Raw genomic sequence first — 72,089 nt, 5'->3', positions numbered from 1 at the left:
AGAGGCGAAAACTTGTTGGAAAACTCCATTTGCAACCTAGCAACCTCCTTGACTTGGGACAGTGAGAGGTGGTCTCCGCAAGGAACTGGGTATATTGAAATGTTTCACATTCGGTCCCAGCTACTCCCTCTCCTTAACGACCGTCCACAGGGACCACATCTCTCCATAATTTTAGGAGATTGAGGTGGTATATCTGCCGTGCAGCACCTCTCCATTCACCTCACCTCATAGTCTACTTCTCCAAAACTGTTCACCCTTGACAATGCAGACATACAGCATGGAGAAAACATGCAGAAAATTAAGATGCTTATCAATGATTAACCTCACAAACTTTGGAGGAAACAAAAACTCTGAAATGCAGATATACATTTTTGTTATGTAAAGTAAGAAAATCTATTTACCTGCAATACTTTCTTCATTTTTCACCTTAGGTAACCAGCCAAGCAGTATAATTGTGGCAGCCATCATTAAGTCGGGTGACATTTAAAATGATCTAGCAGTTTGACTTAATCTTGCCATAAGTATTCAGCATGGCCTTATCATGAAGTGATTCATATCGGCAGTAATTGACTTATTAATTCGCCATTTAACATGAATGATTATGCTGTTGCTGTTCATCGTTACTTGTTGCCTGTGGGCGACTATCAAATCACGTAAAAAATATGAAATTTGGTGCATCATACTTTGGTGCAGTGAACTTCAACCATATCACAATTAATTAGAATGAATTAATTAATTTAAATAAATGTTAGTTTTTCTGCAATTCTTCCATTTAAAACTGAATCACTGTGACATACATTATATCCAAGAGAGAGTTAAAAGACGGATCATTCTGATACTCTGATACTGTCCTTGTACTATTCCTTTAAATGAGGACAGAACAGGTTTAGGTATTTGATTGGACTGGTTGGTGTTGAGAAAAAAATAGGCTTTGATAATTCAAGATCTGTTGACTTTATGTTCAGTCAGTGGCTCCGAACAGTCAACAGGTCCATGTCTTTCTCTTCTTGCGTTTTATGATGATCAAATGATGTGTTGTTTTAAAGAGAGCGAGGCGTCATCAACCGTAACCACTGATGGGCGACAGCGGGCTTTACATCTTCAGCTTTAATTTGTGCTGACCTGGCACGGCCCCTCCAACGCACTTGTTTTCCTACTTTATGGAAAAATTCAATACGATCACTGACAGATAACAGCTCCACAGAGCAAATAAATGGGAACACTGTGGCACCCTGTCAATCATTTCTCACTCGCGACTCATATGCCTGATTGTTGCATGCTGGGATTGAAGAGCTACTCAATACATTTGTGGCTTTATTATTTTAGATTCAGATTTGTTTAAATTAAGTGCTGAGGAGAGAGTGTTTAAAGGGATAGTTCACAAAAATGACAATTTTAATCTACTTTTCACAGACTGTGATGGCATGTTTCTGTGTTATTTAGAAGCATAAATATTAAAGATATTTTGTGTAAAATTATAATATGGTTTTTACCTTGGTACATTTGTCATCTTTCTTTTTTATGACTATTTATTATGCACCACTTTGTATTTTTTTTTTTCTGTTATGGAAATTTTGGAAGCGTAATCATTTTAAAAAATATTTTTGCAGTTGGACCAAAGCTTTGAATTAGACACCATTTGAGGCCAAACAGCATTGGTTCTTACATATCTTGTGGTCAAAAGTCATTGACATCAAAAGTACCATATTTGATTTGAGATCTACAGCAGAGGGGAACATTTTCAGGTATTTTCTTCAAACAAATCTCTAAACTTGTAATAAAGTGCATAAGTCATAGGGGACTACTTTTATTATTGTCATTTTGGAACTTTGTATTTTTGTCAAACCTGGTCTACAATTCCCTGAAGTTCAGTGATGTCCAGTTTGTGAACGATTTGTTATTTTGAACTGGTTCTTTTTAGTGAACGAGCTGAACCAGTTCACCAAATCAGACTGAATCATTTGAAACAGTTCATGTCTTAAGTCAACACTGATTCACAAGTTCACCTTCTGTCACTCTCTCCACGTTGTGTCAGAGAAGCGACACTAGGGGTCTCTCTTGAGCGCCGATATTCACCTCTGAACTATGAAAAAAGGCCAATGAGAGTTGGCAACCAGTATTTGCATGTCCGGCCCCCGGACATACGGGTATTTAAGCGGCGCAAATACGGGAGATCATTCAGAAAATTTCTTCGGAGCCGATGGTCGTGTCTGCAACTGCTGCGTGTACACACCGAGTTCCTGCTATCCTCTGCTGCATGCTGTTGGATTCTAGGGCGCACAACAGCGGCTTTCTCCTGTTTGCACGGCTGTGCACTTCCTGCCCCTGAGCGCATCGACAGTTGCAGATAAGAAAGATCTCTCACGAGTTCTTTCATTCATAAAAGAGTGATTTTATTTAAAAGAGTAATTTCCTCTAAAAGAGCAAAAAACACAGCGGCGTTGAACGTCCTTTTAAGGATGCGTCTTTATAAAGATGCCTTTCCGCCCCTGTGGTTTTCCTGGATGCAGTAGAGTACTCTCCGCTTCCGACGGCCACAGGCATTGTCTCGTGTGTCTGGGCAGTGATCACACTGAGGCTGCGTTTGTGGATGGTTCATGTTCTCATTGCAAGAACATGACCATGACAACGTTGCGGTCGCGGCTTGCTTACAACTGTAAGCAAGCCACTCCAGCCGCCCCCCGCATCGCTCCTTCTTCCCACGGGATTGAGGACGATGCGGCTGGCGATGGAGGCGGTTCGGGGATGGCAGCGGGTGCAGCTCCACCGGGTATGCCCCCTCGGACCACCCACGCCCCGGCACGCTCGTTGACTCCCGTCCCCGCTCGAGGTGGCGGCGACTCGCCTCACAGCCAGTCTGCCTACCCTCTTGCGATGGAAGCAGATGAGTTCGCCGCGACATCGGAAGGCGTGGGCTCTGATGCTGAGGGCTCCTCTGGGCTGCCGCCTTCGGGCTTGCACGCCCAGGAGGAGGCCGACGCACAGATGTCCGATATGCTTTCCCGGGCAGCCAACAGTGTGGGCCTGGATTGGAACCCTCCATCCTCCCCACAGCCATCACGGCTGTGGGGCTGGACGATTGGTTCTTGGGCGTGGGGCGCCGATCACAGCCTCGCCCCCCCCGGTACCTTTCTTCCCGGAGGTGCATGATGAGCTGATGTCTTCGTGGAGAGCACCCCTCTCCACTCGTTGCACCGCCACCTGCTCATCCGCCCTCGCCACCCTCGACGGCGGAGTGCGCCATAGGTACACAGAGATCCCCCAGGTGGATAGAGCTGTTGCGCTCCACTTATGTCCCGGAAGCACTACCACCTGGCGGGGCCGCCCTGTACTCCCTTCCCGGTCCTGTAGAGCAACATCCTCGCTCACCGCGAAGGCCTACAGCACTACCGGACGCGCCGCTTCCGCCCTGCATGCCATGGCTCTCCTGCAGGTCCACCAAGCCAAGGCACTTTGCAACATGCACGGGGGTGGCCCTGATACCGACACGCTGCAGGAACTGCGCTCAGCGACCGCAGTTCTCACGGCACTTTGCTTTCAGGCCTCAACAGTCTCGGCGCACAGGATGCGGTGCTTCCGCCCTCAGCCCCACGACTGTTCCCCGGCCGGCCGGTTCAGATGAGTCCAGAGGACGCCAGCATCAGACCTCCTCCTCAGTCACGAACCCGCCCCCTGCCGGGTGCGCGGAACAAGGTAAGTGCTTTGAGTTTATTCTCAGCACCAGAGCCTCCCGATGCCGTGTTACCTGTTTCGCACCGCTGCGAAGCCCCGCAGGGTACGTCCAAAATACTCGTCCCCTTGGTGCCCCTAGCACGGAGCTTAGAGGCATGGCTTTCACTGCCCAGCTCGTCACGGTGGCTGCACCGGACCATCCGACTCGGTTACGCAATTCAGTTTGCCAGGTCTCCGCCCCCCCTTCGTGGCCGTTCGTTCCTCCGCAGTGCACGGCAAACATGCCCACTCCCTGCGCGAGGAAATCGCCTCCCTTCTAATCAAGGACGCGATAGAGCCTGTCCCTCCGACCGAAACGAAGAAGGGTTTCTACAGCCCTTACTTCGTTGTACCCAAGAAAGGCGGCGGCATACGACCAATCTTGGACCTGCGAGTTTTCAATCGGACCTTGTCCAAACTCCCGTTCAAAATGCTTACCCAGAAACAAATTCTATCTGGCGTCCGGCATCTAGATTGGTTCGCAGCGGTAGACCTGAAGGACGCGTACTTCCACGTCTCAATTCGCCCTCGACATCGACCCTTTCTACGGTTCGTGTTCGACGGCCAGGCGTATCAGTACAAGGTCCTCCCCTTCGGCCTGTCTCTGTCCCCTCGCGTCTTCAACCACCGCCGTGTGCAACGGGCGCGCAGCCGCAGGCCGGTGGAACCGAGGCCCGCTGCGCTAGCACATCAACTGCCTAGAGCTGCTGGCCATTTTTCTTGCCCTGAAGAAATTTCTTCCGTTGATTCGTGGCAAGCGTGTCCTAGTCAGGACAGAAAGCACCACGGTGGTGGCCTACATAAACCGCCAAGGCGGAGTACGCTCCCTCCACATGTCACAGCTCGCCCGTTGTCTCCTCCTTTGGAGTCACTGCACGCCACTCACATCCCCGGCAACCTCAATGTGATAGCGGACACGCTGTCAAGGCAAAACTTGCCCGGCGGAGAGTGGAGGCTCCACCCCCAATCGGTCCAGCTGATTTGGGACAGGTTCGGCAAGGCCCAGGTAGACCTGTTTGCCTCCCAGGAAACCTCCCACTGTCCGCTCTGGTATGCCCTCACAGAGGCTCCCCTTGGGACAGATGCTCTGGCACACAGCTGGCCCGTGGGGCTGCGCAAGTACGCTTTTCCCCCAGTGAGCCTTCTTGCACAGGTGCTATGCAAGGTCAGGGAGGACAAGGAGCAAGTCACTCTGGTGGCCCCCTACTGGCCCAACCAGACGTGGTTTTCGGATCTCACACTCCTCATGACAGCCCCTCCCTGGCGAATTCCCCTGAGGAAGGACCTTCTTTCTCAGGGACGGGGCACGCTCTGGCATCCGCATCCAGACCTCTGGAATCTCCACGTCTGGTCCCTGGACAGGACGCGGAGGATCTAGCCGGCCTACCTTCGGCCGTCATAGACACTATTAACCAAGCCAGAGCCCCTTCGACCAGGCATCTTTACGCCCTGAAGTGGCGTCTGTTCGCGGACTGGTGTTCTTCCCGAGCCGAAGACCCGCAGAAGTGCGCAGTTAGGTCAGTGCTTGTGTTTCTTCAGGAGAGGCTGGAGAGGAGGCTGTCCCCCTCCACTCTCAAGGTGTATGTTGCCGCTATCGCGGCCCACCACGACACGGTAGACGGCAAGTCTCTTGGTAAGAACGACTTAATCGTCAGGTTCCTAAAAGGTGCCCGGAGGATGACTCCCTCCCGGCCTAACCTGTTTCCCTCCTGGGATCTCTCGGTCATCCTTATGGGACTCCGGAGACCCCCCTTCGAGCCGCTTGACTCAGTTGGACTCAGGGCCCTCTCTCTCAAGACCGCCCTGCTGATTGCGCTCGCTTCCATCAGGTTGGGGACCTGCATGCGTTCTCTGTTAGCGACACTTGCCTGGAGTTTGGTCCGGCGGACACTTTCGTGATCCTAAGACCGCGACCGGGCTATGTGCCCGAGGTTCCTACCACACCCTTCAGGGATCAGGTGGTGAACCTGCAAGCGCTGCCCCGGGAGGAGGCAGACCTAGCCCTTTCACTGCTGTGTCCAGTACGTGCCTTGCATATTTACCTGGACCGCACACAGAGCACCAGACGCTCTGAGCAGCTCTTCGTCTGCTTTGGGGGACAGCAGAAAGGGAATGCTGTCTCCAAGCAGAGACTCGCCCACAGGGTTGTCGACGCATTTCCCTGGATTATCACACCCAGGCCACTAGGAGTGTTGCGTCCTCGTGGGCACTGGCTAGGGGCATTGCCCTAGCAGACATTTGTAGAGCAGCGGGCTGGGCAACACCTAACACTTTTGCGAGATTCTACAATCTCCGAGTTGAGTCAGTATCGTCCCGTGTTCTCTCAGGTACCGAGCCCATAGAACTCGGTGGCACGTCCACGATCTGACCGGGTGAATCGCTTGCACCCAGCGCCCTTCCCCCTAACCAGGGGAAACAGTGCGCCTTCTTTCCCAGGAGATCCCAGGTTTGGGACACTGGTTGACTCCTCCCTAGCCCTCGTGGGTCGCAGTTCTCGTGGAGGAACTCGCCGACCCAAACCACTGCGGGTACCACTAGCTACCCTGTACTGGTATAGGTGCCCCACAGGTAAGGCCTCCTGTTCGGACTCCCCCTGTGTGTAAAACCACGGTACTGTCCCCTCACGAGAGTTGACTCCGTGTTTTCCTTAGGCAGTTACAGCTGCCTCGGGTGCCGTGCTGTATGCTTCCCCCCTCTGCGAGGCTGGATCTACCACCGCACTACTGTTCCGCATAAGACCTAAGTATAGGCCATGCGATGTATTTGCCACTCAAAATTTGCCTCCCCTCCCGGGTAGGTGTGGCCTCCGCAGGGTCTTCTCCGCCCTAATAAGGGCTAAGACCCCCTTCCCTCAATGCGTGTAAGGGCCCCGGCCGTAGTTGCTCTATATGAGAAACATAGAGAGAAAAGAGGCCCAGCCAGGCTGGCCCGTTCCCATGTTGGCGGCCGTCACCTTGTTCCCCCCTCCAGGGTAACGATAAGGAATCCTGATGGCTTAAATGGGGCACTGGGGAAGGGTACGTGCAGCCTGATACAGTTGGTCGTTCTGCACGTAGGAATACCTGCTCGCTCCTGTATCAGCGGATCACGTTCATGGCTCAGCGCATGGCTCTTTTTAAGTGGACCCCTAGTGTCGCTTCTCTGACACAACGTGGAGAGAGCGACAGAAGGGGAACGTCTAGGTTACGTATGTAACCTCCGTTCCCCGATGGAGGGAACGAGACGTTGTGTCTCCCCTGCCACGTCGCTGAGCCGAGCCCCTGTTGTGGCCGGACCATTTCCGGCACCTCAGAAAAATCCTGAATGCACTCCCGTATTTGCGCCGCTTAAATAGCCGTATGTCCGGGGGCGGGACATGCAAATACTGGTTGCCAACTCTCATTGGCCTTTTTTCATAGTTCAGAGGTGAATATCGGCGCTCAAGAGAGATCCCTAGTGTCGCTTCTCTGACACAATCTCTTGTTCCCTCCATCGGGGAACGGAGGTTACATACGTAACCTAGACGTTACTACATCTTGTCTCTCCGATGTGCCTAACACTCCGACTCGAAATGAGCCGATAACCGTGAGTAATATGATCCTAGAACTGGTGATATCTTCTTTTCCTAACTATTTTTTGCAATAAACTGCTCCAACTAGTTCACAAATTGGACTGAATGCTCAGTTGACACAGTTCTCGTGTCAATGGTACAAAAAGACTCTCGAACAGTTCTCGAGTCACTGAACTGAGAATCGCCGCTTTCGGAGGTGTTTGGCATACTGAGAACTGATGAGCTGCTGATACGGAGCATATGTGTGATTAATGGACATAATGTATGTTTTAGGTATATGTTGATGAACAGCAGAAAGTACGACAATTAAAGAATTGATTGTATTATCGTTTTATCAATGTATGAAGATGATCCAGTCTACAGTTCTCAATTCAACAGTACACTGATCTGGTGACAGCAACCGTTGAGTCAACAATACATCGAGTCATTCACAGCAGTTCTTGACTCAACAGTACAGTACACTGATCCTGGGACAGCAGCTCTCGAGCAGATCTCGAGTCAGTAGTACATTGTGTTGCTCACAGCAGTACACTGATCCAAGGACAGCAGCTCTCAAGCAGTTCTTGAGTCAACAGTACACTGAGGCACTCACAGCAGTACTCAAGTCAACAGTACACTGATCCTGAAACAGCAGCTCTCGGGTCAACAGTACACTGAGTCGAACACAGCAGTTCGCTGTAATGTAGTGGAGTCTCTGAGACTGAGGGTGTGGATCCAAATGCAGTTTATTAAAGAAAAGGTGAAATATAAATCAAAGAAGGCTCAGACGAGACAAAAACTAGAAAAGAAACTCACACAAAATACATCCAGCAAAGGACAAGAACTCATAAAGAACACGGGATAAACACAGGAACCAATGAACAAAGACAAGGAATTGAACTACAAACCCATAATTAAATGAAAGACACAAAGTGAACAATAAATATACATAGCGACCCTTAGTGGTCACCAGGTTAATCCTTACATTCGCGAGTCACCAGTACACTAATCTGGGGAAAGCAGCTGTCGAGTCAAAACAGTACATTGAGTTGCTCTCAGCAGTTCTTAAGTCAACAATACACTGTTCCATGGACGGCACAGCAGTTCTTGAGTCAATAGTATACTGATCCGGGGACAGCAGCTCTCGAGTCAACAGTACACCAATCCGGGGACAGCAGCTCTCGAGTCAACAGTACACCGATCCAGGGACAGCAGCCCTTGCATCAACAGTTCATCGAGTAGTTTGCAGCAGCTCTCGAGTAAAAACAGTACTTTGAGATGCTCGCAGCTGTTCTTGAGTCAACAATACACTGATCCGGGGACAGCACATCAGCTCTCGAGTCGACATTACACTGATCCTGAGTCATTTGCAGCACTCATGTCAACAGTACACTCCGGGGACAGCAGCTCGCGAGTCAAAACAGTACTTTGAGTCACTCGCAGCTGTTCTTGGATCAGTGAGGATGCTGATCCGCGTGCGTGAATTGAGGACTTGAATGAGGGGTGAAACGTTTCAATTAATTTTATTATTGAATATTGTGCATGCAGATTATATCAGATGTTATCAGATGTTACGATGAGCTGGATCATGGCTTCTGCAAAAAAGGTTGAGTTGATTAAGACTAGTTTAATAACTTTATATGCTTTAGACATGTGTAGAACCTCCACGTTTGTATATCAGTGTCAGTATAGGGTGCTTTAGGTGCAAAGATTTATTGTAGGATGTATTATAAGATCACTGAATGAAATACTGACAATAAAAACCCTTATTATTATAACTTAAATAAGTAAAATGTAATAATCAACAAATATGGCTTTATTAAATGTCTTTGAGTGTGTACAGTGACGTCACTATGCGATGACGTCAAATAACTGGTGAATTGTTTTTTTTAACCAGTTAATTGAAAGGAACCATCCAAAAGAATCGGAGTTCCCATCACTACTGCAGTTTCCTTTTGAAATGAACACTAGAGGCGCTACAACAACTGTGCGTTTTATTCACTTTCACAAGTACAGCTGCTGATTATGAATTTATAAACACTTATTGCACACTATTACTCACACACTGCTATGTTCTAATATCAAAACACTTTTACTATAACACATAATTTGAAAAACGACTAATTTTAACGCTTGTATAACCAGTCAAGCATGCAAGCTGACAAGTGAGAGGAGAGTGTCATAGAAGCAACATGAAATGATGTAGCTGCTTCAGAAAAAAGTGCTTTTCATTTCACTTTCGCATTTTAAATCCCTATCGGTTAGGTTTAGCTGTTGATTTAGGGTAAGGATATCTTTTATTACACCTCACATATATTTAAAAACACTATCAGTTAGGTTTAGGCTAAAGTTTTAGGTTAGGGAATGCACGTTTTACTCACTAAATCCATCTAAAATTCACGTCTGATTACAACACATTACAATTACATTTTACTCGCTTTTGGCGCCCACCACTGGACATTTCACTGGAAAACTGCAGCCAAACATGAACTACAGCATGTACATTTTGAATTGCAAAAATGTTGTCATGGTCAAGTAAATTTCATTTGTTTTGAACAACATGAGGGCGAGTACATTTTTTAAAAAGTGTTTTTTTTTTTTTTACTATTTCTAAATGAATAATTCCTTGATATTATAGGATTTTTTCAACAACTTTTTTATTGCAAACAAAGGCATCAGGACATTAAGATGAAAATCCTAATAAGCTGAGCACACAACAATATAATAACAAAGGAAAATGTGACAAAATACATTATTTTTGTAAACCAAAGTGAAGTCATAATAAAATAATTTCATAATATCTAATAAATTCAGAAGAGGCAATAGTGGCATTCTTATTCCTCATAAATACACTAAAAACAACTAAACTAGAAAACAAGTAGGATCTCCATATATTTTGCATTGTGTGTTGGCACTAATGATTAAGAAAAGTGTAATATAATCATTGTCTTTGTTTCCCATGATAATCCAAAACATTATGTAATTACATCCTAGAATAGTAAATAAAATCTCAATCCACTGCATAACATCCTTCATAAAAACCTGAACATTTGGACGTGAAATAAGATACGTAGAGAAAAAAAATAGTTCTGCTCAAATTATAATCTTAAAATTACATTGTGAATATGAAATGATGTGTATTTTGGCATTTTGATACGTTTGATGGGAAAAAAACTTCCAAACACATAGTGGCACACGGTTAAATTACACACAGAGTGATAATTCAAATTATAGTTAATATGTTTATAAGGAGTTAAGAGAGTTAAGAAAACATGCAAACGTATGTTCAAATGATTCTTTAAATTTTATATTGAATCATTTGCAGTTTACATTGCACAGTGATGTGGTCAAACGCTGATGTTGACCGCTCCATCTTCACCTGGCTAATGACGAGTATCAGGTCTGTATGCAATTTGACAAACCTCATGTAATCCATTATAAAGTAAAGTAAAATATAAAGTCAGATTGCAAGAACTTGATTATAATCTGATTGTAAACTGATTACATAATACAGATTACATGTAATCAGTTACTACCTAGCACTATATATATAGGGCTGCAACAGTACATGTATCCACGGCGAAACAAACAGGTACAGGGCCTTTGGTACTCAGTCACACAAATGATTACACATCTTAGCATACGTGAAACCAATAATAAAACAGCATATAACGAACAACACAAACCAAGTAGTTAAGCAATATCACACAAGCAAGAGTGTGATATGTCCCTACATCAGCACTGCTGAGATTCAGCCGCAGGCTCAGTGCCATAGGTCATCACAGCAGTGCTGATTTAGGGCCATATAGCACGATTGCGAGTGTGATATTGCTTATATACAACAGTTCAATGAACAAGTAATTGAAATTAGGAAAAACTGAGTACGGTCACAAAAAAATGCATTTGTGCATGGAACTACTTTATTACGTGATGGATCAGAATGTGCTGTTGCTGGTTCAAAACAAATGATGTGTCTAAGCCTCTCAAAAACATCACTTTAGAACTAGTATCATGGCTTGGGCTATTTCTAACATGTTATTGGAGAAACAAGGATGTGTGTGTGTGTTAATATATATATATTTCACTATAGAAAATACAATGTCCTCCGCCATTTTCTCCTCTCCGATGTGGAAATTCCGGTAAAAGCACCTTGAGTTTGTGTAATAAATCAGTCTGCTGTGTCTCTCAGCTGTGATGAGCCGTAATGCTGAAGTTGTTAATTTAAAGCCATTTAAAGCTATTTCCTAACTTCAGTAGAGTAGTAATACAAGTGATCATGAAGTGCTGTTGAATATAAACACTGAGTGACACTGACGCACTTCATGTCACTCACTGGATCATATTACACACATGGTCTTTGCCTCCAGCTGCTGGCTAAAATATGTAATGCCACAATATTAAATATAAAGCACTGCTCTTACACTTTAGTTTAGAATGGCACAAACACAAGCAGAGTGATACACACAGTGTAGCATCCAAGTGATGATGGTGTGAGACCATCAGCTATCATGGAATGTCTCTCGTCCAATCAGATTAGAGGACCGGAACTAACTGTTGTATATAACCAAAGTGAAAAAAATAACATTTAACAGAGCAACTGGGGACCACAAGCAACTAAAACATTACATAACAGAGCAGCAGACGATACACTAGAAACTGTGGATCAGATAAATGCATGTGAAGTTTATACTAGCTAGCTCACTATTTTTCCCAACTGTGATGAAACTAAACAAAAAATAAACCTGTCAGTCTTAAATAAGCCAGAGATTGAAGACCCACCACCTTCTCTAAAATCTGTTGTTTGGGAGCATTATGGTTTTGCAGTAAACTACAGTAATAGTGGGCAGCGAGTTGTGAACAGGACGAAGGCTGTGTGTCGGCTCTGTTTCACCGAAGTCAGGTATGTATCACAGAGCACATCTAACATGATGAATCATTTGCTCAACATCATCCACATATGTCTCTTGAGCTTACGGAAGCAAGCATAAACAGCCTGTGCAAGTTAGTCTCGCCATGGCTTCCAAGCAGCCTCTTGCTGCTAAAGGACAGTTATTCCATCAACGTGAATGTGCGCTACATGGTGGCTTTCGCTTTCACTGTTGCACACTATCTCTGTGTTTACAATCACGTCTCTCGTTGACCACGTTTGGATGAGCTCTACAATATTGAACAGGCTCTCTGTAAGTGCAGTCTAGTAGACTAGTCAGTGTGTGTTTTAAAAACTCTCTGCCCGGCTCCACCCTCAGGCCATATCACACACACACACACACACATGCACGCACACACGCAGTCCAGATGTTGATGTATGGCACACCCTCACAGCTGCAGCTCACAGACCCTGTCTGGATCTTCTTTAGTCATCCAAGTGTGTGTCTCAGCTGTCGCACCTCCAGCTGCGTGCCGCATCCTTCATTAGAGCTGCTTGTGCCCTGCCGGCCGTCACACCAGCTGCCTCTTGGTCTGGACGCGCTGAGATGCCTCACCTGTGGGTTCACACCGTCAGCACCCTTGCCCTTTACCTGCATGAGCTGGTTGCCTTCTGCCTCAGACAACTGATGGGGAACCTTGATTTTAGGACAGTATGCAGCCGTTTTAAAGCAGTGCTTCTCGAGTGGTTTTGCTTTAGGATTTTACATCAGAAATCAAGAAACCAAACAAAGTACCAAAATGGTTTATCATGCAAAAGTAAAGCAAACACTGAAATGTATCAATATTACCATGAACTATTACTATTTCTATCAGAATTGTTATTTGATAACTAGGTAATGTCAATGGTTTCTTGCTTTCTTCAACCAATAATCCACCATACAAAACACATTGTGGTCAACACAAGCCCTGTGTATTCTCTCAAAAAGGAAATCTGTATTTAATGTAGTCTGGGTGACAACAATTGAAAAGGACTTTGTCACTGTTTTCAGTTATATTTTGCAATATATTTTTGTTGGGTTTTCATTTTTGTCCCTTGAACCGTTCCCTGGTTCATCTGGACTAATGGTATGTAGGCTCCATTAAATTACAGAGAATGTAAATATTTAATCATGATCATCTACTGACACACAACATCATGGCTAATATTAACTGTACTCCCACTTTTTCAGCTGTCTTGGTTCTAGAAGTATTTCTCCCATTCATTTTTTTCTCCATAAAATCTTCCATAAAACGTTGTAAGCCATGAACCAGTTCAAGACTGTTTTCACACATACTTTGTCTACCAGTTGAAGGAAGAGTGGTCTGGCCCATCTATTCTCATCAATATAATGCTTGCTTTTCTTTTGTGCCTCGGACACTCTCTTTCGGACACTCTGGTAATTCTCCTTAGTGCGTACAGGTTAAATGTCCAATTTTTTGCACATTTTTCAACCCCTCCCATGAGTTCAAATGGGGATTCCAGTGTTACCCTGTATGTTTGCAACCTATTTGTAACCTCAGTTTTCCAGGTTTTCTGTTACATTTCTGCCAAATGGACGCAACTTTTCAGCACCATGTTGAACCGTTCAACACAGCCATTCAGCTGTGAGTGGTACACAGTGGAGCGGATGTGTAATTATTCATTCTTTTATGAAATCACTGAAGGCAGAGGATGTAAACTGTGGGCCATTTTCCATAACAACTGTACAAGTATTTCCCTCATGTGAAAAAATACAGGCCTGGAATGATGTGACAGTTGCAGATGTGACGTGTGCAGCAAATGCGACCTCGGGCCACTTACTGTAGTAATCAACCAAACATATGGCAAAGCGACATTCTTGTCTCCCCCTCTCAAAAGGCCCTATTATATCCACAGTGACTTTCTGAAATGGACTGTCAGGGAGACTGACAGGATGCAGTTGAGCTGGATTTGTTTTGGCTGATTTATTGCATGACTGACAGCTGACACAGAGGTGATTACTGAATTGACTAAAACGTCTATGCATGGCCACCAGCAAAGTTCCCTCAGTCTTTGTTTAGTACGAATGATTCATGGGTGCATTTCATGCGTAGTGAAATCAGAACCACCAGACATGAACCCTGGAAGACAACATGTGAGCTCAGGGCAGGACTTGCAAGCAGCTTTGAAGTCCTCAACAGACAAGGCAGTGGCGAGGGGAGAAATATGCGCTCAGTTCCGAGCGCCGATCAGTTCGGGACCTATAGTTTCTGATCCGGAGCAAGGAAGTGTATTATGCATCAGCTGCAACATTTCAGTTGCCCGGTCGGTACGTAACATCATACTGATAGGAAAGGAATCTGGTTGCCCAGTGCGTTATCCTCATGCCAGCGTGATTCTGCAGGAGTGTTTAGAGCCTGGTGATCAGTTCTAAGGGTGAAGTTTAAGGCCCCACAGGTAGGTTCTCCAGGTGTCTATGGCCCACACACAAGCAAATGCTTCCTTTTCGACTTTTGTGTATTTTCTCTCCACAGCTGAAAACGTGTCTTTCGAACCAATGTGACCCAAATAGCAGATGCTTGGCTGGTTGAAAGAACTCTTCTCAAAGTTGAGCTGCAAACCTGCATTGTTGAGTCAATGTAACAATGTTTGTAGGCATTCATCGTGTTCAGTTTTGGAGCAACCCCAGATAACTATATCATCTAAGTAATTTTGCACATGCAGCAAATCCGTGATCACTGTTTACATCATCTTTTGAAAGGTGGACGGCGAAGATGCCAGTCCGAAGGGTACTTGTTTGTGTCTAAAGAGCCCTTCATGGGTAATTAATACAGTTAAGTTTCTGATTTCTTAATGCAATGGCAGTTGGTGGTATCCACTTGCCAGATAGATTTTTGGGAGAACACAGCAGCATTGTGCATTTCCATTCATAATTCCTCCATGTGTGGTAATGGATGACAGTCCATTATTACACTGTTGTTAGGTTCTCACAGGTAAACTCGAGTGCCCCTTTGCTTTTTACATGTATCCACTATGGGCGACACCCATGGTGATGCATCAGTCTTTTAAATAACTACCGCTTCTAACAGTCACTGAAGCTTTAGATACACATACTCACGTATGCATAATGAAAGTAGTCTGAGCTTCTGTTGTACAGGTGAAACATTGGGATTCATCTGCACATTTTAACAAATTCTTTTACACATCCAATCATAGAAGATGGCTCCTTTTGGGTTTCACACATGGGGGATAGCGGTACGGAACCCACAACGTCTCTGCTAATGTGACATTTCAAGGCTTAAATCAGGTCTATGCCTAACAAAGGTGAGCTGGCATGGACGAAATAGAAGGCACTGTAGCAGGGGCCCTTATGTCTCCAAAAGTCACAGAAGCAGTATGTAATTAGACTAGCCTTAGGTTCTGTTAAGTGGCAGGTTGCAAAAAAATTTTGGTACAATTGTTCTGGCTATATAGACACGAAGGATCCAGTATCCACAATTAAATCAATACATTTCACATTCCCGAGTGGTGCTTCTATTTGGACTATGCAGTGGATTTTGTAAGAAACAGACACATCACTTGTGTAACAGATGGTAAGCTTGGGAACCACAACATTGTGTACCTCATTGATCAAAGATTTGTACACTTTTGCAAAGTGTCCTCATTTTCCACAAGAATTGGACGTCACAGATGCAGTGGGGCAGTTTTTAGCATTTACCAGATGATGTGCTGAACCACACCTGAATCAAGTCTTTTTCTGTTTTCCTCTGTCAGGATCTGATGATGGGGGTCTCTGCTGATTCACCAAGCGAGATCTCTGGAGGCGTCGCAACGTGTTTTTAAAAATTGCCTGAATTGGGGCAGTCGCAGCAGGAATATGCTGTTAGTTGGTCTCTAATAATTTCATTCTTCCTTCTACCGGAAGCACATGGAGCCGCTAGATCACGTACTGCTATGTACTGTGTCACACTTTTGTCAGGTCTTTGATGTCTATGTCGGAATGTGTGGTAGCGGGTCACAATATTAACTTTCGTGTCTGACTATCCATTACTGGAAATATTTATTACTGTGAGGTCATTTTCGAATATCTTTCTCCAGGTTGGAAAGGGATGACTGGCTCACCCGGGTAGGGTAGAAACGGGGCAGGAGGAGTGAATGCGCCATCATCGCCAATTTGTTAAATTGCAGTTTTTAAAGGAACAAAGCACACAGTGGTATTTTCTTAAAACAGTAACAGAACAAAACAAATGTGTACTTAAATTTTTTAATGACGGAATTAACTGCAATCCCATGAAGCACTGCGAATAATGTAATTGAACAAAAAACAAGCAAGAAATTAAATCAAATTAGTTTTGAAAGTATAAGACTGGAACATATGTGACAAAATTGCTTAGTAGCTTTGTCTGTGCAAAGTTATAATCTAATATTTGCACTCATGTCATTACCTTGTAAAGCCAGTAAACTTGGTAACTTCCACATGATATGCGCAATGACTCAAAATTTAAGAAAGTTTGTCTGCCAAGAAAAAGATTCAGACAATCTTACAGCTCTTACAAATTTAAAAGTTTGTCTTTTGTAATCGACATAATGCCACATATACTGACAATTGAGCTTAAATTGTTTTAAACCTGGGAAATTACTGTAAAATAGACATATAAGGGTTTAGATCCATGTGCGGTTTATTAGAAAGGGTGCAAATCATAAATGGACAGGCAGGGTCAATCTACAGCAATAGAGCAGCGTAGACAGATGAGAATCGTGACTGTAGACAGGCAATGTTCAGGGCCGTAGGCAAACAATCAAAGTATTAATCCAGGTTAACAAGAAGTGATAAAAAGGCAGGCAGCAGAGAATCTGCCAGAACCAGAAACATCTATCATGATCTATAACTCTGCAGAAACTTAAATGGCATCTATGCTAATATTATTCTATTTGTTTCACTGTCTCAACTTTGGGATTCTTATCCCGATGTTACTAGAGCCAGCCAGATCCAGTTAAATTCCTGCTTGGTGTTGGAGACCTCTGTTACGTGTTGCTGAGTGATGATGACTAACTACAGCCGGTGCCAGCCAGACATCACTTCAGTCTGTTACGATGGACTTCAGAGGATGAACTGATGCCAACTTAAATTATAAGACATGGGATACTTCATATGCCATTGCCTGAACCTTGGATTTAGGATAGACCTCACCGAAATGATCTGCCGGTTGAACCGTGATGCACCTCACTGATCTCTGCCTGCATCAGCTTTATCTAATGTTGGAATACACTCTTGAAATGGAATACACAGACTATCAATTAATTTAGCCTTCATCAGCCAATTAACAAATGACAAGGATGAACTTCAAAGACATTAGTCATTCATATTACAGTTCATACAAAATATTTGTTTAAACACTGACCCTTAACACTTACTTAGTTTAATAATTTCAAACCATGACCTGCACTATAAATAATAAATAACTAATATTGACATTATATTAATGTTGGTTAGTCAGAGGGGAACTGACCCCCACAGTGAGTCTGGTTTCTCCCAAGGTTATTTTTCTCCATTAACCAACATCTTATGGAGTTTTGTGTTCCTTGCCACAGTCGCCTTCAATTTGCTCACTGGGGTTATAAATACAATTATTATTTAAATGTTTAATTTTTATAAAATATTTACAATCATATTTCATCAAACTACACAATGATAACGCTAAAGCTTTATAGATATTACAGTTTAATTTTCTGTAAAGCTGCTTTGAAACATATGTGTTGTGAAAAGTGCTATACAAATAAACTGTCTAACTGCAATAGACCTACTACAACTTATCCTAGTAATCCTTATTTGGGGAAGTAGGCAAGAAAAATTGGGAAGCTGCTCTCCTAAATTTGTTTCGCTAAATCCCTGCAAATAATCCAATTAGCCGAGATGAGGGCAGCTGGAATAACCTTTTAATCACACCCATTGTGTAGGGAACAGGGCTCGGAACGGGGTGGTTTGTTATCTGCTTGAATTCCCCTCCTTCGTCTCATTTCCCCTCAGCCATCTTTGTTCTGAAATGGGGAATAATCCAGAGCTCATTAACACTCCGCTGGCTGGTAATATGGCCACAAACTTGCCTACCAATCTCAAGTGGGCAGGATTATATTCTAAGGGTTAGGTCATGTTATAGGAGCAGATTGTACCTCAAAGAAATTGTGTAAACAATAGAATGAGTGAGAGAGATATTAGCTGACACAAAACACATTGAATGAAAATCGTCTCTCAGGCGGTCTTGGATGTGTGCAGGAATTGAGAATTAATTGGGTAGACAAAACGCTCAAGGGGGATTTATTTTTATTTGGCCTTAACAGTGCATCATTAAACCAATTTCCCGATCGCGATATGGTCATGTGATTACTAAACCACAAAAGACTTTGATTGCGCCCCTGAGTGAACGGGTGACGCGTTGTTCTGTGTTCACGCGCAGTGCTCTTGAAACGCTGTTTTCAGCCTTCTCTGAGCAGTTCATATGTGCCCATTCACACAATTCCAAACATTCGAAGTTATTTAAAAAATCTAAAAATGTCTAATCAGTGTTTCACAGATTTTGAAACTAAGAAAATTGTCAAATGCACACTGACACCACCAATTTACATCAACCAATTTATAGTGTTCCGACAAAATAAAAGCGGATAGAAATAAAGAAAATACGACAGAAATAAATTACTATATTTATATAAAACAAACCCTCAAGATAATAATTATTCAATATCATATTAGAAAAATAAACTTGACTGAACAATAATAAACTCTCTTTTTGGTGCATATAGTATGTGTATACTTATATATTATAAATTAAAAACCATTCTTCCTTGTCTTCATTTAGTGAAATACTGTTTAAATAAGCAACTACTGAAATACATATTGAATATCATTAACAGGCTGAAAATATTGAGATAACATTTTTGTAAAATAATTTATGCTCAGTGAAATTAAATATAAAGGCAGCTATATGATATCATGTAAACAGAACAATTTACAATGCATCTGTAATCAGGGTTGGGGAATAACGGAATACATGTAATGGGATTACGTATTTAAAATACAAAATATAAGTAACTGTATTCCACTCCAGTTACAATTTAAATAAATTTAATTAGAATACAGTTACATTCAAAAAGTATTTTGATTACTGAAGAGATTACTCTGCATTTTATTGTCATTTGTTTGATTTAATATTTAGTCCTTTCAGATGGAAAACATTTATACATATAAATTATGTGCTATAAAGTGCATTTGAACAGCGGTGAAACACTTTCTTATGATGTGTGACATTCATACGAGCAGACAGAGAAGTACGTTTGAAGTAAGTTTGGAGCAGAAGAAATAGAAATAAACCTTGTGTAAATTGTCATCTTTATGCTAAACTTAAATGCTGTTTCCAGCCATTTTACATGCACATGTGACCAGACACCATCATATTTATTTATCAAGGAAATTCACATTAGATCATTATTTCTTGTAAGATCTTTGATATTAGGGCAAAAATCATATTCTTGATAATAATTATTAATTTTTTTCCTGTAAAAATCAAATAGATGGATCTTGTTTTAGAAAATGTATTTTTAACATGTGTATTTTGTATATGTGGAGGAGGTTTTATGGTCAAAACAAATGAAAAAATCTACCAGTGCTGAAGAAATAATCCAAAGTATTTAGATTACATTAACGGAATACATTACAAATAAAATTTTACAGCATGTATTCTGTAATCTGCATTTCAAAAGTAACCCTCCCAACCCTGCCTGTAATAGTCTGTTTAATATAGATGTAATGAGAGGTGTAGATTTTGTTTTGGTGTTTGATGGTGGGAACATGTCTCCCGTTACCTCCCAATGTTCACATGAAACATTCACCGCTCATTTAGTGGCAAGTTCCATTGTGACAAATTGCCCCCAGTAGTGTGACAACATGACCCCTCTATTGTGGCAAACTCGGATGTGCCCCAAAGCTCTTGCGTGAAAGCATCCTGAAATGTATTATATTATTGTCTAATTAGCTTGGCATCATGCAAATGTCATGAATCAATTGTGAGTTGTATGTAGTGTTTCAAATCAGTCACTTATGACATGTCAATTCAGCTAGCAAGGCTGTTTTGGAACAAAGCCGTGGTGTTGGTCACAAATACTTTAGTGAAGAGTTTTAGTCTAGACGTTTGCAGATGAAAGGCTCTTGAAGGTCAGAGCAAACAGAACAGTGACTCCAGCAAGTTGAGAGAAAAATGTTGCCGTCAATAATGCATGGCATTAATTAGATGGTACTTGATGGAAACAGTTTCATTTTAGCCTCAGGTCTCTTTAGGCAACATCACATTGCACCTTTAATACAGATTAATTCTTAATGTGTGCTTCTAATTCATTGTTTATACAATACGATCATCCCTTTTCAAACTAAACACGACTCCGCACCTCCCTCGACACTCAAACACAATAAAGATTCAATTTCAGCTGATTTCTCTAGATACAGATGTAACTCTAATGTAGTTTGATCTGAAACAATTGGGCATGCTTGCTTATTGCTCAATTAAGTTGGAGGAAATCCACTAAGAATAAATTGTACCAGGATTTAAACAACTTCTCAAGTAACAAACATTTTTACTGAGAAATACATGTAAATTCAAGTTCAAGTTCTTTTACAAAAATACAAGCTTCTCATTACTGCTTTTAAACTTTCCGTTTTGTGAGCCTGCTAGTTCCCTATCAAAAGCTACACTTTGATGCTGCGCTTATTTAGCACTTTGGGGATGTCTTTAGGAGTGACCAGCTGTGAATATGTGTGCAACATGTCAATGAAATTGACTAGAATTTATAGCCTCTGCTGGTGACATCATCAGGATGCACCTGTAGCAGGGCTATAAATAGATGCGTCACAAGTGCATCGTCAGGTCTTTTGTTTTCAGACCACTCTGTGTGTGTTGTGCTTCTCAAGCTGTCAGAACTTTCTTTTCCTCTGTTAGGAGTTAGAATTTGTTAGGCAGTGCGCAGAAAACCTTTTCTCCTTTCCAAGAATGAGTGTGAAGCAAAGCAAGCAGTGTGTGTTCCCGTGTTTACGCTCTATGGCTGAAACGGACACACATTTTGGTTTAGGGAGAAGAGCATGCTGCTCTTACATTGGGGCAGGGCATGTGCAAGCTTTGCGATCTGTTCTCAGTCAAAATGCTTCGCACTCGTCTCGCTTACTTCCAAGAGCCAGCGCCCACTCTTTCATCGTGGGGCGCTCGCATGGATCTGGCTGAGGAGCGAGAGACGGGTCCTCCCCAGATCCAGCTGGTGCTTCTCGTAAGCCTGAATCGCACTTCGGCGCTTCTTCAGTTCACGAGGGGGCAGCTGAATCTCTTGAGTCTGCAGATTTTGATCTACCCACCTCTGAACATTCCATGGACAATAATAAAGTGTCTGAGGAATTACTCAAGGTGGTTACTCTGGCTATGGCCAAGCTAAATTTAGACTGGCCACGTGAACAAGAGACCCCCAAACGCTCCAAACTAGAAGACCAAACAAAAAAGGAAACGTTATATCAGTCCCTTCCTTTCTTTGATGACCTTATACTTCCCGTGTCTTCGTGCCCTCGACGTCAACATATGGGTGCTGAGGCACGGGGGTATTCCATGATGCTGCCGGTAGAGGAGACACTTGCGGGTTATCTCTCGCCTGGCTCGACATCATTGTTAAAGAGACCCACTCTCCCCACACAGCCGTGCAGGACTACCTCTATGCTTGTGGGGAAGGCTTCTCAGACAGCAGGTCAGGCTGTGCTGCCCCAGCACACTATGGCAGTGTTACAGGCGTACCAGGTTGACCTGTTGAAGGACCTGAGTGCGGGCACCACTGTCGACAAAGAGGCTTTCTCAAAGCTTCATCGAGCAAGGATATGGCTCTCCAAGCGAACAAACAGACGGATCCGCCATTGGCCGGTCTATGGCTGCTTTGGCCAGCACAGAGAGACACTTATGGCTCAACTTGTCGGGCATCAGAGACAAGGACAAAGTTTTCCTCCTTGATGCCCTGGTTTCGCCCTGTGGCTTATTTAGTGACGCTATGAACACAGTTATCACCAGGTTCCAGGAGGCAAAGAGTCATGAGGAGGCCTTCGGGCAATTCCTTCCTCGCCGCACTTCCTCGCCGTTTTTTTGGAGTTAGTGGTTTCCAGCAAATTGTTGGGTGTTCTGTTGCTTCCTGCCATAGTCCAGGACACGGAATACTCGACATCCCCTTAACAGGAAGTGTCAAAATTTATTCCCATCTCAGAGAATGTGGCAGCGTGGAAGCTACTGCCAGGTGTTTCTATGTGGGTTCTAAGAACAGTAGAAAAAGGCTACAGAATTAAATTAGTTCGCCGTCCTCCTCGTTTCAACGGCGTGGTTCCCACGACCGTTAAACCGGAACAAGCATGTCTACTATGGAAAGAACTGCAAAATATCTTTGTCAAAGGGGTCATAGAACATGTTCCCCTTCCAGAGAGAGTGTCAGGTTACTACAGTAGATACTGATAGAAGAATAGGGGGTTGCATCCGTTTTTAGACCTTCGAGGCTTGAATTGCTCAGTAAGGGTGTTCAAGTTCAAGATGCTAACTGTCTAGATGGTCGTGTCTCAAATCCTGCTGTGCGCTTCGTACACTTTCTATGTGGTTCAGACCCCGATTCCTCACTTTGTGTCCCACTCTAGGTGCATCTTGCCATCGCAAGTTGCTAACGACAGATGCCTCCCTGACGGGCTGGGGAGTGGTCTTAAGTGGTCGTCCAGCTCAAGGTTAATGGGAGGGTCGTCAGTTCGATTGGCACATCAACTGCCTTGAGTTAATGGCTGTATTTCTGGCTCTGAAATACTTCCTCCAGTATTTGAGAGGTTGCCATGTCCTGGTGTGGGTGGACAACATCGCAGTAGTCTCTTACATAAACCATCAAGGAGGTCTATGTTTACGCCAGCTGAACAGACTGGCACGACAGATTCTCATTTGGGCCCAGGGCAAGCTCCTGTCAATCAGAGCAGTTTATATCCCTGGATGCCTGAATGTGGGTGCAGATTTACTGTCCAGACAGAAAATACTGACGGGGAGTGGAATCTGCACCCCGAGGTAGTGGAACAAATCTGGTTGAGATTTTACAGAGCAGAAGTGGACCGCTTTGCCTCCCAACAGACAGTGCAATGTCCCCTCTACTTCTCTCTGAGTCACCCAGCCCCCCTGGGTCTGGACGCGATGGCACATACATGGCCCAGAATGCGCCTGTATGTGTTTCCTCTGGTTTCTCTGCTCCCGGGAGTCTTGGCCAGAGTTTACCAGCAAGGGTCATTGGCCGCATTGCCCAAACAGGGTATGGTTCTCGGAGATAATATCTTTCCTCGACGGCTCACCTTGGGCGATTCCGGACAGGAGGGACCTTCTGTCTCAGGCGCAGGGGACAATATTTCATCCCCGGCCCGAGCTGTGGAACCTTCATGTTTGGCCCCTGAAGGGTACCAACTGAGGGACACTGGGCTTTCAAAAAAGATGGTGCAGTGAACATAATGCGGATCCAGTTTGCTGCCAGATTGCTTCAGTTCTGGAATTTCTGCAGGAAAAATTATCAGCAGGCACATGCCCAGCCACTCTCAGGGTTTATGTGGCTGATCTATCGGCTTGCCAAACCTTGATTGACGGGATGCCTTTGGGGAAACATCCCCTGCTCTCTCGCTTCTTTCGTGGAGACCTCCTGCTAGGACCAGGATCCCTTCATGGGACTTAGCAATAGTCTGATTGAGACCCCCTTTGAACCTCTAGAGTCAGCGTCTGATAAACTTCTGACTCTCAAGATGTTTTTTCTTATGGCAATTACTTCTCTAAAAAGAATTGGGAATCTGGTCACTCTCGAAGCCTTCTGCTCCCAGCCGTTTACAACGCTGGAGCAGGAAAGACTTCACCCGGCCTACGAGGCGCGTGGTCAAGCTTCGCCAGTAGGTATCAGGGCTCACTCTACCAGAGGGGTCATCTCCTCTAAAGCTTTGGCCAAAGGTATCCCTCTGCAAAATGTTTGTAATGCAGCGAGCTGGTCCTCTCGGCATACATTCATAAGATTCTGTAGTTTGGATGTTCATGCCACTCCGGGCTCATACGTCCTTGAGTCAACATCACAAGCTCATGTCTGAGACATCATGCGCTCTTTTGAGCACAACTACACAACTGTAAGGGGTCCGGACACCCACAGTGCGGCGGCGTGGGTATTCTTGTTCCCAAAGTGCTAAATCAGCGCAGCATCTCGTTCTTTTATCAGGGAACAGGTAACCCGAGAATTAACTTACAGATAATTAACCCGAGATGATTTCCATTGTGTCAATGTTGAGGAATAACTAAATAAAAGTAGTGATGCTGCTAACTTAACTACATTTTACCAGAAGCTCACCCTGCTCTCTGAAATTTTAGCAAAAATGCATAGGCTACATGCAATGCATTGAGTCAACTAATATTCTCATTGGTTTTGTGCCAGATAAACAGTGCTCTGATAGAAAAGAAGAATTTTTTTTTTTGAAAAAAATATAATACAAGCAGCAATTACGGAGCCAAGCACAACAACGGCAATACGATTCAATTGCCTAAACTAATCACCAGAAATGGTATACTAAATCAAGTTGGATTAAAAGACAAAACTGCTCATAATTTTACGAATAGGTGGTGCTGTAACAAAATTATTTTGATATTGTCAGGGCATTGTCCTAGTGCAAAGTTAAAGTATATTAAAAAATTGCTGAGATTCAGCCTCAGATCATTTTTGGCATCATGCCATCAAATTATGACATTTTACAAGAGAATGTTTTGAACAATCAAAAAGCATTAAATGGCTTAAGCATGGTCTGGCCCCAAACTTCTCTGATATCTTTGGGAAATGGTGCCAATGACATATACCAAATATTCTAAAAATATCACAATATTCGTAATGACTAGGTTTATTTTAAAAGGGTAGCTTGACTGCAGTTTAACTAAAGTGACTTTAGTGTGTCGAAATTATTGCCTGTGCTAATCATAGACATTAGGTTGTTCACTCTCATCAGTTATCTGTGGATATCGCTAATGTGAGTTTAAGAGTTTATTATGAATTACAAGGAGAGGAATCATGGTAGATTGTTGGCAATCATTATCAGAACGTGTGAAGATATTCATGTCGAGAGGACTCATAATCGTTCACCTTCAGCTGATTCTGAAGGATCTCTGCTAAACTCCATATGTGCAGACGCAGATGCACGCAGACAGCTGCATGTGTGTATTTGTCCAGAAGTGCTCAGCTAAGATGCTTTATTCCCTGGAGCAGTGACCCCCCCCCACACCCGCATCTGTTTAGTGGGTGTGAGCAGGCGTGGCCTTGTGCTGCCCATCTGCTGTGAGCACCGAATTTGATTTGTGCTGCTCCCGTTATGCTAAAGTCCTGCATCAGCGTGTCTGAACCCCGTGATCTGCATGCTCAAGGTCATCTGTGATCACAGCAATGCAAACTGCAGCACAGACAAGACCGCCCAACTGTGACCCATCAATCAAACCCACTGACCGAGAGTCTGATGGAAAGTTCATGTACTTGGATATGTTTACTTGTGAGATTCTAGTAAACTTTGATGGGAAGTATGATGTTATACCCTAACCATTAATTCATGTCACATACAATAATGACATTTTATTACGCATATGAGTGGGATTTCAATCTAACCACGCTACAGTACGTTAGCACACTTTATTACACAGCTTTTTGGAATACTCTATCCTGATTGGTCAGTGGCACCATCCAGTGGTCAGATATTGCTCTGTGATAACCGCACATCTGGGATTTAGACATATCAGACCACTCATCCGGGTTCTGTGAGCCGTTTCTCATGCTTCTCAGATCATCGTGCGATCTGTACAAGTTAATAAAATAATTCTCAAATCAATGTTTCATGTGCATTTATCTATTTATTTGGCAAGTAGTCTTGTAAAAAGCTGAATTAGTCAGGCGATCATTTTCACAAAATAAACACCAACAGAACTCCGATGCAATTTTGATTTCAGCTGTTCAGTGATTTCTTTCTTCGTAAATTATATAATTTCAATGCAAATCAATATTTTATATTTATTGGGTTAGTAGCAATGTAACAAGCATGATAATGTACAGTCAGCTGGTTGTTAATTGTCGGGTCAGTTGTAACAGGTTAATGCCACCATTTGGTGCAGTGTTTATTCTTTGTAGGTCTTAACAAATCAAATTCTGATCGTTCACAATATATGGTATTTTAAGGTATTTGATTTTCATGAAGGAGGTATGATTAACCAATACCTACGAAGCAGCGGTTCCCATTTATTGAAAAAGATTAACATTCTATAATTTTTTCAATTATACTATTAAATTAAGTTCCAAAGCTTTAATTCTCTCATCAATTCTTTGCGTTGTTTGATCTCCATTCACAAAATGTAAAATAATAATATAAAAATAATATTATTAACGATATAGCTCTGAGCAGCAATTACGTAGTCAATCATCTAAATGGTCAACAGGCCTATCTCACCCACAGAGGATATGATGTACACTGCAAATGAACACTGGTTTATGAGTCACACACAGTAGGATTTGAACCTGTACATTTCCAAATCTCCTGTCCAGCACACAATCCGCTGTACCACATGGCAACGACATTAACAGTCTTTGGGGATGGGGGTGTGGTCATGTGTCTGTTTGCAGGTGAGAGGGAGTGGTGTGGCTCATCAAACTGATTAGCATCATTTCTAACAGCTTTCTTGTTACAGTGATAGTGGGAGAGACCTCAAAAAGCAGCCAAGACACTCCACAGAGGAGAGAGAGTGTGACACAAGAGTGCGACATGAGATATTCTGAGAGTGTATTTAGAGTACATGTTATTTAGAGTCTGTTTTTGAGCGTTTATGTCAAAGAGTGTTTTTGTTTGAGTGACAAGCCCAAGGGGTCAAGAGTGTGCAGTGTGAGACAGCAAATAAAGTCTTACTTGAAATGCTTCGTTGTTTCCTGACTCCTCCTGTGACCGAACATCCAAACTTATCACAAGTCATCAAAAGGAGATACTAAGTTGAGAGTACAAAACCGTTGCTGAGAAAATATCGTTTTTACAGCTAAGTGTTTTTGGATTGAATCAGGAAATATGCTGTGACGGTAGACGGAAATACAAAACTATCCTTTGTGGTATTTGAACACCCAGACTTTGAGGTTGAAGTCCAGAAATGTACTCACTCGGCTACTCAGTTGACATCTCAGCGATGACAAAGAGACATGCCAAGTTTAGAGTTGGCACACAAAAGTGTTTATTTATCTTTTGAACAATAGGTAATGCTGTCTCAAACCGTTCAGGTACCCTCAGGACATGATGTGAATGATGAATACCATTTTTTCCTTTGATTCATCAAAGCGTTGAAAGATGCATCAAAAGTGCATGAAAATGCTTTCAACACATAGACATCTCACAACTTTAGGCAAAACTGTTCAAAATGTATGGGCAGAAATGGCCATTTAGAAATTTCTTAACATGTAGCTGGTGCTGTCACCAAACTTGGCATGTACGCTCAGAGCGTGGTCCTAATGAAGCATACTAAGGTTTGTTTCCGATGGACCTAACCGCTGCAGAAATACAGCCTCACTTTCATGTTTCACGTCATCATTGGTAACCTCTCATTGGTTTAACTTCAGAACGGTTGCACAAATCAAAATTCTGTTTTGACAGTTCTGTGCGACTCGGTCTAATTATCACCTGAGCACATTTTCAGGCAAATTGGAAAAAGTTTGAAGGACATGAACAGAAAAACATTAAATGTGGAGATATTTAGTTGAAGCACCCTGAGATGCTTCCCTGTTTGTATCACTTTAGTTTTAGTATAATCATATCTTCAAAGTGTGTCATATTGGGGCTGTGTCTGAGGAGGGGATCCGCTGGTGCTGTAGGCAGGACAGCCTTGCGAGCAGATGCTGGCGAGATGTTGTGTGGGACAAAAGTCCTGAGGCTCCATCCAATCCCAGCATTCCAGATGAACTGTGCCCAGCGCACCGTGCTGCTTTCATCCCAGGAAAAGACCGGTCAGGGAGGGATGTTTATTTAGATCGGCCATGTGGTGCTCACTGAATCCGTCTGCATCTGTAGCGGCCCCTCCATACTACTGTGTGTTTGTAATCTCACAAACCTGAACAGAAATGGATGTTGTGTTTGGATGCCTTTGTTTTACATTGGCCTGTATCTTGTAAATGTGTGATATTTACACTGGCCCCAAAAAGAATTGAGTCACTCTTAAAAATGCATGAATGTCTTTGCAGTACATGACAAATAACCAAACCAAGTTGCCTTTATTTTAAAGTGATCACAAGCAAAGCAAAAACATGCAACCATTGGGGTAAACTGAACCCCATTACCTCATCATCAAATAAGACAAAACAAATGAAAGACAATTTTTTTTTTTTTTTTTTATAAATCATCAAATAATTATCAAATAGAAAAAAAAAATCTGGATATGAATATATTCTCAAATGTGAGAATAAAAACAAAGAAAAAAAATATTATTACTGAAATTAATGATAAAAATGAGTAATTTTATATTTAAAAAAAAGTATACAATTTTGTTAAAGTTGAAATATATGTATTTATTTGTTCGTTTCCACACTTCTCAAGTAAAACATCCTTTCTGAGATAACGCAACGAACTGGGTTATACTGAACACCCCTTATTATCATAAAGAATGAAAAAAAAAACTGAAATAAATATGGAAATTAGTAAAAAAAAATCTGGAAATAAATAACTTCAGAAATGTGAGAATTAAACAAAAAAGTTTAAAACCTATTACAGAAATAAATGATAAAAAAATGATTTTCACATTTTAAATAAAATACGATAACATTTTTGAAAAGTTTAAAGATATTAATTTGTTTTTTTGTTTGTTTGCACACATCAAACAAAGCATGGTTTCTGAGATGAGGCAACCAATGGGGTTACACTGAACACCCCCTCATTATCATAGAGAATGAAACAAATACAGAAATAAATATGGAAATAAATGAGAAAACAAATTAATAAATACAGAAATGTTCAAATATTTTTCTTGTAGAGAACTAAATCAAAAAAATTAGTAACTGAATAATGTAACATTTAAAAATGTTTATAAAATGTTGTGAAAGGTGAAGGTTAAGTTGTTTGTTTGCTGATTTGGATCTCCATCAGCAGCAGTATATCCAGGCCTTTTATCAATAACAAAAAAAAGCAGAAAGGTTTAAAAAAGGTTTCACATATTAGTTTTTGCTATGTTTAACGCCATGTTTTTGCTATGTTTACTCATCCACACTGGAACACCGGCTTCCTCCACCAAAAATGGAGACTTTCAAAATGCTCTCCAACACCGCATACTTTGGAAAATGTTGACGTCAGGAAATTGAAAATGAAGTTTTCAAACTGAAAGGTTTAATGTGGATGTGGCCAGAGAAAATATTTTATTCAACATTAAAACAGTTATATATGGCAACTCTACAACTCTTTTTAATCTTAGATGTTTTAAAAACTCATTATTGCACACTACAGATTTTAATTTATGGATATGGTCAAAACATTAATTTATATGTATTTATTGGTTTAATACATGGTATGGTGTCACACTGATGTGGTTTCTGTGGGCCGCGCGGCACTAATGAGAGGTTGTTATGAAGCGTTAATTAGCTCTGAAGGCTTTGCTAATCCCATTACGTGCAGTAGTGCTAGTTAGCGTCCGATTTAACAGTTGTCACTATACCTTCTTGGGTGAGAGACTGACAGACTGTCCGTGGAGAACACAGTGTCTGGGACTGACAACACGTCTGTGTGTGTGTGTGTGTGTGTGTGTCCTTGCTCTGCGATCAGAACCTCATTTGACTCCAGAACCTGATAAATTACACCTCAGTTAATGCTATTTAACACACAGGCCACACAAACTGATAATTGAAATCTGTTTTGACATTTGTTATGATGGTGTTATGGCAGCTGAAGGACTAGATGATTCCAGAGTTTTGCTATAAATTCTAGAACGTTTTAACTGCAGGCAACCTAACAAATAATAACTCTTTGGCTGAACTTGATTCAATTGTGGACAGTGGATCCACGCGTTTAAAATGAGAGTTTTCTTAACTCAAAACTAATATGTATTCTCAACTTAAAAACTTTGAGTAGAGGGAACCTAATTAAATTAGGTAAACTCAACAAAATAAGACATGTCAAGGTAACTCAAATGAATAATTTGTATTCCTTTATGTACTAGCTGGTGACCGTGAATGTTTGCATGCTAAATACTTGCTGATGACTATGCTATGGTTTGAACAATAACAATCATGTGCCACAGGTATCGGTCCTCATCAAACATAATGGTAACACACAAAACTCAAACATAAGAGAAATGTCCACATAACCAAACATGAAACCTGTACCCCGTCAAATACATTAACATTTCATTTGAACACTCATTACTCGCCCTTTTGAGTCCCACTCAAAGCATGCTGGAAACTAGAAATCCCCTGCCCAGTTCATGAAAATCAGTTAAATGAAGTTCACTTGGTTACATGCTTTTTTTGAGTAATACGAACAAGGTAGGGTTCAGTAAACCTCTTGATAGTGAACGTTCTTTTTTACTTAAGTGTAAATTAAGTTTGTTTGCTGAATACTGAATAATGATGTGTGCATCACTGTGAGGTTTGCTTTATCTTGGTTTGACTGTGGCACGAGCAGCTGTGGTCCTGTTATGTATTCAGACAGTTTAGTCTTGTAAATTATCATTGAGGTTTGTGGCAAGGTGAAAGTCTATTTTATTTATGCCTGTCATATCACAAAATACCTCTCGCTGTCAACAAAACTCGGATGCTTATGTGTCCCATTGGTGAGTGGAAATGGCCATTGATCACATGTTGCTGTCAAAGATCAATATACCGACAGACTTTCCTTTAGTGAACTCTTCAAATGAAGCTTGCCCTGAACGGTATGGTGTGAAAGGTTAACTGATGTGACCTGCATGAAAGTTTCCACAGAGGCGCAGTGTGTTTTTGATGAGACCGGGACGACTACGCCAAACAGCACCGTCGGGACGGCAGCTCAGACTTCACAGTCACACACGCTAGGAGCACACGGCTTCATCTGTCTCTGATGTTATAAACATTTATTTCACATTAAGACTTAATCTACCAAGAGAATGCATACATCCAAGATACACAGTGGACAAACAACTATGTGGCCAACACTCATATGTACCTCTTGAACATTTATTTAATGAAATAGGAAAGATTAATTACGTAAATTTCCAATGATGCATCGAATATGTATTGTAGAGAGTTGAAGGTGCATTGTATGTCTAAGAGATCGTTACCCAGAGTCTAATTCATTGTGTTTCGTCTTTGGTGAATATTTACACTACAGTGCATTGTTAATTCTGTCTCTCTCGGGTCATTCTAGAAAGCATTCTCATTCCTTGATAAATCTACACAAACACAACACGTGTGAAGTGCACACTTTAATCCCCTTTCTTCTGCACCTGAAAGCTTTTCTTCACTCTGGAGTTTGAAGCATACTGCATACTAATTTGCGTCTATTAAAAGTGGCCGCTCTCATTTGAATGCTGGGCTCCAGGGATGCCGCATAATTCCTTTATAGAGGAATTCAAGACCCTTTCACTTCAAAAAGTATAAATCATACTCCCAGATGATAGTGGAGGAGAGGGGATTCGTCTCTGATGTGTCCCATCGGTTAACGTCAGGCGAGTTGAGTCCCCAAAGCCGCTGAAATCAAGCCTCCAGAGAGAAGACGAGTCTGATGTCTTGACCTGGGCCTGTGGATAAATGTCTCCACTACAACTGACAATAAAAGGCTTGTATATGTGGAAATACGTATGCACATGTACATGCAAACAGGATTCCAAGTAAACTTTATGTCACTACTATTTTACTAGCTTTCATTACTTGTGTGCAATGTGTTAGCAAGTGTAACTCTAGTAATATTCTACCCAAGTAAGTTTGCTGTTGTTTGATTTCCCTCAGTAGGGTGCATTCCATCTCCTGCATAAAAATGCAGTGTACCATCTCAGTCCTCTAAGCACAAGTTTTCTCCATTGGCGTCTTATTTCTAACGTTCTACTCATTAAATATCATCCAACTGATACTCCTCCCTGGTGCTTTTCATGTTAATTGTGAGATGTTGATGTCAGCAGTTAGTATATTGGTGTGAGTGGCCTATTGATTATTGATTTTTGTGCATTGATTGCGGTCTCAGGGGAGTTTAATCCATTTTGATGCATTTCAATAGCTCCATTCATCTTGCGATCTTGTCGTAGTTCTTGCGTCCTGCAGGCTAATGAAAATAGATGCTCATGTGAATGTTCACGCTGCCTTTTTCATTTTATTTTTTTTATTGATATATCTACTGTTGAGGGGTTGACGGCTGAATGACAATTGACCACCGTGTAAACATAAACATTTTTCTGTTTTTAAAACAACTTCAAATGGAAGAAGAGGGGGTTGGGAACTGCCATATACATGTTCTTTTGCCTTTAAGTACTACAAATTCTAAACTCAGCAAAAAAGAAATGTCCTCTCACTTTCAACACATTTGTTTTTTTTCAGCAAATGTAACATGCAAAAAAATTTGTATGAACATAAAAAGATTCAACAACTAAGACATAAACTGAACAAGTTTCACAGACATGTGACTAACAGAAATGGAATAATGTGTCTCTGAACAAAGGGGGGTTCAAAATCAAAAGTAACAGTCAGTATCTGGTGTGGCCACCAGCTGCATTAAGTACTGCAGTGCATCTCCTCCTCATGGACTGCACCAGATTTGCCAGTTCTTGCTGTGAGATGTTACCTCACTCTTCCACCAAGGCATGTTCCTAGAGATTTCTGGGGGGAATGGCCCTAGCCCTCACCCTCCGATCCAACAGGTCCCAGACGTGCTCAATTGGATTAAGATCTGGGCTCGTCGCTGGACATGGCAGAACACATCGCCCCAGACCATGACGGACACTCCACCTCCAAATCGAGTCCGACCATCACCTCTGGTGAGACAAAACCATGACTCGTCAGTGAAGAGCACTTTTTGCCAGTCCTGTCTGGTCCAGTGAAGGTGGGTTTGTGCGCATAGGTGACGTTGTTGCCGGTGATGTCTGGTGAGGACCTGCCTTACATCAGGCCAACAATCCCTCAGTCCAGCCTCTCTCAGCCTATTGCGGACAGTCTGAGCACTGATGGAGGGATCGTGTGTTCCTGGTGTAACTCGGGCAGTTGTTGTTGCCATCCTGTACCTGTCCTGCAGGTGTGCTATTCGAATGTACCGATCCTGTGCAGGTGTTGTTACACATGGTCTGCAACTGTGAGGACGATCAGCTGTCCTTCCTGTCTGTGTATTCCTCTGTTGTCTGAGGTGTCTCAGAATACAGACATTGCAATTTATTGCCCTGGCCACATCTGCAGTCCTCATGCCTCAATGCAGCATGCCTAAGACACATTCACACAGATGAGCAGAGACCCTGGGCATCTTTCTTTGGTTTTTTTCAGAGTCAGTAGAAAGATGTCTTTAATGTCCTAAGTTTTATAACTGTGATCTTAATTGCCTACCGTCTGTAAGCTGTTAGTGTCTTAATGACCGTTTCACAGGTGCATGTTCATTAATTGTTCATGGTTCATTGCACAAGCATGAAAACATTGTTTAAACCCTCTTCAATAAATATCTGTAAAGTTATCTGGATTTTTACAAAATTAAATATGACTAATCATTTATATAACATAAATTATTTAATCTTAATTTACTAATGTTTACTAATAACAATAATAACTACTACTACTATAATACAATGATTTTCTATTTAATCACAATTTTAAATCATATTTAATAATATTAAAACTTGATATTAAATAGTATTTTAAATAATACTGAAATACAATGTTTTTCTATTTAAAGAAGTATAAATTAACAGCTGTGCAACAAATTCTGTATGTTATTTCCATTACCTTAATGAGGATCTGCTTAATTGTCATGAAAAAAATGTCACAATGTCCTTAGGCAAATTTGATCATTTTTCATTTCTATCTTCAAATGTTTGGTGTGAAATATGACCTGGACATGTTCTTGACTGGTTTTGTGAGATTCACCCTTTGATAAACTACTGAATGAATCTGTCTTCTTGAATGCATTACAACTTTTGACAAATCACATTCACAAATGTCTTCTTGTTGCATGTAATGTATATTTTTAGTTTTTCTACGAAGCAAACAAACATCTCATCTTCATGATTTTGATTATTTAGATGCTGATGTGGAGGAATCTAAAAGAAAGCAAAGCATTTAGCAAGAGAGACCAGATGAGAGAGACCTCTGGATATTCTTTAGACCCGCGTGCACCAGCAGCAAACGCATGTGGGTATTACTTTAATACTGTTCTGGATAGAGCCGAGTGAAATAATGTGGCGTTTAAGCACCCATTGATTTTGGAATTAAAAAGTTAGTTTGCAAAGATTTACTGTGGGGGTTCAGTGGCTGAGCTCTTTATCAGAGCAGTAAATGGGCGGTTATACGCTGTCCGACAGTGGCACGATTGAGAGATCGATAGGTGTGTGATTTAGTAACTGGGCTACAGCTAATCAATAAGTATAAAAGTAAATGAAATATGCATTACAGGGATTTTATTAGAGGGGGTTAGCAGAGGGAGAATCACCATCAAGCCATTTATTTTATACCTATTGATTGTACAACACAGAGACTCGAGTGAAACCCCTCTCAGATTCGGCTTGAGTATCATGTGATTTATAGCATTTGAGGTCAGGCGTTCTGTAGACTAAGTCATGGTTTAAAGAAACCTTAAAAATCATGGAAATTTAAGTTATGAATACACTTTTTTTTCACAGCACTACAACACTTCATTGGCTAGATATCGCTTTTGTGAGTTGTGTGGAGTGAAAGTTGTGACGTGATCGTAAGTCATAGTGATGGCAAATTTTCACGGGAATTGTTTTGTTGAGTTGTTTTTCCAAATGGGTCTAAATGATTCATTAGCAAGTTTAAATCAAATTTATTTAGAAAAAAATCATATTAATTAATTCACTAGAAAAGTCATGGAAAGTTCAATTGATCCTAACAGTGCCCGCCCACATTCTAAACAGTCTTAGTTCCGGAAGTATTTTTCCCTATTCATTTTTTTCTACCAAATCTTTCCTAAAAGCATTGTAAGCCATCAACCACACCAACCAGCTCCAAGGTGAATCACTCCATTACATACTTTGATGTAAAGCAAAAAAGTTAGGGCTGTCACGATTATGAAATTTGCCTGACCATTAAATGTCAAACAAATATTTGCGATAATTATGATTTTTAACACTGCACGTATGAACCTGGAATATTTGCCATTAAACAATCGTTTAAAGTCAAACCAGAGCGCTTTGTGGTCACTATATTTGTTCATTTATATTTTTGCAGGAGTTTGCCGTGAGCCTCTGCTTACGGCGCACACATCAAGCCTGGTTTACGAGCACTTCACACACTCTTCCGGACAGGAGCAGCTCTGGTTGACATTAGCGGTGCAGATCAGTGACGCTTAAAGTTCAATAACAAACAAACACACTGTTCCTGGCATTTATATATTTGCTTAAACTTCATTATTTGGGGATTAAAATGAGATTCGAATTTAAAGTGCACAATAATAGTTGTTATCGCAAATATCCGCGATCAGACGATTATTTAACAATCGCGACAGACCAAGAAAAAGTAGTTGAAAATCTGAGAAAAAGACAAAGGTACAAGACTGTGTACTTACCTTCTTTCATGAGGGAATGAACTACAATCCCATGAAGCATTTCAAATGGAATTATGGAAAAATATAATGATTTATTTCAAATGAATGATTGAAAGCATTGGAACTACGGATTTCATTGCAAATATTCAGATATACACAAATATGTACAGTAAGTAGTTTGCGACTGACTCAATGCAGAGCTCTTTTGGTGGGCTTTGTTGGTAGCGATTCTCAGACTGGTGAATTTTCCCCCTCAGGATCATGGTTAGTGTAGTTCTTCACCAGAATTTCAAGACAAATGGCTTCAACAGATGCATATACCATCAGGTCTGTCTTTAATGGTTCATAAAGTACTGTTATTAATCAATTCCCCTATGAAAATCTATTAAAATCATAGAATTCAGTTGAAATGTATAGGTCAAGGAGTGTAGGAGCCCTGTATTTAAATATGGAGAAATGATTTAAAGGTGATGTGAGTGATGTTATTCATTCGGGATCTTTGGCAGAGTTAGTTACTGAATTAAACACTCTCCTCATTGAGATCGCTGTTATTAGAGATAGAGCAGGAGAGCAGCAGCACGGCAATTCAGGTATATTTGTCAGGTAAAGTTAAGGACATTGTATGTCATTGTATATAAAAAAAACACCTATAGCACTTTTAACTCAAACTCTTGATGAAATATAAAGGGGTATGTAGGGGTTTTTCTTATTTGCCTTAAATAAACTAATGTCCAAGTTTGTTTATTGTGTTCAGTTGAAACACTGCAGCTCCTGTACCACACCACACACAACCCAACTCTCTTAATGCATGCTTGAAGACAGAATGTTTAGCATAACATCTTCAAACCTCTAAATGCATGAATCATAAACCTGATGATCCGTTTACAACATTCTGAGTGTGCATAGTAATATAAAGTGAATGAGCACGCCTCTTTCAAATAGAAGTGTTTGTATAAGCTTCCATACTGACAGTCAAATCATGCAGACGAGAGGTCGCTCATATTAGAAATGACAGGAGGCATCAGTCTTGTGGCCCATTCGGACCGGCCCGCCCGCCGCTCTTCATTACACTGAGTGTTCCTGAGCCTTTGGAATGCCGCTCTCAGGATTGAAATCTGAAATGGTTTGTCCACGTCTCCTCTGCTGTCCGCACCTCTTTTCCTGTGCCGTGGTTTGTCATGTAAATAACAAATGCACTCTGTTTTGTGATGTAGCATGAGCCGCTGGCCTCTGATGTATATTAATATAGCTGTACGTTGCACTGTACTGGAGTCCATCATTCATTTGGATAAAAGAGGAGGAATTTAAAAACAGCCAATGCTGTACAATGGGAATACAGATTGCATCCATTTATTGCGATGAATGATGGAGTGGCTGCCCACTCTGTCCTTCACCTTCCCAAGACATTGCACAGCTTCCCATAAAACCTTAAAAAAAGAGATGCACTTTGCCCCCACTCTCCCTCTGCTGGTGGGATATGAGCGGAGAATCAGAGATTCAACGACTCCACTACTGAATCTAATGTGTGAAACACACAGAACAAATTAATCTAATAAGTCGATTCTTTTGAATCTACAGTGTGAAAGACCAGTATAGTCCGATTTTGAACAAATTACTCTTATGATTCAGTTCTTTTAAATCTACAACACAAAACACACAGCACAAACAGTGTAGTCCAAATCCTGAATGAATGACTCTTACGAGTCGACTCTTTTGAATCTACAGCGTGAAACACACAGCACAAACAGTGTAGTCCAAATCCTGAACTAATGACTCTTATGAGTCAGCTCTTTTGAATCTACAACACAAAACACACTGCACAAACAGTGTAGTCCAAATCCTGAATGAATGACTCTTACGAGTTGGCTCTTTTGAATCTACAACACAAACACACTGCACAAACAGTGTAGTCCAAATCTTGAATGAATGACTCTTACGAGTCGACTCTTTTGAATTTACAGCGTGAAACACACAGCACAAACAGTGTAGTCCAAATCCTGAACTGAATGACCCTTATGAGTTGGCTCTTTTGAATCTACAACACAAAACACACTGCACAAACAGTGTAGTCCAAATCTTGAATGAATGACTCTTACGAGTTGGCTCTTTTGAATCTACAACACAAAACACACTGCACAAACAGTGTAGTCCAAATCCTGAATGAATGACTCTTACGAGTTGGCTCTTTTGAATCTACAACACAAACACACTGCACAAACAGTGTAGTCCAAATCTTGAATGAATGACTCTTACGAGTCGACTCTTTTGAATTTACAGCGTGAAACACACAGCACAAACAGTGTAGTCCAAATCCTGAATGAATGACTCTTACGAGTTGGCTCTTTTGAATCTACAACACAAACACACTGCACAAACAGTGTAGTCCAAATCTTGAATGAATGACTCTTACGAGTCGACTCTTTTGAATTTACAGCGTGAAACACACAGCACAAACAGTGTAGTCCAAATCCTGAACTAATGACTCTTATGAGTTGGCTCTTTTGAATCTACAACACAAAACACACTGCACAAACAGTGTAGTCCAAATCTTGAATGAATGACTCTTACGAGTCGACTCTTTTGAATCTACAACGTGAAACACACAGCACAAACAGTGTAGTCCAAATCCTGAATGAATGATTCTTACGAGTCGGCTCTTTTGAATCTACAGCACAAAACACACTGCACAAACAGTGTAGTCCAAATCCTGAACTAATGACTCTTATGAGTCGGCTCTTTTGAATCTACAACACAAAACACACTGCACAAACAGTGTAGTCCAAATCTTGAATGAATGACTCTTACGAGTCGACTCTTTTGAATCTACAGCGTGAAACACACAGCACAAACAGTGTAGTCCAAATCCTGAATGAATGACTCTTATGAGTCGGCTCTTTTGAATCTACTGTGCGTCCAGTGTAGTCTGATTCCCGATTCATTTGTAAAATCTGTCAAAATGTCAAAAGTAATACTTGATAATGGAACCATTAAAATCTGAATAGTTCACCAAAAAATGATATATTTACATTTTTCAATCATTTACTCACCCTCATGTCATGTCAAACTTGAATGACTTTCTTTCTTCCACAAACAATTCCTTTAAAATGAATCGGGATCGGAACCACAATGGTTAATATCCTTACACATCCTACCCCTACTCAAATCCCATTGACTTTTTGTGTTCAGACTCAAAAATGGTAGAAAGTGCCGTTATCGACATTGTTTCTCTCGGGTGTCATTACCGAATGCTGTTTCTGCTCTGTATAAATCTTTATTTTAGCCTCTCACAGGACCGGTGTCACTCGCTCTTGCGATATTCCAGTCAGGGACAGCAGCACTCACAGAGATCGTGGATTTGATTGTTTAAATGGTAATTAGTGTCTTGAGTTTAATTTATGTTTGTGCACGTTCAGAATACAGGCCGAATCCCTACAGAGACAGACAGCTGATCGTGAGACGTGTTGTTGTGTGTCGCTGCTGTACCCAGCTGTGCTTCAGAAGCATGTCTGTATATCTTTAGCACTCACAGACGTCGTGTTGAAGCGAGCTGTGAAAGGACTCATCACACTAGCTCTCTGTTTGGGCTGCACAAATGTGCCACTTTACATGTCCAAATTGGCTGTCAAGAGCAAACCTCACTGTCACTAACTCAACAACACACACACACTTTACCTGCAAAAACCACCAGCAAATATTCCTGTTTTTCTTAACGCACTGAATGTAAATGTTTTAACTCATTGTGTTTTTAAGGTATGTGATACATGAAAGATATTTATAGGGCCCATGATGAGATGGTTCCTCTATAGGTGAAGTGTGACATCACAGCAGTTTAATATATAATCGCTTATTAAATACAGTAGTGAAGTACAGTACTGATGAAACAAAGAAAAACAGCAGCCCATCCTGCTAGCAAGGGCACGTAAAGCACCATGCCAGCGTTAGTTTCTATATTTAGTTTGTCGTTCCTCTTGTTTCCTCTAGTCTTTCTCTTCCATCTCCATCTCCTCAATTTCCCCTCCATCCTTCTTTCTACCCCTCACACCTCCTTGTGGTGACAGATCACCTGTGTGTTCTCACCCTGCGGTTCACCCCCCCATTAATGCCCGCGCGGGCGTGAGGCCCATATGGCAGTGCAAGACAGATAGTGGCAGCGTGTAGCCATTGTTTCTGCTGACAGAAGTGCAGCCCACCACAGTATTCTGGCCTCACGCGCTTCACTCCACACCCTCTCCTCGTGCGTCCTTCAGGAGTCCACCACCGCTGAGTTGTGCCTGATCGACTCTCGTCAGCCTGCCCTGATATGCTTCTGCGATGTTTCAGAGCTCTGATAGAGACATCAGGACAGGATTCATGTTCATTGTGTTGAAAGTGAGCAACCAGCAACATCCAATCAAACTACAATATTTTGTTGTAAATTCATCCATCGCTAAATTAAACATATTACAGATCAAGTTAATGAACACAAGGTTCATTTAAAGTTATGTAAATCTCCAGAGAATGTCAACTTGTTGTATCTTGCTGTAACGTCACGTGAGCTCCAGAGCTGGTGGGGGCAGCAGAGAGGTTAATTACGTTATATTGATCGTTTAGGAACACGAATACAAGCATTCATATTCATTTTAAATAAAAATATCTCATTGAAACAGCCAGAGAGATGTATGAAACGTTGCATCAACTATGGCATTCGCTGATGTTATTTACTGAAAATCTTCACCTCCACCATCAACTCTTAAATCTCATTTGTACATGTAATCACAGCCGTGCTGATAGATGGACAATTCAGTATGATTGCGAGTGTGATGTTGCATTATGCAGCAAACAAGTAATTAAATAAGGAAAAACTTAGAACTGTGCCAAAAAAGCTCTTGTGTGTGGAACTACTTTCTTCAAACAAGTCTCACAGAATGAACGTTACTATAACAGCATTTTTACAAACTTACTTTTACACACATTCTACGTTTCGCTGCAGTTTCCTGTTCAATTGAACTAGAGGCGCAACAACAACTGTGCGTTTTATTGACTTAAACACAAATCATGACAACAACGGTTGATTATGACTTCATAAACACATATTATTCACACACTGCTATGTTACAATATCAAAACACTTTTACTAAAACACATAATTTGAAAAACGTCTCGGTTACTGACGTAACCTCCGTTCCCTGATGGAGGGAACGAGACGTTGTGTCGCTGAGTTGACACTAGGGGTCGCTCTTGCGGAGCATGGCCATCTCTGATTTTGAGAAAAGGCCAATGAGAATTGGCGTGTGGAATTTGCATGCCACTCCCCCGGACATACGGGTATAAAAGGAGTGACGCTGCAAATACACATCAGGTATCGCATTGAGGAGCCGAGCCAAAGACCCAGCGCTTTCAGCGGATGGTTCAGTATTGTGGCTAGCGGGAACACAACGTCTCGTTCCCTCCATCAGGGAACGGAGGTTACGTCAGTAACCAAGACGTTCCCCGTCTGTCACTCAGTCGACGTTGTGTTGCTGAGTTGACACTAGGGGTCCCATGGAAAACGCCTCAGAGCTGAACCGAGTTACGCAGACAAGCGGTGCGAGACGGGCAAACCTCCATGTGCCTCGTAGCCAGCGCAGCAAGCTGTCGCATAACTACCCCAACACACTGGCAGGCATGAAGTGGTCCCCTGCACCTAGGGGGAACAGCTAACTGCTCAGAAGTATAAGGACTGGCTGGCCCAGCCGGGGCCTTCTCTCTATTTTTCTCCCCTGTAAAAGAAACGCAATCGTTCGGCTGGGGGCCAAATATAAATGGTCCAAGCTGGGGGGTGTCCCTCCAAAGAGGGGGGGTTAGGTGGAATACACACACGGTCTTACCGGCTAGCAGCGGAAGCACATAGTGTGGAACGGCGCCGTGGTAGACCCTACCCAAAGGTGGGGAGGGGTTACTACAAACACGCCGACCCAGGGCTGAGGGCCCTCTGTCCAAGGAAGACGCGGTTTGCCGGTAGGGAAACCATTTTGCGGCATATACATCACACAGGGTTGTTGAAGGGGGCAACCAGCACATGTGGAGCACTTACCTCAGTACGGGGTCCTAGTGAAGTACACAAGTACACCCTATAGGGGGTCGTGGTAACCTTGGGCACATAGCCCGGTCGGGGTCTCAGGATGACGTGAGAGTAAGCCGGACCGAACTCTAGGCACAGTTTGCTAACAGAGAACGCCTGCAGGTCCCCTACCCTCTTGATGGAGGTGAGCGCCGTCAGGTCTTCAGAGAGAGCGCCTTTAGCTCTGCTGACTCAAGGGGCTCGAAGGGAGCTCCCCGAAGGACCACAGAGAGGTCCCACGAGGGAACGAGGCACGGCCTGGGGGGGTTTAACCTCCTCGTGCCTCTCAGGAACCTGATGATCAAATCGTGCTTCCCTAAATACTTACCTTCCACTGCATTGTGATGTGCCGATATAGCGGCTACATACACCTTCAAGGTGGAGGGGGACAGCTGTCCCTCCAACCTTTCCTGCAGAAAGGAAAGCACTGATCCAACTGCGCATCTCTGGGGGTCTTCACCAGGGGAAGAACACCACTGAGCAAACAGACGCCACTTCAGGCCGTAAAGACGCCTCGTTGAGGGGGCTCTCGCCTGAGTGATCGTGTCTACCACCGCTGGTGGTAGGCCACCTAAGTCTACCGCGTCCCGTCCAAGGGCCAGACATGAAGATTCCAGAGGTCTGGTCGCGGGTGCCAGATGGTGCCCTGACCCTGAGAAAGAAGGTCCTTCCTCAGGGGAATTCGCCGGGGGCTGTCGCGAGGAGCGTGAGGTCCGAGAACCAAATCCGGGAGGGCCAATGAGGGGCCACTAAGAGGACCTGCTCCCTGTCCTCCCTGACTCTGCACAACGTCTGTGCAAGTAGGCTCACTGGGGGAAACGCATACTTGCGAAGCCCCGGGGGCCAGCTGTGTGCCAGGGCATCTGTACCGAGGGGGGCCTCGGTCAGAGAGTACCAAAGTGGCCATGAGGCGGGGGGCGTTGCCATCCTGCGGGTAGCTCCGCGCCAGGGCCGGCCCCGAGGGGCGGGCTGTGGCGGGGCTGGTGTTGGTACCGCAGGGGGACGCGCTGGGCGACGAGCAGACGGGGTGCGGGGCCTGTAGCTCCGCCTGGGCAGGATGTGCTGTATAGCCTCCGTCTGCCTCCTTACCGTTGTGAACTGCCGGGCGAAGTCTCCAACGGTGTCGCCAAACAGCCCAACCTGGGAGATGGGGGCGTCAAGGAAACGTACCTTGTCAGCCTCTCACGACTCGACCAGGTTGAGCCATAGGTGGCGCTCCTGGACCACCAAGGTGGACATCGCCTGCCCGAGAGCCCGCGTCGTGACCTTCGTTGCTCGGAGGGCGAAGTCGGTCGCCGAACGCAGCTCCTGCATTAGACCCGGGTCAGGACTACCCTCGTGTAGTTCTCTAAGTGTCTTGGCTTGGTGCACCTGCAGGAGTGCCATGGCATGTAAGGCGGAGGCAGCGTGTCCAGCAGCGCTGTAGGCTTTAGCCATCAGAGACGACGTCAGCCTACAGGCCCTGGACGGAAGCGTCGGGCGGTTCCGCCAGGTGGAGACGTTTTGCGGGCATAAGTGCACAGCGACCGCTTGGTCCACCTGGGGAATCACCGTGTAGCCCCTTGCCGTCCCGCCGTCGAGGGTAGTGAGAGCGGAGGAGCTTACTGCTCGCGTGCGGGCAGTGAAAGGCGCGCGCCACGAGTGCGTAAGCTCCTCATGCACCTCCGGGAAGAAAGGAACGGGGGCGGAGCGTGGCCGTAAGCGGCGCTCCGGCCCCAGGAACCAATCGTCGAGCCGCGAGGGTTCGGGGGGGGCGGAGGATTCCACTCCAGCCCGACACTCGCGGCTGCCCGGGCAAGCATGGCTGTCAGCTCCGCGTCAGCCTGCGACTGAGCCGCCGCACCAGTCATGACAAACCCGCTCCTGCAGACATGACAAACCCGCTCTCCCATGCCGCGATCCAAATGTCATCGTCGTCAGGCACTCCGAACGTGATCCCAGGTCCGCTATGAAGTGAGCCGGCAACCGCGCCCCAGCGCTCGGTTGGAGCATACGAGCGTGGCGGGGAGTGGGAGGTCCGTGGGGTTGTACCCGGCGGAGAGGCTCCCACTGAGGTCCCCATATCGCCCCCAGCGCTAGCCGACACCGCCTCATACCCGTAGGTAGAAGGACCGAGTCGGGGAGCGGCTGGGGTGCCCCGTGCTCTTACGAGTGCGAGGCGCGACCGCAGCGTAGCCATGGGCATGCTCTCGCAGTGAGAGCATGAACCATCCACTAACGCTGACTCTGCGTGGGTAGCACCCAGGCACAAGAGGCAACGATCGTGGCCATCAGACGGGAGAGAGAACGACCGCAACCAGGAAACACACACAAACGGAAAGACATCTTGAAAAAGACGCTTCACCGCTTGTGCCACTCTTTTATGTTTTTTTTTTATATATATATATATATATATATATATATATATATATATATATATATATACGAGTATAAATGTATATATAAACGAAGTTATTCACTCCGTAACTCTTTTATCAGCTGCTGAAGCCTCAGGGGTGTATGCTCAGCACAACGTAGTATGCGAGGGGAGGACCGCTGGAAAGCGCCGTAAAGCCAACAGCTTGCAGAGATGACTGGAACAGCATAGGAATTCAGCTCTATGACTGCTCTCTCGGCTCCGAAAAAGATATCTGATGTGTATTTGCAGCGTCACTCCTTTTATACCCGTATGTCCGGGGGAGTGGCAAGCAAATTCCACACGCCAATTCTCATTGGCCTTTTCTCAAAATCAGAGATGGCCGTGCTCCGCAAGAGCGACCCCTAGTGTCAACTCAGCGACACAACGTCGACTGAGTGACAGACGGGGAACGATAAATTTTAATGCTTATATTACAGACATTCACACACTTATTCCAATGTGATTAGCATGCATGCTAGCTCACCTGATAGAGTGTTGGACTTTGAACTCAAGTCAAGTACACAAGTTAAAATGTAAGGAACATTTTACTCTTTGAAACTTGCATTTAATATTCACCTTAAAAACCTTGTCTGATTACGACACCATTTCACTCTCTTTTGGCGCCCCCCGCTGGACATTTCACTATGAAACTGAAGCAAAACGTGAAAGAAGGTACATAATTTTGATTTGCAAATATATAGAAATATTATATGATATATACAGTACAGTATATTATATTATATATTTTGTATGGAAATACATACTGATTTGATAAGATGTTTGAGAGAGAATTGTTATGTTGCACTTGTATAGAAATTGTACTTGTTATCGCTCTGGACTTCTGCGCTTAAGTCCATCAACATTTGACTTGGTATCTATTGCATCACAAAATATCAACATTAATGCATTAATTAATCATTCTGATTTAACAGAATTGTTATTTTGAGGTGAACATACCTCAAAAGTTGCTTCAGCTCATTGCAGCAGCGCCATCTGTAGTTTAACAGCCTCGTTTTATTTACAGACTGTTGCTTTGAGAACTAGTCGTTAGTTTTTCCATTCGTTGTTTCTGTGTGCTTTTGACCCCTCGAGTGCATGCTGCTTCGCACACAAAAGGCTAATCATTAAACTGTCATTTGGTTGTGTTTGTTAAAGTATATGAATCAACCACCTCATTACTGTCAATGTGTAATTTGCTGATTAATAAACAGAGGCCGGCAGGCCAACAGTAAGCGTTTGTGAAGTAATTGTTTCTGGAGAGCCACAACACAAGAGGCCATTAAGACATAAAGATGCTTCTATTCAGCCCAAATCATTATCCTAACAAACACAGCACTTGTCGACGGGCTGTTGATGTGTTATGGTTTCTTTATGGCCGGCTCTTTTTATAATCAGCAGGTGTAGACACAACGGGCGCTGCAGATAATAGCCCCAAAATCAAAACACACATTGAATTGCACATTGTATTTAATGCTGAATGCCTTATTTTTCCAATAATTTTTTTTGCTGATACCTACCAAAATCATCTTATTTAAAAAGGCGTTGACGTTAGATTTGAAACGATCAGATTATTATCTGCTTTCAACATCAAACGTAAACGGGAATGTACACGATGTTTGTGCACTTTGGATAAGCCAGTTATAACACCGGTGTGTTTAAAGCTAGGGTGTGTAATCCAGAGAGGCTAGCAGTTAGCAAGCTAGCTTTGAAAGCATAGAGCCCGCCATCGCTTCAGAGGTGTCTCCAAAGCCGCGCCTCCTCTATCACACATGAACAAACACAGAGCAGAGTCTAAGCGCCAGGAGGAGTGACGTGTTGGTGCAATCGATCGCAACGGTATCAGATGACCTCACGTCTCATTCACAGGTCAGACAGTACAATAATAACGAACATAATTTGTGCGCTCGTTCTGCACAGCGTCACGGAACCCGTGCTGATGACGTGTGATTGTCTGCTTGAATAAGGTGCACGGCAGTATGCAAATATTGATTGACAGACAGGAAGGACATCTTATCATTACATTAGGACCGACATTTTTAAGTCCTGTCCCTTCCACGGAAGATTTAGACCACTTAAATTATTGACAGCTATCAGGATGTGAAGAGACTTTCAAACAGTATAACAAAAATGTTTCAGGAAAAGATTGTACACCTTAGCTTTTAGTTAACATGAAATCAGGATACAGGGCAAAAATCTACCTGTGTTTAGCACCTTACCTCGATAACCATTTAAGATACCATTCTTGAGCATACAATGTAAACACGCTCAATTATTATTTTCGCAATACCGTTTGGTGTCGCTAGGTGCAAAAATCACACCCTTCAGCTTTAAAGACGTCAAATTGGTTTTGGAAACACGTTTTGACCTTTTGTTATAATGTGAAGCCATTTCTCATGGTCATGTGCTGTTTTGAAATCTCTGTGTGTAAACTGGAGAGTTTAGTTTAAACACAGCTTACGGTTAGCCATCATTCCCTCCAGAAATATTAATCAATTATCCTGCCTCGCTCCCTGTGCTCGATCCGTATGGAGAGGAATTCATCTGGAAAGAGGTACAAGCAGATACAGTCAGACTGAGGCAGAAGCCATGCGGGTGACTGCTGTGCGCTGTAATCCTGAGAGACAGACTCGAGCCACAATGTCACTTTTAGTTCCCTGTCTGTCCCTCAGTGAGGCGCTCATCTAAAAATGGCCATGTAACAAAGATAAACATAAAGTGATGGACACAGAAAGAGGCTTTTATTACTGTTTTGATGCGGGCATAAAAGTGTAGGCTGGATTATTGCAGATTCTGCTCATCCTTACTCAAATTTTTATTAGGGCTCAGTATGAACTTACTATTGCTCACACATAGGGTTAGGTATTTGGATAAACCTCTAAGCCTAAGTATTAAACCACTAAGAACACCTTAGCAACTGCATAGCAATGCCCTGACAACCACCAAGCACACCCAAGCAACTGCATTGCAATGCTCTATAAGACCTATGCCCTGGGAACCACTCACAACACCCTAGCATTGTAACTTAGAGTTTTTCAAAGGCAAGGATGTAACCTGACGATGTTCTGTTGGATCTATCATGTTGAAGAACATTTATACCTGGACCACATAAATGACACAAATGCACAGGTATAAATCTGGCATACCCCTGGACATTTTCTTAAAGGAATGTTCTAGGTTCAATACAAGTTAAGCTCAATCATCAACACCACTGGCATAATGTTGATTAACACAAAAACATTTTCGGCTCATCCCTCCTTTTCTTGAAAAAAATTGCAAAAATTGTGGTTACAGTGGGACACTTGCTATGGAAGTGAATGAGCCCAGTCCATAAACATTCAAGTACACATTGTTTTGAAAGTATAGCTACAAGACGTAAACATCATCCCTTACAAAAATCAAGAGTTTCTGGCAAATTCACCATTGATTATTTTCACACGCAAATGAGATTTGCGGCAAAATGTCGGCAAATTGTCCATTGTAGTGAAAGGTTTGCTGCAGGCTCACCACTACCTGTGGAGAACGAATTGCAAGCTCATTTGCATGTGCAAAAAATGAGTGGTTTGCTCCTAGTTTGCCAGAACTCTGTATTGTTTGTAAGAGTTATGGACCACTTTTATGATACTTTCATGGTTCATTTTGTCCTTTTTAGATCTTGACAGTCATGGTCACTGTGAACTGTTGTTGTATAAAAAAAGATCCTTCAAAATTTCTTTAAAGTGCAAAAAGAAAGCATGGGTTTGGAACAACATGAGGTTAAGGAATGACAGATTTTTGTTGCTGTTGTTGTTTAACTCTTGTTAAACTGTCCAAATCTCACTGTTATCTGGTTCAGCTACAGTAAGAACTCTGATAGTTAGCCTTTGACTTCAGCCGCATGCAAATAATCATTAACTTTAGACGCAACTGGCAATCATCAGGGTCCAAGCACATGAACAGATCATAATATTCAAACTTACAAGAGCAGATAATTTGAATGTTGTGGATATCATTGTTGTAGTGGCACAGATTATGACTTAGTTATTTAGTGTTTTCTAGCCATTCCACTCTCTAAATGTACCAAGTTTTGGGAAGTTTTGACAATTTGCTCAAAATGTACAGGCCACATATCTTACAAACAGTTTGATAATTCAAAATAATTATAATTTTATCAAGTGTGTCTCTGTTCATATCTCATGTGAATAGGGCACATGCAATAAGGGGAGTTAAAAAAATAGGCGTGAAAAAGGAAAACCTCTGTTATCTCTAGATTCAAACAAGAGACCATTTAAATGTCCCATGAGATCAGAAGCAAAAATGTAAATTACTTCATTATAATGGCAACTTCTGCTCAGTTCTCGTAAAATGTAGAAGACAGCATTAAGAGACACCAAGTTTCTTGTTTCATGAAATTCAGGGATTCACAAATTCATTTATTAGCTGCTGAAATTTCATTGGCTGTTAGTGGCCATTTTTTTATTTTTGTCTGATTGATAATTGTATGTACTATATGTACATGTACCAATGAAAATACAAGCTACATTTCAGCTTCCTCAATCAAACGGTTGCAGAGTTATGATGATATGTAATGCTCCCTATGGGCTGAATTTGATGTAATTTGGCATGTCCTGACTCTACGTATACAAACATTCGTTCATAATTAGTAATGACGGTCCACACCAACAACCATCAGAAACTTTTGTGCCTAAAACTTTTTGACATAAGGGTCTCCAGATGATACACACCACATTTTATGTGAATTATACAAACACCCTGAATTGTAAATGGAGGAAAAATGTATAGATGTAAATGGAAAACTGTGTAATCACCAGGTACAGGAGGAATCAGAAGGAAATAGATTTTTGATCCTAGCTCATATGGTTCTGGAGTTATAAGTAGAAGAAGAAGAAGAAACAATGTAATAATAATTAGAAAATATGAACAAATACAAAGGGCTTCCCGAACCTTTGGTGCTCGGACCTAATTGTCATTCAAACAAAGTTTAATATGAGTTTTTTTTAAATATGCCAATTAGAAAAATCAGTATGTAGCAGCACATTCTGTGGCTCCAGAACGCACGTCTATCTCACCCGGATCTTTTCGCCTTTTTAGTGTGGATATGAAATGCGCTCATTAGCACAACACAACCCGTGTGTTTTTATGCCCTGCAGTGGTGTTCCTAACATGTTCAAATGTTCACACATAAAAGTCTGCAGCAGTCAAATGAATAAAGGTGCCTTTTAATTGTCAGTCATTTATCAGATGGTCTGGACCGCCCTGCAGTCTCATATAACTATATATACATTTTGCGAGGTTGCATGTAAATGTTTGTTTCGGTAGCGTCTGGTTTGTTCCAACACCCAGTCAGCGCCTGCCTATTTTTACAGGACACATTCTTGTGTTCTGAAACAGCTAGATGCAACACAGCAGAATGGAACAGAATGCAGGTGTCTAGAAATTAGCTTTTATGAAGCTGACACACTGTCTTAAAAACAATGTTAACGGTGTGAACTACTGAAAAACGAAACAGCAAAATGTGCTGCAACAGTTATAGACATTCATCTAGCTCATGTTTACATAGACCTACAATTTAGTAAATCATTCCACTTGGCGGCCATCTTGGAACACTCCCAGGCAGCTATTTATGTGAGCAAGTGGTATAAAAGTGCAGCTGCTATCTAAAGACCAAGATCTCCATAACGGTTAGTCAAGATTACGATCAAAGAACAATTTTAAAATCAGTAGTGAAATCTGACATCAATGTTATCATGAATAGTGCTTCTTTACCTCAGATCTTGCTAAAAAAACACTGTTTTACAGACTGGTCCAGAAAATGCGCGTGCGCATTCTCTAGTTAATTGACAGGCGATGACTGTACCTAAAACATAATTGTCTCATTTACCTGTAAGGTGGGACTTAGTTGGGTGTTCCAGTTTCTCCCATTAATTTTAATACCAGTGGATCGTCTCTGGCTAAATAGTCTCAGGTAGGATGCAAGAACTCTTCCTTTGCGAACTGCCCCTGACTAAAATGGAGCCTCATAAGTGACTTGATACTGTACAAACAAAGTTTGGGTAAAAGTGTAATTTTTTTAAATAATGCTTTTCTGTTTTTAAATTTACATTTAGTCAGTTAGCAGATGCTTATCCAAAGTAACTTACAAATGAGGAACATAACATGCAATTTGTCATACCAAAGTCAACGATATCTGCATTATCGCACAACCAAGTTTTGATATAAACGCTAGTGCAAAAAAAAGAGACACACACAAGGAAGTGCTTTTAGTGTGTATTAGTTAACTGATCACAGAACAGATGGGTTTTTAGCTGGTTCTTGAATGCTGAGATGAAACAGACTTTTTTCCTCTTTGCAACGGGACCAACAGGTGCCGCTCGTTCATTGACTGCAGAGAGAGAGTTGGGACTTAGACCTGGAGGAGTGAATCAAAGTAAGAGGGTGCTGTTCCATTGGCTGTCCTGAAGGCCAGGATCAACACTTTGAATTTGATGAGGGCAGCTACAGGTAGCCAGTGGTGTGAAATCAAGATTGGGGTAACGTGAGCCTTCTTCGGCTGATTGAAAACTAGATGTGCTGCAGCATTCTGGACCGCAGTGGCTTAATCATGCTAGCTGGCAGACTGGCCAACAGGGCATTACAAGAGTCCTGTCTTGAAATGACCAGAGCTTGGACCAGGAGCAGTGTAGCATATTCAGACAGGAATGGTCTGATTTTCCTGATGAATTAAGCGTGAACCTGCAAGACCGGGCTGTTGTAGAGATGTTAGCAGTGAAGTTAATCTGGTCATCCACCACGACTCCCAGGTTCTAGGCTGTCCTGGTTGGAGGTAGCATAGTTGAACCAAGATGAATAGAGATGTTGTGGTCAACAGATGGGTTGGGTGGGATCACGAAGAGTTCTGTATTGGCAAGGTTTAGCTGAAGGTGAAGTTCCTTCATCCAGGCCGAGATCTCAGAGAGGAGGTAGAGATTCAAGCTAAGACAGTAGGGTCATCAGGCTGGAACAACAAATAGAGCTGCGTATCATTTGCATAGCAGTGGTAGAAAAAGTCAAGTGCCTCATTGATCGGTCATTGTAGTGTAGATTGAGAAGATAAGGGGTCAAAGCACTGATCCCTGTGGAACGCCAGTGGTCAGCTGGTGAGACTTAGACACCTCTTCTCTCCAGGTGACTTTGAATGATCTGCCTGTGAGATATGAATGAAACCATCCAAGCGCAGTTCCTGCGATGCTGCAACTTTTAACTTTTCAGTACATCTCAATACATGAACAATAAATATATCTACTGTACATAGAGAAATATTGAAATCTGGTGGTTGAATCTGGTGGTTCACAGTGTCGTAAGAAACTTTGTATTGGCAAAACATCCTTTACCTATTTACCCAATGTTCTTCTCTAATGTGTAAAATAAAACATGTATTGGCTAAATGTATGCCATGCACTGTGCAGAACATTTTTACAAGTTGGTTGCTCGACTAACTCACACATGCTTAATATATATTGTGCAGCCCCACTGACAACCACTAAATTCTTCATTTGGGATGGCAATCTGTTGTCTGTGCAGTTATACTAGCATCTTAAAATCCCCTTACCTCCCACAGTCGCTCAAATTCACTAATTCATATAGGAAACATTTGTACTCCAAAAGCATGACTGTTTAAATCTATCAGTTTAAATGATTGTACCTAATATACAAATAGAAATCTGCCCATATTATCTTCAGAGAATGAGTAAAAAGGCCCTGTGATGCATCCCGAACAGTGCACCATGACATATGAAAAATAAAGGTGCTGTTTATGTGCCACTTCGCAAGACGTCCGCCAATGATACAGAGAATTTTAAATAGTCGTTCAAATTTTATTAAAAACATATGATAAAGTAAATATAGAAAATAAGTATTTTCTAAATGGTAAAATTGGCGAAATGTTGGTCAGGGCATTTTCAGTATTCGGACAGTTGGACATATCCCTAGATACTCAACCTAAATCTACGCCAGTGATCTAAATGTAATAAAAAAAAATTAAAAAAAAGAAATTACAACAGGATCTTTTTTTACCGTAAATCGTTAAAAACATGAGCATGTTACAGAAATGAGAATCATCATTGAAAAAAAAATGGGAATAGTAAAAGTTCAGCTGCACTACGTAATAAAAATTGGGGAGTAAAATGTACATAAATTCAAAGAATTTTATTGGTCCCACATAAGCATAAGCTTTATTTTCTTTATGCAAAATATTTTAGAATAATTTTTTTATTGACCTATTTGTGGATAAATATGAGCATTGGGCATTTTCTTGACAGGTTTCGTGAGAATCACCGGGATACTGCACCTGTCTAGGATTTGGAACAGAGCCATTGTGTTACAAACAAGTCAAAATGTTCAATACTTTCAATAAACCAAACAGCTTTTAGATGAACCGACAGGCAGATTCAGGCATAATCTCTTATACACCTTCTGTAGCATGTTAAAAGAGATTTGTCCACTCCCTGTAATTAGTCGTTACCATGACGACTTCCCTTCACTCGAACAGCCCCTCCCACCCATAAACCTCTCGCCATCCTCGATGGGGCAAAATAAATTTCCTCACTGGGGCAGGAAGCAGAAGTCAGTCGGCCGGCTACAGTACAGGAATCCGGCGTGCCGATGCCGCTCATATTTCAAGCGCAGTAAAGATTAGCTGTCAGCCCCAGAGGAGATCTATTGATCTGTTTTCCTTTTTTCTGCCAGCAATCACCTGACAAAGGCAGCTAGGAGGACTTCCGTGACTGATGCCCGTTCACGTCTCCACCCACTTGGCTGGATTTGGGGGTGGGTGGGGGGTGTCCAGTGACCACGGAAAGCTGGGAGAGAATTAAGCCATAAACTTCACATGAACTTGCACTCGAAGCCAAACATGTTTCATTCATTACACATACACATATAACATCCATATAACATAGCATACACATAAAATGTTTTTAAAGAATGAATGTTGAATGTCAGTATGTCTGGTTGTGTTGTATTGGCAGATGTTTGTTTATGCTTAAAGCAAGTGAACAAATTTGCTAATAGAACAAAGTACTTTTACTGGAAAACAACACAAAATACTTTTGATTCAAATTAAATAGCTCATGCCTTTTTTATTTTAATTTTGGGGGGAAATCAGCAGAATTCTGTGGCATGTGCTGATCATTTCTACATGCTTAAAGGTGCTGTAAGCAATTTTATTTCATGGAAAAGTATGAAAAATATCCCTACTCCTTTAAACATATTAATGAATTTAGTGTTCTGAGATATCTCACCGGTCTCTGTGACAGCTGTACACTTTGTACACAGCAAACAAAAATGTGTCTGTGGACCGCGGACATTGATGCTTTTCACCTGTCAATCATTTTGCTTGTTCTCATAGTGTTGTATTATGAAGCGGAGCATTGAGGCTATGATTCATGTTTGCCAGTTGAGGGTGCTATTGTGCCACGGTTGAATTTCACAGCCACAAGTACAAACAATTTTGCTCTGTTTTGTTCTCAGTTAATTTTGGAGGGCGGGGTTTTGGAACGAGGGGGCGTGTCTAATTCAACGGCTCAGTCACGTGAAAGCTTCAGAATGCTAAAATCGATGTTTTACAAAAGTAGATTTTGAGTAGCAGTAGCAGAAATGTAGTAGTGAATAAATAAATTATGTCGCTCAATTCTCATCTGTTAATGTTTATCACATTAATGGCTAGTTTGAGGCAAATGCACAAATTTAAGAGGAAATGTTCACCTAAAGAAACATTACATACAGTGAAAATGTGATTAATTCTGTGGGCTGTTGACAGATGGCCAGTGTCCATGAATTTAATGCAACATTCAACTCTTGTTGATTTGTTTTTATTTGAGACATTTTGCCCTAGATAAACAACAGAAATGTCAAAGAATAATTAAACCAAGAATTGAAATTAAAATATTGCTTTCGTAGCAACATTTTTTTTAATTTTTTTTACAGATTTTAAACAGCATGCAACCCCCATTTTATTTAAGATTAAATATTATAAGAGAACTATATTAAAATCAATAATGTATTCATTAATAATATTAGTATTTAACCTTAGAACCCCTAAGTGCTCTGGACCAGGTTTTCATGAAGGATATATCTATATTTTCCTTCAACCCTGACCTGTCCCCCAGTCCCTGTCGCTGAAAAACACCCCCACAGCATGATGCTACCACCACCATGCTTCACCGTTGGGATGGTATTGTGCAGGTGATGAACGGTGCCTGGTTTCCTCCAGACATGACGTGTGAAATTGAAGCCAAACAGTTCAGTCTTCATTTCTTCAGACCATAGAATCTTGTTTCTCACAGTCTGAGAGTCCTTTAGGTGCTTTATTGTGTCTTGCACCGAGGAAAGTCTTCCGTCTGGCCACTCTGCCATAAATCCCAGATCAGTGGAGTGCTGCAGTGATGGTCGTCCTTCAGCAAGTTTCTCCCATCTCCACACATTATCTCTGGAGCTCAACCAGAGTGACCATCGGGTTCTTGGTCACCTCTCTTACCAAGGCCGTTCTCCCCCGATTGCTCAGTTTAGCTGGGCGGCCATCTCTAGGAAGAGTCCTGGTTGTCTTCGAGGACGGTGGTGATTTTGGGCCACTCTGTTTTCGTGAATAGTACTTTCACCCCGATTTGTCATTGTAATGGTTAATTATACGCTTACATAGTCCCTGTCTCACCTGATGTCATTCATCTTTTCTTCAATCAGTAACGGGCGGCCACGCTCATTTGTTAAGGCATACAGTCAGGGTTCAATATTTACCTTTTTTGAAATTTTTCTAGGATGTTTTTTTTTGTCAGAACTTAATGTGTCGACACATATGTGGAATATTTTTAGTTATTTTGTGGCTTATTATGAAGAATGATTAACAAAATCAAATCAAAATGATGTGTTGTTTTTGTGATGTAAGTCTCATCTTGTATATGATTCTGCAAGTGACACAATGAGCTGCAAGAAAAAAGTTAAATAAATACTGTCATAGGGACAAAAATATATTTCCAACACAATAATGCAAAATACAGTTTCATTGATGGTAAAAAAAAAAAATACAATAATTATATATATATTATATTTTCTCAATTTTCTCACTTTTGGGAAAGTGGTCAGTGCAGCGTATGGTCTTACCAGTAAAATACTGGAAATGTTTATGCATAACCCTACTGTTATTTTCAGGTAATTTTTGACACGTTTAAAGGAATAGTTCACCAAAAATGTAAATCTTTTCATCGTTTACTCACACTCATTACATCCAAGACGTGTAAGACTTTCTTCTACAGAACACAAACAAATATTTTTAAAATAATATTTCCTCACAATGCAAGTCAATGAGGTCCAAAACTTTGAAGCACAAATATTGATCTGTTTTTCACCCACACCTCTCATATTACTTCAGAAGACATGGATTAAACCACTGGAGCTGTATGAATTACTTTTATGCTGCCTTTGTGTGCTTTTTGAGCTTCAAAGTTCTGGTCACCATTCACTTGCATTGTATTAACCAACAGAGCAGAAATATTCTTCTAAAATCTTCATTTGTGTTATGCTGAAGAAAGAAAGTCACACACATCTGTAATAGCATCAGGGTGAGTAAATGATGAGAGAATTTCCATTTTGATGTATTGTCGTTAATATATATATATATATATATATATATATATATATATATATATATATATATATAAAGTAAACATTTTTAATACAATCAATTATGACCCCATACATAAATTAAGGGAAAAAGTATATATTTCCCTAACATAGGAGCAATTCAAACTACATGTACATGTCATTTCATGATTTTTTATGAGCCTTGTCTGCAGGGGGCAGTCAGCACGCCTCAACAAACCTCACAATCAGCACTGCCACAAAATGAGAGCCGCTCACACAGCAGAACTAAGAACAACAGAATGCACTTGACCCAGTGTCCAAAACACATGGAGCTAAAAATGAGTGAGACTATACAAAATGTAATCTTTCCAGTGGTTGATGATTGCTTAGCAACTGTGATTAGCCTAGTTTCAATCCATTTTTTGCGCTATTTTGTTTTCTACACAATGAAAATGTGTAAAACAAATTTTGCAAAATTCTGTCTGTTTCTATTCAAATTTATAAAAATGTTGTGCGTGATGATGTCATGACTAAAAAAACACATTGTCGCATAAGTTTTGGTGTATCGCAACAGAAATCTGCCCTGAAGCCGTTTCCATACAGAAATGTGTGTTTATCGCGAATTCACCTCCCAGATGTCCCTAATGTTTTTGCTCTGAAGTTTTGGTTAAATGAGGAGATTATTGAGACAATTGATTGAAATTAGCCAGTTTACTGTCATTTTAATTTCACAAATAATTGCAATCAGAAGACGAGGAACTGTAATCAAAAGGGAGCATGTTGTCCTTCTGATAGGACTGTAATATTTGTCCTGATGTTGCGCCATCACAGGTTGTCATCGGTTCCGACCCGAAAGCGGATCGTCATGACCCTGTTCAAGCTGGCAACCTGCACCAAGTATTGGGGGAAACTTTCAGTCTTAATCACAACGTTTTCACAACTCCATCTGCCCTGACTGGTGCTTTGGCTGTGTGTGTGGGGGGGGGGGAGGAGTCATGCGAAGTAAGCGGTGCATTTGTATGATTGCAAGACACGCAAGTAGACGTCTGTATATAATCGTGCAGCAATGCTGTTATGGTAAATAATCGGAGTACAAATATATTATTGGAATTCGATCAAAAGACCCGGGGCTAGTACAAATAGACCCCGAAGCCCAGGTCTAACGTCGGCACTGATATACGTATGTAAAAATAGCACTGATGGAACGCAACGTCTTATGAGAACAAGACAGATGAATAAAGTAAATTGCAAAATGGATGTGCACTTTGGGCCAGTGGTGCGTATACTCTGCAAACAAGGGTTAGGGGTTAAGGTTAAATTTGGGTTAGGTTGGTATTATACATTTCCTCTTCTCAAGATAATTTAAGTTGTTTAAAGAATGTTTGGATATTTTACTGGAAAACGTATATTTCTTTTGCCATGTAAAATGTTAATTTTGGCCCTTGTATGCAGTATTTTTCCCTCTTTGTCCTTTTTTAAGCACCGTTCTGGCCACTCTGCAGAGCACACATCCATTCCTTCTCATTGTTTCTGGCACTCTAATCCGAACACTACAAGCTCCAGCGAGTGAAGAACACTTTCCTGACTGCCAATAAAAACCCAATAATCTCTCACATTCAAGTGGCCCTATTTTAAAAAACTCTAACTAGTGCTATTACTCGGGTGCTCACCGCCTTTCTCTCTCTCTCTCGCTCTCCTCTCTGCCTTAATGCCCTTTTTATTTAATATATAGCCCATGAAAAATGAGACACTCCCGTCTCGCTGTGTAGATATTTTGTTGCTGATGATGCGCGACGAAGTTCCATCACGGCTTTGTTTCCAGCGGGCGAGCGGATAATCTTTAACAGCCTAGCAAAGGAGTACGCCACGTCCATCAATCTAGTGTGCTTACGGCTGCTGCCCGCTGCTGTCGACCAACCAGAACTTGTGTCAGTGGGACAGAACGTGCATGTGGAGGGCCACCCAAGGTGAAATGGCATCTTGATTAACAAATAATGTGCATCTAAGAGCATATACGGTTTTAGATATGATGCAGAATATAATCACTAATATAAACCTCACCTACAGCAGCCAATAGGGGCAGCGGCAGATTGGGAGACAACATTTTACCATGAATTTTTTGGCTTCTTACGGCCCACTGATCATAGGTTTCACTATAGATATCTAATATATTATTATTGATTTATTTATGGGTTTCATAGACTATGTTGCACATAAATAAAACAGATTTATCCATGCTATTACTCACTGACTAGATACGTCTTACTGTTGTTCAGCGTTTTGTGCAGGAGTGTCACATTTTGTAGACACGGTGACAAGTAAAACAAATGTACATTTTAAAAACTCATCCCGAGACACCTGGGTTCTGTTCTTTTCTTTGTGCTGCATCTAGCTTTTTTGTAGCACAAGGGTGCGTTCAGTGTAAATGGCCCATTTCTTGTTTCTTTCTTTAATCCACTGTTTTTTATTTTCTAAATTACATTTATTGTACAGCGGGTGTCTGGGTATCTCAGCGAGTATTGACGCTGACTATCACACCTGGAGTCGTGAGTTTGAATGACTCCAGTCAGATCTCCTAAGCAACCAAATTGGCCCGGTTGCTAGGGAGCGTAGAGTCACATGGGGTAACCTCCTCGTGGTCGCTATAATTTGGTTCTCGCTCTCGGTGGGGCGTGTGGTGGGTTGTGTGTGGATGCCGCGGAGAATAGTGTGAAGCTTCTACACGCACAACGTCTCCACAGTAATGCTCTCAACAAGTCACGTGATAAGATGCGCAGACTGACAGTCTCAGACGAGGAGTCATGTAATGTAACAGGGATGAACAGAACATGTAGTGATAAGACAAATTCCGAATTATCTCCGAAACCGCTTAGAAAAAATTACTAAATAGACAGTGAAAGCATGATATTTCAAGTTTAATAAAAGCTATGCTTTAATAAAATTGTATTCTTCAGTTTGATTTGATTATCTAATCTATTAAATGTAATGGTAACAGGGCTGAACAGAAAGTTTGGGGACAAAGAAAATTCAGCATTTTCTTAGAAGCATGAAGCACTTTATGCAACTCCCACACTACTATATCAGACAACATTACGGTAACACAAAATCATAACAGATAATTAATTCAACAGCATCTCTCCTTGAAATGGAAGCGCAGAGTAGTTCTAGTGGGAAGATTAGCAGCTGTACATCATCACATAATTAGCGGGGTAATTCCTAGCCAATCGCATGTAAGCCAATGCTTTATAAGTCTGCTCACAATTCTGTTTAAGTGTGCTAACACGGCAACCTCCAACACCCCACCACCACCAGTTGAGCCCTGTCCCGCACGGGGGTAGGCTCCTCGCCCCTGCCTCCTATCTCCGGCAGGACATGACGGTTCCGGGTACAACTCCCTCGGACTGCCGGACGGGGCCTACGCCAAAGAGAGAGACATTACTTTCTGTTTTACATTTATCAAATAAATGGCATCTTAAACTTCACTCAAGCCTGCGTGTCTTCCCGATAGAATGATTTTTATCATTTTACAACGAACAGGCTGAACAACACGAGCTAAAACAAGAAGTGTGTTTCCGTGCTGTGACGCTGAGGTGTGAATCATGGAAGAGCAGAGGCGTTCCCGACTCTCTGTGACTCTTTTCTGCACAGATACGAAATGCCTGATTGACAATAATAGGAAGTGACAAGATCGATGGGAGACAAGTGAGGGCGAACATGTGTGTGTTCTCTCCGGTTGGGAAGAGTCGAGTGGCTGCCGTCTCCGTGAGCATGCTACAGAAGATATGGGGATGCTCCTATGTGGCCGAGCTGTCAGTCTCCTCATTATTCCAGCTTCACTGGAGTCGAGGGGGTTCTGGGTGAGAGACACTGATAGACACACACACGAGATGTCACAGTTCAAACGCCACACTAATGCTGCACTTTCACAGATCAAACAGTCTCAGATGTGTTTGTGTGAAATTACTGTAATGTTATTGAGATGAGTGTATTAACAGCTGAGAAAGAGTTTCTTTCATATGCAAGCAACATTACTGAAATATATCCAATTGAACTGGAATCGAATCGGGAAATCTGTATCAATACCCAGCCATTCAGTCTGTTCCTCTTACAAAACTATTGAATGACTCGGGATATACGTAGTGCATGAGTCATATTGAGTTTTTTATGGTGCTTTTATTGTGTTTTTTGCCCTGTTTGAAGCTTGACAGGATCTGTGCCCATTCAGTTTCATTGTATGCAAAAGAGCATTTTGCTAAACATCACCTTTTGTGTTCTGGAGAAGAAAAACTCATATTGTAAATGTCATTACAGAATTCAGATTTTTGGGGAACTATCCCTTTAAAGTCTATGCACATCTAATATCTCTGATACGTTGTCACTCATTTGATTGGCCTGTTTTCAGTGGCATTTACTTCTCAACCCTGAATTACTTGAGTAACAAACAGCATGCATTTAATAAAGCATTTTAGTGATTGGCTTGTTACAAGCATTTATTGATCTAACTAATACAATATTTTGTCAAGTGTGTGATTGAAGATAGCATTAAAGCCTAGAACGTGACCACATATAACCAAATGGGAGTATCAGAGAGAGGGCGAGACAGAGACGAGACCCAGGTGAGATGTCACAAGTTTAGTCCACTCTCTAATTGATTGGTGTGAGATGCACATGAAAAACACATTCGAGTGAAATGAAGTCATAACAGTGAATAGAGACTTTTATTAGCTCAGACACGGAGCCCACCGAAACGTTGAGATTGTTTATTGATTTTGATGTTTTAGCTGGCTGCTCCTGGGTAATCGCTTGTGCTGCGGTGTCGACCCGGACCCCTGAAGACCCCGACTGCAGAGAAGAGCTCAGCGAACTATCATCTGATGAGCTCAGCCTGATCTCATGAAAATCAAAGTGTGGAGACACTTTGCAAAATGATATTACGTGGTTCATTACATGTATCATGTCAGTTTCGAGGGGAAATGTCCACTGTGTGGCGCTAAAAGCGTGTCAAATGAGTAACAGATGAGGTTTTTAATGGTAATGCTCTATCGTGTTTTAAATCAACAAAAATGACCCCCTACCATAAACCTTAAACCTAACCCATAGTGGCAGAAAAAAGCAAATGTGCAATTAGAAACACAATACCTGTTACTACAATTACTTCTGGCTCACATGTCAGCTCACGTGCTCTTCAGGACTCGTACCCCAGTCCTTTACAACACAAGTGCTACAACAACCATGTGCTATGTCTCATCCAATTTTAGCGAGCATGCTAATTCTAAGCACAATTTTCATGCCAGCGCAATGGGTGGGAGTGTTTGCGCTATCTGTGGGTGTATGCGCACAAACTGTGGGTGTATTGTGTGAGTCAAATGAGGTTTAAATGAGTCACTTTATTAGTCACATGATGAGTCATATGATGTTTTACTTCCTATATATATATATACAAAATGGCTGAATCTAGAGTGTGTCGCAATTTCGCGCGCTGTTCTCAGAAGTCCTTGGAAGGCGCGTATGCGCAAACCTAGTTGTCATGGCAACTGAATAAACAAAAGCTCGCCTGGTCAATATTTACTCGTCATCAGAATAAGGTAAATGACCTGGCTATTGTAATCTATTGTGCTGTAGGTGTTTTGGGTTTAGTGTTAAAACTGAATGATATCAACATTGAACATTATTATATATTTTTTTATTAATTAGAAGATGAATTCCATGTAGGGATACATGCAGTAGTCCCAACAAGCATTTTCTTATTTTAAATGAAACTGTGTTTTTTTTAGTTGGTAGATCTTATTGAGTTGGTCATTTAAAAGATCATCACACAAAAAAGTGTGGGCACCCCATCTTAAATAATTTAGTTTTCGTGTTCTTCTCCGATTAAAAAAAACATGCAATTGAGAAACTCAGTTTATGTTATTGATTATTCTTTATTTTATTAACAAGAATAACAGTGTAATAACGAATTTGTCTTGCTGTTGTAATAATATTCGACCTTTAGCCTTTGCAGTGTAACTAATTCATGTTTCACTGAATTAGTGAATCCTATGTAGAGCTGCTCGACTTAACGACTCATAATACTTTAGCAGATTTTAAAATCTGCTTGGCACCCCAGTAATCTACATCAATCCACTACAATTGTATGTTAATGAAGTGGCGCAAAGTGTAATTTGCTATTTTCTTTAGAAATTGTTCATTTAGGAGACATTTCAGTAGCAGGTCTGTTTTCAGCACAAAGTCTAAACTCAGTTTGTAGATTCCACCAGCAGGTGATGATAAAGTTAACCACTTAGTTCCCCTTCTGTCGCTCTCTTCACGTTGTGTCGGAGAAGCGACACTAGGGGTCTCTCTTGAGCGCCGATATTCACCTCTGACCTATTGAAAAGGGCCAATGAGAGTTGGCAGTCAGTATTTGCATACCCGCCCCAAGATAACGGGTATTTAAGCGGGGCAAATACGGAAGTTTAGTCCGAAAATTTCTTCGGAGCTGATGGTCTGTCTGCAGTTTGCTGCGAGTTACACACCACTCAAACATTCCTGTTTCCTCTGACGATCTGCATGCTGTTGGATCTTGACGGCGCACAACAGCGGCTTTCTCCTTCAAGTATTGGACGACGTGCATTGTTGCCCCTGAGCGCTTCGACAGCGCAGACACACACACACACATTGTGTATTTAAAAGAGCAATTTCTATTAAAAGAGTAATTTCTCTAAAAGAGCAAAACACAGCGGCGTTGAACGTCCTTTTCAGGACGCGTCTTTTTCAAGATGCCCTTCCGCCCCTGTGTTGTTCCTGGATGCGGTAGAGTGATCTCCGCTTCAGACGGCCACAGGCGCTGTCTCGTGTGTTTGGGCCGTGATCACACCGAGGCGGCATTTGTGGATGGCTCATGTTCTCACTGCGAGAACATGACCATGACCACGTTGCGGTCGCGGCTTGCTTTCAACAGAGAGCAAGCCACCCCAGCTGCACCCTGCATTGCTCCTTCTTCCCACGGGATTGAGGACGATGCGGTTGGCGCTGGGGGCGCATTTGGGGCGGCAGCGGTGCAGTTTCGCCGGGTAGCCCCCGCGAACATCCCGTTCCTCGACACGCCGCCGGTCCCCGCTTCACGCCAGGGCGATAGCGGCTCGCCTCACGGCCCGGCTGTCTATCCTCCCGAGCCCGAAGCAGATGAGCTCACCGCTGCATCGGAGAGTGTGATGTCTGATGCCGAGGACTCCCCTGGACTGCCTCCTTCGGGCCAGCAGGCCCAGGCTGAGGCCGACGCTCAGATGTCTGACATGCTTTCCCGGGCCGCCGTGAGTGTGGGGTTGGATTGGAACCCTCCATCCTCCCCACAGCCTTCACGGTTGGATGACTGGTTCCTGGGGGCAGCGCGCCGTTCGCGGCCTCGCATCCCCCCGGTCCTGTTTTTCCCGGAGGTGCATGATGAGCTGACGTCTATGTGGAGAGCCCCGCTCTCCGCTCGTCTAGGTGCCACCCGCTCCACTCTCACCACCCTCGACGGCGGAGAGCGCCACGGATACCATCTATGCCCTGGTAGCCCTACCTCCTGGCGTGGCCGCCCCGTACTCCCATCCAAGCCCTGTAGGACAACATCCTCGCTCAACGCGAAGGCCTACAGTGCGGCTGGACGCGCTGCCTCTGCCTTGCATGCGATAACCCACCTGCAAGTCCACCAGGCCAAAGCACTCAGAAGCATGCACGGGGAGGACCTGATCCTGATGTGCTGCAGGAACTGCGCTCAGCGACCGACCTCGCCCTGAGAGCGATGAAGGCCACAGCGCAGGCACTAAGTGTATGTTGCTGACAAAGTGTATGTTGCTGACAGGCGATGGCCACCCTAGTGGTCCGGGAACGCGATCTCTGGCTCAATCTGGTCGAGATGCATGAGGCTGACAAGAACCGCTTCCTAGACGCACCTGTCTCCTAGATTGGCCTTTTCGGCGACACCGTTGAGGACTTCGCCCAACAGTTCTCCGTGGTGAAGAAGCAGACGGAGGCCATCTCTCACATCATGCCCCGCCGCACACCTGCCGCTACGGGGCCCTGCCCCATCTGCTCGCCGAGGGCGTCCCCCTGCAGCGAAGAAACCAGCTCCTGCTCCGCCCCAACCCGGGCCCAGCTCTCAGCCCCAGCGTCGAGCACCCCGCAGGCGGCGTACGCCCCTGTCTCACGAACCCCCTCTAGGACCCGGAAGGCTCCCAAGCGTTCCTGAGACAGTCGACCCAGAGCCGAAGACGTTAGCTCCGGAGGTGGTAAGACCACTCCGTCCGTGGAGGGCCGGGTGGAGAATCCTTTGTTTTTTCATTTGCCACACCCCCTGACGGGGGCTGTGGTACCCACATTCTCAATAAAAGAGCTATTTCCTTTGCCTCTGGGTCACCTGGCCCGCAAATGCTGTTCTCACGGCAATGTGCTTTCAGATTACAACAGTCCCGGTACACCGGATGCGGTGATCCCGCCTTCCACCTGCCCACGACTGTCCCCCGGCCGGCCGGTTCAGACGAGTCCAGAGGACGCCAACATCAGTCCTCCTCCTCAGTCACAAACCCGCCCCCTGCCGGGCGCGCGGAGCAAGGTAAGTGCTTTGAGTCTATTCTCAGCACCTCAGCCTCAGGCTGCAACGAAGCCGCCCGACGCTGCATTACCTGTTCCGCCCCGCTGCGAGGCCCCGCCGGTACGCCCAAAATACTCGTCCCTTTGGTGCCCCTAGCGCAGAGCTGGGAAGCGTGGCTTTCGCTTCCCAATGCATCACGCTGGCTGCACCGACCATTCGACTCGGTTACGCAATTCAGTTTGCCCGCTCCGCCCCCTTCAGGGGCATCCGCTTTCCGCAGTACACGGCGAGCATGCCAGTTCCCTGCGCACGAAATCGCGACCCTCTTAGCCAAGGGCGTGTAGAGCCCGTCCCTCCAACCGAAATGAGGAAGGGTTTCTACAGCCCTTACTTCATTGTACCCAAGAAAGGCGGTGGCTTACGACCAATCCTGGACCTGCGAGTTTTCAATCGGGCCTTGTTAAAACTCCCGTTCAAGATGCTCACCAATATTCTGGCTGGTGTTCAGCATCTAGATTGGTTCTCCCGCCCCCCTTCAGGGGCATCCGCTTTTCCGCAGTACACGGCGAGCATGCCAGTTCCCTGCGCACGGAAATCGCGACCCTCTTAGCCAAGGGCGCGGTAGAGCCCGTCCCTCCAACCGAAATGAGGAAGGGTTTCTACAGCCCTTCATTGTACCCAAGAAAGGCGGCGGCTTACAACCAATCCTGGACCTGCGAGTTTTCAATCGGGCCTTGTTAAAACTCCCGTTCAAGATGCTCACCAATATTCTGGCTGGTGTTCAGCATCTAGATTGGTTCGCAGCGGTAGACCTGAGGGACGCGTACTTCCACGTCTCAATTCTGCCTCGACACCGACCCGTCTGGCGGTTCGCGTTCGACGGCCAGGCGTTTCAGTACAAAGTCCTCCCCCTCGGCCTGTCTCTGTCCCCTCGCGTCTTCACGAAGGTCGCTACGAGTAGCCGGCATCCGCATTCTCAACTACCTCGACGACTGGCTCATCCTAGCACACTCTCGAGAGTTACTATGCGCACACAGAGACCAGGTGCTCCGGCACCTCAGCCGCTTGGGGCTTCAGGTCAACTGGGAAAAGAGCGAGCTCACTCCGGTTCAGAGCATCTCTTTTCTCGGGTTGGAGTTAGACTCAAGTCTCAATGACAGCACGTCTCACGAGCGAGCGTGCTCAGTCGGTGCTGGACTGCCTCGCTTCCTTCAAGCCAGGCACAGTGGTCCCTCTAAAACTTTTCCAGAGGCTCCTGGGGCATATGGCGTCCTCCGCGGCGGTCGCGCCGCTGGGGTTAATGCATATGAGACCACTCCAGCACTGGCTCCAGACTCGAGTCCCGAGACAAGCATGGCACCACGGCACGCATCGGGTAAGGATCACCCCCGCCTGCCTCAAAACACTCCGACCCTGGACAGACCTCTGCTTTTTTCGGGCAGGAGTGCCCCTGCAGCAGTTGTCCCGACGCTGCTCTGGTCACAACCGACGCCTCCTGGTCCGGGTGGGGTGCCGTGTACAGCGGGCACGCAGCAGCGGGCCGCTGGAAAAGGGCCCCGCTGCGCTGGCACATCAATTGCCTGGAGTTGCTGACCGCCCTTCTTTCTGTCAGGAAGTTCCTCCCGCTAGTTCGGGACAAACATGTCCTCGTGAGATCGGACAGCACCACGGTGGTGGCGCACATAAATCGCCAAGGCGCCGACGCCTCCGCCACATGTCACAACTCGCCCGCCGTCTCCTCCTATGGAGCCAGCAGCGACTCAAGTCGCTGCGTGCCACTCACATCCCCGGCAAGCTCAATGTCGTAGCGGACGTGCTATCATGACAACGCCTGCCCGGCAGGGAGTGGAGGCTTCACCCCCAGTCGGTCCAGCTGATTTGGGAACGGTTTGGCAAGGCCCAGGTAGACCTGTTTGCCTCCCAGGAAACCTCCCACTGCCCGCTCTGGTACGCCCTAACAGAGGCTCCCCTCAGGACAGACGCGCTGGCACACAGCTGGCCCTCGGGCCGCGCAAGTACACATTTCCCCAGTGAGACTTCTTGCACCGGTGCTGTGCAAGGTCAGGAGGACGAGGAGCAAGTCACGCTAGTGGCCCCCTACTGGCCCACTCAGACTTGGTTCTCGAACTCAGGCTTCTCGCAACAGCTCCTCCCTGGTGAATTCCCCTGAGAAAGGACCTCCTCTCTCAGGGACGGGCACGCTCTGGCACCCGCGCCCAGACCTCTGGAACCTCCACGCCTGGTCCCTGGACGGGATGTGGAAGAGCTAGCCGGCTTACCGGCACTCGCTAGAATACAATCAACCAAGCCAGAGCCCCCTCTGCCAGGCACCTTTATGCCCTAAAGTGGCGTTTGTTCGCAGATTGGTGTTCTTCCCGAACTGAAGACCCGCAGAGATGCGCGATCGGGTCAGTGCTCCTGTTCCTACAGGAGAGGCTGGACAGGAGGCTGTCCCCGTCCACCCTCAAAGTGTATGTTGCCGCCATTGCCGCCCACCACAATCCTGTAGACGGCAAGTCTTTGGGTAAGCACGACCTGATCCTCAGGTTCCTGAGAGGCGCCCGGAGGTTGAATCCCTCCCGGCCAGGCCTAGTTCCCTCCTGGGATCTCTCGGTAGTCTTGGCAGGACTCCAGAGACCTCCCTTTGAGCCGCTTGAATCAATCGGACTCAGGGCCCTCTCTCTTAAGACGGCCCTGCTGATCGCGCTCGCCTCTATCAAGAGGGTCTTGGGCTATGTGCCCAAGGTTCCTACCACACCCTTCCGAGATCAGGTAGTGAACCTGCAAGCGCTGCCCCGGGAGGAGGCAGACCCAGCCCTTTCGTTGCTATGTCCAGTGCGCGCCCTGCGTATTTACCTGGACCGCACACAGAGCACTAGGCGCTCTGAGCAGCTCTTTGTCTGCTTTGGGGGACGGCAGAAAGGGAATGCCGTCTCCAAACAGAGGCTCGCCCACTGGATTGTCGACACCATCACACTGGCTTATCACACCCAGGCCGTGCCCCTACCCTTGCGGGTCCGAGCTCACTCAACAAGGGGTGTTGCGTCCTCATGGGCACTGGCCAAGGGCACCTCCCTAGCAGACATCTGTAGAGCCGCGGGTTGGGCAACACCCAACACCTTCGCAAGGTTTTACAACCTCCGCATTGAGTCGGTTGCATCTCGTGTTTTGTCAGGTCCGAGCCCGTAGAACTCGGTAACACGTAGACCGACCGGCCGGGTGGCTTGCTTGAGCCCAGCGCCCTTTTCCTGATGTCAAGGTAAAGTAGTGCGCCTTCTTCCCAGGGCACCCCACTCCGAGTCGGGCCCCTGGTCGATTCCTCCCTAGCCCTCTGGGTCCGCGGTTCAGCGGAGGAACTCGCCGACCCAGCCACTGCGGGTACCCTGATGGCTACCCTGTACTGGTATAGGTGCTCCACAGGTAAGGCCTCCTGCTCGACTCCCCTGTGTGTAATTCCACGGTTCTGTCCCCTACGAGCGGACCCCCATGTCTCCCTTAAGCAGTTACAGCTGCCCGGTCACCGTGCTGTAGCAACTCCCCCTTTCGAGGCTGGATCTACCACCGCGACCATACTTTCCACACGAGCCCTAAGACGGCCGTGTGACGTGTCTACCACTTTTCCTCCCCAAGAAAAAGGGCAGGTGTGGTCTCCGCAGGGTCTGGGTAAGACCCCCTTCCCTATATGCGTGTAAGGGCCCCGGCCGTGATTGCTCTATGCGAGAAACATAGAGAGAAAAGAGGCCCAGCCAGGCTGGCCCGTTCCCATGTTGGCAAACATCGCCTTGTTCCCCTCCCAGGGTAACTAGAAGGATTCCGATGTTCTTATGGGGCATTGGGGAAGGGTACATGCAGCCAGGTACAGACGATGCGCGGCACTGGATGAAATCCCTGCCCGCCTCTGTATCGGCAGTTCACGTACACGGTTCAGCGCATGGCAAGATTGGAATGGGTCCCCTAGTGCCGGTTCTCCGACACAACGTGGAGAGAGCGACAGAAGGAGAACGTTTGGTTACGTATGTAACCTCCGTTCCCCGAGGGAGGGAACGACACGTTGTGTCTTTCCTCCGCCATGTCGCAGAACCGAGCCACTGTTGGACCATTTCCGGCTCCTCAGAAAAATCCTGACTAAACTTTCGTATTTGCCCCGCTTAAATACCCGTATGCGGGGGCGGGGTATACAAATACTGACTGCCAACTCTCATTGGCCCTTTTCAATAGGTCAGAGGTGAATATCGGCACTCAAGAGAGACCCCTAGTGTCGCTTCTCCGACACAACGTGTCGTTCCCTCCCTCGGGGAACGGAGGTTACATACGTAACCAAACGTTATTTCGTTTCATTTCGTTCAAAGTGTCATTTGAATTTAGAAATATGTTTGGTTAAATTTTTTCGTCAATAATTACATTTTTCCAAATCGATCGGTAGAAGTGAAGTGTGTTCCAATACAATCACCGTCAATACTAGCCATGATTTAGTGTCAGTAGAGGAAAATTAATAATAATAATTACATTCTCTACAATTTAACATAGCCTACATCAAAATCCTGACGAGAATCACATTTTTCATGTGCATAAAAGGAACGTGCCACTGTCATAGAAATATTTCTATTCTTCTAACTCATTGCACACTGCCAACACCACCAACATGATTACAAATGTTCTGTCTTTGATTATATCGCTGGTGTTTGAGGGAACGGATGATATAAAAGGACACAGATGGTGCAATAAACGAAAAAGAACCTCTGAATTAAACTGCACTTGACCCAGCGCCTCTAGCGTTCATTTCACCAGGAAACTGCTGCGATATGTAGAAAGAGACATCTAAAAATTATTTGGAATTTTTATTTAGGTATAGTAACGTGATTCTGTGAGACCAGGTTGGATGAACAAAAAAATTTAATAAAATCTTACTAACTTTTATGAAGGGAATATTTTGGGGTTAAATACACCTCAAAAGAATAGAAAATACTCTCTAACCCGTATGTAACATTATATTTTTGAAGAATCCTCAAACAACACCAGTTTATTTAGACAATGACGGTCAAGATCTAAAAATATAAACTAATTGTGTAATTTCTGGTTGCATGCCATTTTTGAATCTGGATGTTAATACTAACTAGATGCAAGCTTCGATGAAAAAGAGGTTAATGATTGAAATGGTCTGCACTTATGTAGCGCCTTTTTAACCTTTACACTGTGACTCATTCACCCATTCACACACACTCACACACCAATGGCGGCAGAGCTGCATGTAAGGTGCTAGCCTGCCATTGGGAGCATCTTGAGGTTCAGTGTCTTACCCAAGGACACTTCGGCATGTGGAGTCATGTGGGCCAGGAATCAAACCACCAACCCTGCGATTAGTGGCCGACCCGCTCTACCAACTGAACCACAGCCGCCCCTGTATGTAAATGTAGGTCTTTTTCTCACATAGTTCTATTTTATAGAACTTCAGAAGACTTTAAATATACTGCACAAGATGCACTATGGATTACATTTATGGTGCTGCTAAACTCCAGTCCCGATTCATTGTAATTCCATGGAATATTTGGAAAAATATATATATTTTCAACTGAAGAAAGTAAGTCATACATGTTAGGAATGTCATGAGGATGAGTAAATAATCACAGATTCTCCTTTCTCTTCAAAAGACAAATCTGTCATACTAGCTATTAATATTATTAATATTCCTCCTACAATACAATAAAGAGCTGATTCAATATGTGCTGCTGTAATTTTTTTTTAAATACATTTTTCATTGTAATAGATCTCAGACCTAATGACAGAACAGAACTGCCCACCACTGCCAGAGACTCTCTGTTATGATGAATCTTACTCTTTCTGTCATTCTGATGAAATATTTGCGATTTCAACAGCCGCCACACAAACTGACTTCTCCACACCTATGTTCTGAACAGCAGCAAATTGTGCATGTATGTTGTCAGGCCTGTTTCACACTTCCTGTGTCTGCAGCAGCATAACTGCAACAGCTGTGTGTTGAGCAGTGTTGGAGAGTAGCTAACTATTGTACATATAGCAATGCTACTACCTTCATTTCAGTCAGTTCATGCAAATGAACTGGTTAAAATAAAACATTTCCCTTTTATTTAGCGTTGGGAACTTGGATTCATTTTAGTCAGTCTGTTCATGTACATGAACTCGTTCACATAAATGATTCATTAATGACATAAGCAAAATATTTAGTTAGATGTTTTTAGATTTGAAGCATGAATGTATTTAAAAATCGGACAAAGATACAAGACTGTGAACGTAATGTCTGTCATGAGGGAATGAACTACAATCCCAAGAAGCATTGACCTAATTCAAAGTCTTTCAAGCAAGTCAGTCCACTGTCGGCCATATTTAGAAATGCTGTCGGGAGGCTATTTCCAGTCAAGCCCTACCAAAATCTCAAAAACTGTTTGCCAAGCTTTTGTTTAAAAGATACATTTCAAATCAGCAGTAGAATCTGACAATACTGGTATCATAAATTGGGATTCTTTACCTCATATTACACAAAAAAAAATATCTTCCATCTTGTATAGCTAATACACATGAGCATTCTAGATTTGATTGACAGGCGATGTCTGTATCTAAAAGGTGATTGGCTCTTTTACCTGTAAGATGTGACTTCCTTTCTACATCTGTTGACCGTTGGGTGCAAGTTTCTTGGTTGGACGTTCCACTTTCGCCCATACATTTAATAGAAGAGGCCCATCTCTGCTAAATAGTCTCTGCTTAATTAAATAAAAAATTATGATTGTTGATTATAATATACACTCACCTAAAGGATTATTAGGAACACCTGTTCAGTTTCTCATTAATGCAATTATCTAATCAACCAATCACATGGCAGTTGCTTCAATGCATTTAGGGGTGTGGTCCTGGTCAAGACAATCTCCTGAACTCCAAACTGAATGTCAGAATGGGAAAGAAAGGTGATTTAAGCAATTTTGAGCGTGGCATGGTTGTTGGTGCCAGACGGGCTGGTCTGAGTATTTCACAATCTGCTCAATTACTGGGATTTTCACGCACAACCATTTCTAGGGTTTATAAAGAATGGTGTGAAAAGGGAAAAACATCCAGTATGCGGCAGTCCTGTGGGCGAAAATGCCTTGTTGATGCTAGAGGTCAGAGGAGAATGGGCCGACTGATTCAAGCTGATAGAAGAGCAACTTTGCCTGAAATAAGCACTTGTTACAACCGAGGTATGCAGCAAAGCATTTGTGAAGCCACAACACGCACAACCTTGAGGCGGATGGGCTACAACAGCAGAAGACCCCACCGGGTACCACTCATCTCCACTACAAATAGGAAAAAGGGGCTACAATTTGCAAGAGCTCACTAAAATTGGACAGTTGAAGACTGAAAAAATGTTGCCTGGTCTGATGAGTCTCGATTTCTGTTGAGACATTCAGATGGTAGAGTCAGAATTTGGCGTAAACAGAATGAGAACATGGATCCATCATGCCTTGTTACCACTGTGCAGGCTGCTGGTGGTGGTGTAATGGTGTGGGGGATGTTTTCTTGGCACACTTTAGGCCCCTTAGTGCCAATTGGGCGTCATTTAAATGCCACGG

Source organism: Xyrauchen texanus, chromosome 22 (assembly GCF_025860055.1).
Source record: "Xyrauchen texanus isolate HMW12.3.18 chromosome 22, RBS_HiC_50CHRs, whole genome shotgun sequence".
NCBI lineage: Eukaryota > Metazoa > Chordata > Actinopteri > Cypriniformes > Catostomidae > Xyrauchen > Xyrauchen texanus.
The sequence above is the reverse complement of the archived record's forward strand: the minus strand, read 5'-3'. Positions refer to the sequence as shown.